This window comes from Pleurodeles waltl, chromosome 1_2 (assembly GCF_031143425.1).
Source record: "Pleurodeles waltl isolate 20211129_DDA chromosome 1_2, aPleWal1.hap1.20221129, whole genome shotgun sequence".
Taxonomy (NCBI): Eukaryota; Metazoa; Chordata; class Amphibia; order Caudata; family Salamandridae; genus Pleurodeles; species Pleurodeles waltl.
Window position 1 is genome coordinate 870,780,950 of NC_090437.1, and position 72,089 is coordinate 870,853,038.

The following is a 72,089-nucleotide window of genomic DNA, read 5'->3' on the forward strand; positions in this document are numbered from 1 at the left end:
ACAAGTGCTGTACTATGAGAGTTTTGTATAGCATATGTGTGTGTATGACTCTTTAAAGACTATTCTGTATGAATGGTCCGTTTTAGCTACAGGGAATAAAGGCTTATTCATTGGTGAGACACAGGGTTCGATTACGCCATGGTACTCTAGTTGTGAGAGGATTTCCCTCATGGGTGCTTTAGCATCATGTTTTATTGGGTACTGGGGTTGATGTTGGTGTTGATTTTTAATTGGAATTACATGATAGGGGGAATCTTTATCGTACCCTACATGGTTGTGATATAACACGGGTGCCTGCACCAATGCTCAATGAATGGCGTAGGATTCTGCGAGCTCATTGGGAACAAGAGGTGAGAACGATGGTTTGATAACCTCTTCCCCATATGGGCAAGTACAGACAAACTCAGATGGCCAATCCCTTTCGGCCAGTGGAATATCATATATGTTTACGACATGGTCCCAAAAGATTGCGTCGATTGTGCAGTCAATATCTCCCTCTAACTGTAACGTTACCTTGTACACCCTGTCAGGCATGGAGACACGTATGTCCTCAATTTCAGCTTGTAAGAAGTCATCAGTTGCTTTAACATGCAGATGCTCTTGAAGATTCTGGCAAACTATTGTGACCTCTGCTGCACTGTCTAGCAGAGCTAGTGCCCACGTCTTGTTCTTCAATAGAGCCCTCTTTTTGAGTGGCATGATGAATCGCAACTGCTGTCACTTTTTTCTTTTTAAATTGGGATTTGTGATAGGGAAGTTTCTCTTCTTTTTTAACAGAAAATTCTGTTGAGCGTTGTGATTCCTGTCTCGGTTTCACATACTCAGTTCTTCACTCTGACCACCCACCTCTCTCACTGCATTCTTCTGGTGAGTCCTGAAAGGAGCAAGATTGGTGTGTATCAGTATATTGATATCTGTCAGGCGTTTTTATATTATCTCTATTTCTGAGATTATATCTTTTCTGTGGGGTCTCCATATGCCGAGAGTCTCCTCTTTCTTTTTTAGGTGTTTGTTGTTTTTTATCCCAGAGTTTTTTTTAGAACCCTCGGATGCTTGCTTGGTAGAATCTTTATTAGATTTACCCTGAAACTGTGGTTTTGTGGGTCTGCGCCCCAGACTATCTCGACCAATAGTAGAGTAGGTCTCCGCGATAATCTTTGGCAGCTCACGTTCTTGATCCTGTGAAGGAACGTCCAGGAGCTGCATGTGCACTGCTAGTGCAACTGCTTCCCCTTTAAGGTTACTTAATATGAATTAAGATACCATTGCAAAATTGCCCATAAGTTGCATCCCCAAGTCCAGGGGCAGTCCCGTATTCATCTTGAATTTGTTTTAACACTTCCGGTAGATTGGCAAGTTTCGGTGTACCGTGTGTGGTAGTATAGAGCGTGGCAAATACCATGCCCCAAGTATTGCAGTTATCTACTGTGGGAACCATCCCAAATGGCAAGCACATACTTAATATTCTATGCTGATCCTGAGGTCCCGTATGGGGAAATACTGCTTTTAGGGCATTTATTTTTTTAACTAACCAAAACGCAGGATTAATGCCTTATGTTACTGCATGTGGTTGTGCTGGGGCAGCACGTGCTGCGTTGGTATTTAATGTTTGCATTACAAACTGTACTAATAGTCTGAATATTGCCGTAAGGTCAGTATATAAGCGGCGGGACCTCAGCTACCATCAAAATTGCTGACAATAAAGCCCAGATCAGCCCATCATTACTTAGAGGACCTAACCTAACGTGGAGGATTGTATGTGGTAGGGCACCCTCAAGTCAATTACTATGGTCTGAGAGGTATTTCTTGATATGCATATGCTCTATATTGTGCAGGTATGTTTGCAGGTGTATAGTGGTGAAATGTATTTCTGTTCCCATCGGCTGCTATAAATGTGGCCCAAGAATAGAAAATTTCTGTTCTATAGGCTGGATGAGCCTCAACAACTAATATAACTGGACTCCCTGGGCTGTAAGGCCATGCGCCAGTAAATGTGCAGTAAGGGGTTGTCGCATATTAACTGCAACTGCTACCTGTTGTAGGTTTGCCATCGTGAATGCTAAATTTTGTTCAGAGATAAGCATACCAAATGGGGATTATCCTTTTAGAGTTCAAGTTTGAACAATCTACAGAGTTAGTTAGGTACTCCCTACTTAGCTGAGGAGGAAAATCCTCAATACCACATATGTCTCAGTAAATAGTACTAAGGTGTCTTTGCATGAAGTGAGACAGATATACTCAGGAGGACCAGAAAATTAGTGCCCGATCAAACGTTGGCCGCGCCATGTCGCGTAGGTTCTCATTACCCTAATAAGACTACTGGATTTGGGCGGCAGAATCACTGATACTGCAGGGGACTGAGGGGGTCATTCAGACCCTGGCGGTAAAATCCGCCAGGGCCAACGACCGCGGGAGCACCGCCAACAGGCTGGCGGTGCTCCCATGGGCATTCTGACAGCGGCGGTACAGCCGCGATCAGAAACGGAAAACCAGCGGTGTACCGCCGGTTTCCCGCTGCCCTGGGGAATCCTCCATGGCGGCGCAGCTTGCTGCGCCGCCATGGGGATTCCGACCCCCATACCGCCATCCTGTTCCTGACGGTTTTGGCCGCCGGGAACAGAATGGCGGTATGGGGTGTCGTGGGGCCCCCGTAACAGGGCCCCACAAAGATTTTCAGTGTCTGCCAGGCAGACACTGAAAATCGCGACGGGTGCAACTGCACCCGTCGCACCCCTTCCACTCCGCCGGCTCCATTCGGAGCCGGCATCCTCATAGAAGGGTGTTTCCCGCTGGGTTGGCGGGCGGCCTTCTGGCGGTCGCCCGCCAGCCCAGCGGGAAACCCAGAATACCCGCGGCGGTCTTTTGACCGCGCAGCGGTATTCTGGCGGTCCCAGCCAGGCCGGCGGCTTCCGCCGCCGGCCGGGGTCAGAATGACCCCCTGAGTCTTATCCCGCACAATGTGACACCTGTTGCCCTAATCTGGGTTTTGTTCCTGCTAACTAGCAGTACCTCATCTCCACCCAAGAGCAGGGATGATTGGGCAATGGGGCGCATGACATAAATGACTTCTCAATGGAATTGTGGTCACTAAGATCTCATCCATTTCGCTCAGTTACTTTGGTCTCACATATGCAAGGACAATCAGAGGCAGAGTATGGTTCAATAAGGTTTTATCGAAGTAACTGCATCTTAGATAATAAAGCATGTACTGCAATAACAAGGACGATGAAGCACAATAGGATTAAAATTGTGACAAGGAGAATAAAACACAAAAATAACGCCAGCATTGTGTCACTAAGATTTGTGAAGGATAGTGCCTACCAAGGCTACGTTAGAACACAGCATGTTAAGCTCTAATTCTGCCCTTCATGTTTCCCCCGGTAATACATCAACCCTCATACCTGAGCAAGAGGCCAGTAGTCTGCATAAGCAGTTGCAGTGGAGTAATCAGCAATCAGCATACAGTCATGGTCATCTGGCTAGAATCTCCCTCTAACGTACATGGGTCAAATTAGTGTTTTTATAATAAAACAGCTGATGTCCCAAGAAAGGATCCCCACGTCAGAGTGTGATTTTTCTGTGAACATGGAAGACAAAGCGTACCACTTTTGCCAGCAACCTATCTTACTGCAGCCCTGAGAAAAGCATAAAGTAAAAGAAATGTCTTGTTTAAGAACGCAGTGCTGATCTAGGCGAAGAAAAGCTAGACAGAGAAAATAAAACAAGACCGCAAATGTAGCTATTGTTCAAATAATAAAAACAAAGCTGAATAAAATATATGTAGGTTAAAGTGCACAGCGGCAGGCTTAGTATGCTAAAATAATGTGTATAAACTATAGCTAAAATGGCTACACAACACTGTTGCTCACAGCACACAGCACCGTCGGACACCGTTGCACACAACACCCTCGGAATGCACACTGTCTGCACAGCAGGGGAGCCCCTGCACTGCTCATGATATGGTTATGGTCAGTTCAGGGCCCCCCTGTGGTCCTTGAACTGCCTTTCTAAGAGCCTTTTCTTGCAGGAAGGGAAGTCCTGATCAGCATGGTTGTTCTGAACATGGCACTGCCATGGCTGACAATGACTTTGACCGCTGACAACCCGTCGGGATCCTTGATCCTGATGGAGGTGGCGGTCTCCTGGCGGTCTGACAGCCAAGATCATAATCTGGCTGTAGGATCACCTGGAGTGTGGCGGTCCGACCCCCACCGTAAGTTTGGTGCTATTAGGACCACCAAACTCATAATTAGGCCCTATATCATTTTACTTTCAAGATGGCCACTATATTACATCAGGCCAGATTGTGCGTGCAAAATAGTGCCATCTAGAAACTATAAGAAAGAGATTTTTAAGATGAATGTTATGTTATGTTTATGTTATGTGATTTTTTAAAGACAAGCATGTCACCCAACAATATATCCTGGCAGCTCGAATGTGACTACTGCCCTGGCTGGGGCCTAGTGGACTAGCCAGGTTTTCAGTGTTTTGCAGCACTCTAGGGCTAACTGGCGGCTCTGATGTCCAGTGTGAGATCACTTCAGGCTTTATGTGCCAGGTAAGAGAAGGCTCAGCCACCAGCCTAAGCTCATTTGATGCAGGGAACATTGGAGAGGAGGAGGATGGAGGAGTGGAGTTAACTGGTAGGTGTATGGAAGCTGGTGGAGCTATTCAGGTATTTGTGGCTTTTGTTGTTCAATGCTTTGTATGTGTGTGTGAGGTGTTTGAGAGGAGAACATTTATGAATGGAGAGTCAGTGGAAGTCTTTGAGGTGGATGGAAATGTGAGTGCTGAGTGGAAATTTGAGTGTGAGTCTGGCTGCTGCATTCTGAATAACCTGAAGTCTCTTGGTCAGCTGTGTGGGGAATAACAGCTGTGTGGGTGATTACAACTTATAGCATGCTATCCCATCTTTCTGGGGATTAGTGCATGGGTAATGGTTCTGTGGTTGTTGAACAGGAATCATTTAAAGATTTTTTGGTAGTAATTTGAAGGTGTGGAAAAAGGAAGAGGCAAGGAAGCCTGAGAGCTGATGCTAATGATTCCTATATTCCTGGCTTGGTATGTCGGGGTTGAAGTGGGTCCTAATAATGAGAGCCACCAAGCTGAGCACCAGAGGGAGGTGTCTTTTCCCAAGAAAAACATTTCTGTCTTGTTAGAGTTGAGCTATAAACAGTTGTCCTTCATCAAGTTTGCCACTTCAGGCATGCAGTTGAATAATTTAGTTTGTGTGCCTGAGGTATCATCTGTGAGTTAGAGGGTGAGCTGGGACATTTTGCCATAAGAGATAATGTTGAGTCCATGGGCTCAGACAGTGTTAGCTGCAGGTCCATTTAGATATTGAGAGTTGGGCTTAGCAACGATCCTTGGAGGATGCTGCAGATCTGGTTGGAGGTGGTGGAGGAGGATACGGCCAGGCTGAGTGAATGCATGTGGCTTGTGAGCAAGGAGCTAATCCAATGGAGTGCAGGTCCATGATTTTCAGTCTTGTGGAAACACTGGATGAGGGTAGGATAGAGAGATCCAGAAGGATAAGTGCTGTGCTGTCACTCTTTTCCATGATGGTCACCTATATTGGTTTTACAATGCTGGCATCGACCAATTCCAAAGCCAATAGAGGCAATGAGCAGAAAGTGGGAGAGACGTGGCAGAAGAGGGGCAAAATTCTGGGGATGGTGAGAAGGATGAGGGGAGAAAGAGGTTTTGGAGCTCAGGAGGGTAATTGGACAAAATATAAAATCCAAAGTATCCTGTAACAAAATTGTTGTGTTGAGAATATCATAAAATAAATATAGTGGACATCAATATCATTGTCAAAAATATCATTCTAGGTGTTGTTTAAAATATTTGTTTTTTTTAATATCGTTGTAGTATATATTGTTGGTGATAATATTTTTTAGAGGTAAACAATGTGATATATTTATGATTTTTATGTTGTATATGTGTAGTATTCATTTTAATATGTTAGATTTTTTAAATATGTTTTATTTATAAAAATGTTTCGTTTGTAAAGTACAATTTAATTTTTTTTATGTTGTTTTGGATAATCAGATACGTACTTTTAGTAGTGGAATGTTCAGTTTATAGGGGATAAGGGTGGGGAGATTTAAAAAAATATGTAATAATCGTTAGTTTGAAGTTACATTTTTAATGTTGTTTTTCATTTTTAGGAATGTTATTCCAGTGCTGGGATGCTGAGATTATACGGGATAAGGGATTAAATATTTTTAATTAATACTTTTAGTAATAAGCTAAATATTGTTTTAGTGTGAAAATTGTTGATTTTCTTTTAATTATATAAATTTACTAAACATATGTAATGTTAAATAATTTTACTTTAAAAAATTAAGAATCAATTTATTAAATATTATTGTAAAAATGATTTACAATGTACAAAAATATATATTTATGTTTGTGTGTAAATATGAAAAAATATTTTAAATACATGTTAATTTGTTTTAACCATTGCATAAAAATATAAGTAATTTCAAAATTTAGAAAAGAAGATTATATTGTTAAATCATTTTTAAAAATTAGAGTTTTATTAGAAGAAATAAAAAAATACAAATGTAGTAGTATTGTTGTAAAGAAAATCTCACTTCTAGAAAAGAAGTTAAACATATTTGGGAAATAGTTTTCTAAATTTGTAAAAAATATAATTATTGTAATTTCATAGTCATATATTTAATAGTACTTTTAAATAGTGGATAATGTGTCATTTATATTATTAAATATTAGATATATTTTTTAACTAATATTGTTGTTAAGGATGTTTTTATGCATTATCAATTGTTTAATATGTAATTTTTAATTTGTTTCATATTTTTTAATTTTGTTAGAATTGTAGTGTGAATTGTAAATGTCACCTTTTTAGAGCCTCATTACGAGTTTGGCGGGCTGACAGCCAGACCGCCGTGTTGGTTGGCTCCCAGACCACCCTATTACAAGTTACAAAGACAGGACCTCTGACCGTCACCCAAAAAAGGCATACCGGCAGCGGTGCAGAGATCAGAAAATAGGTAGTTCGAGCACCAGCACCGATAGCCCAGCAACCAATCTCTGTCTGTATTACAAGTCCAAAGTCACAGTGGGGAGCAGCCATAGTGATCAGCCAATGGCAGTCCGAACCACGGCGGTCCGTTGTCACCAAAATAATGCACAACAGCAAATTTAATGGTATCGAAAACAGGACAGCTGACACACATTGCCACACTCAAAACACCTGCAAATCACACTATAAAACACACCCCTTCACACACCACTATCCTTTTATTTACTATTAAAAAAACACACAAGCAAGAGCAATATATTTACCACACAGGACAGATGCCAGGTACCACTTTTTTCACCATCCTACAAAACACCCTGCACACACTTTTGCCCAGTCACACCCTTTTGTACTACCTCTCTTTAGTAAGTCACTGTCACCTGTAATAAAAAAAATTATTCCACCATGGCACGAATTAAAAATCTTTGTTTCACCAGTGAAGAGCTAGCAGTCATAGTGTATGAAATCATCAGAGTAGAACCACAATTGTTTGAAGCCCAAGTCCAACACACTCCTCTCAGCAGGAAAATGAAAATGTGGGAGAGGTTAGTCGACAGAGTAAGTGCTGTAGGCACCATCCTGCACACAAAGGATGACATCAGGAAGAGGTGGAACGATCTCAGGGGCATGGTCTATTCCCTGGCCTCCGGGCACCTTCTGCAGACCAAGAAGACTGGGGGTGGCCTTCCCATTGCCCGATTACAACTCTTTCCCTGGGAGAAGAAGGTCTTGGCCATCCTGCACCTGAGGGCTTAGCAGGAATTCCTGGGAGAGTGAAGTCTGGTAAGTCACAACAAGAAAAACATCACAAAAATGTTATGTCATGCATGCTTACTGCCCAACTTGTGCAACCTTCACTGTTACTCCACTCACCAGCCCAGTGCCCTCTGCAACAAGGAGCCTTTTCAGTCAACTCCCAATTGATATGCACTCATCTGGGAAGATAACATTTCGATAGTGTGTGTAGTACAGGGGCTGACATGACTGCTAAGGCCAGGAGATACTGTTACTGTTACTCCACTCAGCAAACCTAGTGCCCTTTGCTCCAAAGACCCTTATTAGTCAACTCCCAATTGATGTGTACTAACCTGGGAGGATAACAATTCTATACTGTGTGTAGTACAGATACTGACATGACTACAGCTCCCAGCAGGCACTGTTCCTGTAACTCCAAGCACCAGACCAGTGTGTACTTTCCCCAATCCATCTGTTAGTGAACTCCCAATTGAAGTGTACTCACCTAGGAGGATAACGTTTCTATACTGTGTGCAGTACAGGGACTTACAAGACTGCTAATGCCAGGAGGTGCTGTTACTTGTACTTTACTCAGCCAGCCCAGTGTCCTCTGCAACAAAGCCCCCTGTTTGTCAATTCCCGATTGAAGTGTACTCACCTGGGAGGTTAACATTTATATACTGTGTATAGTACAGGGACTGAAATGGCTGCTAAGGCTAGGAGGCTCAGTTAGTGTTACTCCACACACCCAGCCCAGTATCCTCGGCAACAAAGACCCCTGTTTGTGAACTCCCAACTGAAGTGTACTCACCTGGGAGGATACTGGGCCTCATTCTGACCTTGGCGGGCGGCGGAGGCCGCCCGCCAAAGTACCGCCGTCAGAATACCACTGCGCGGTCAAAAGACCGCAGCGGTAATTCTGAGTTTCCCGCTGGGCTGGCGGGCGACCGCCAGAAGGCTGCCCGCCAGCCCAGTGGGAAACCCCCTTCCACGAGGATGCCGGCTCCGAATGGAGCCGGCGGAGTGGAAAGGGTGCGACGGGTGCAGTTGCACCTGTCGCGATTTTCAGTGTCTGCTATGCAGACACTGAAAATCTTGGTGGGGCCCTGTTAGGGGGCCCCTGCAGTGCCCATGCCATTGGCATGGGCACTGCAGGGGCCCCCAGGGGCCCCACAACACCCGTTACCGCCAACCAGGTTCTGGCGGTCAAAACCGCCAGAACCAGGCTGGCGGTAAGGGGGTCGGAATCCCCATGGCGGCGCTGCCTGCAGCGCCGCCATGGAGGATTCCTCAGGCCAGGGGAAAACCGGCGGAAAACCGCTGGTTTCCCTTTTCTGACCGCAGGTCAGAATAGGCCTGGATGCACCGCCAGCCTGTTGGCGGTGCATCCGTGGTCCCCGGCCCTGGCGGTCCATGACCGCCAGGGTCGTAATGACCCCCACTGTCTGTACAACTAATGCCAGGAGGCCCTGATCATAAAAACAAACAGGGGGACAGTGTTCTCTTGTCCAAGTACCCCAGTGTCTCAACTCTCTGTTGTAGGGTACTCTCCTGGGAGGATAACATTTGTACAGTGTGTGTCGTGCAGGAAGATACATGACTGCCAATGCCAGTTGCTAGAAAACCAACACCAATACAATATTCGCTCGTCCAAGGACCCCTGTTTCTCAACTCTCTGTTGTAGTATATGCACCTGGGAGGATACCATTTGTAGAGTGTGTGTAGTAGAAGGAATCACATGACTGCCAATGCCAGGAGGTCCTATTCCGAGAAAACCAAATACCAACACAGTGTCCCCTTGTCCAAGGACCCCATGTCTCAACTCTCTGTTAAATTGTACTTACTTGGGAGGATAACATTTCTATACTGTGGGTAGTACAGGGACTGAAATGACCACTAAGTCTAGAAGGCTCTGTTACTCCACTCAGCCAGCCCAGTGTCCTCCACAACCAAGACCCCTGTTTGTCAACTCCCTATTGAAGTGTACTCACCTGGGAGGATACCATTAGTATAGTGTGTGCAGTACAGGGAGTTACATGATAGGAACTCAGAGGAGGGTCTCTTACTGCCACTCCAACTACTAAGCCAGTGTTCTCTTCTCTTCTCCAGCTCCAAACACAAGCCCAGTGTACACTGGCCCAAATACTCCTGTTTGTTAACTCACAATGGAAGGGTACTCTCCTGTGAGTATCACATTTCTCTAGTGTTGGGAACTAGTTGGCGTGACCTGAATGGAAGCACAATGGGCCCTGTTATGCTCATTCAAATCACCAGCCCAGAGTAAACGTGCCCGAATTCATCTGTTATTGAACTCTCAATTGTTTGGGAACAACCTACGCCAGGGGTCCAAGTAGATCTGTATAAATACACCTCACTTTAGGCAGATAATCAGAGGGATTCCGACAAGATACCATTGCTGCTATCGATGCTGCACGTCGCCTTGACGCTGACCCGGACTTCGTGTTCCTACGGAGTCGGAGCTTGAGACCTCATTCCAAGGTAGCAAGGGTTAGGGGCTCCTTCCAGGGACATGGCTTTTGCAGATTAAGTTTAACATACCCAGCTCTCCTCTATGTAGAAGGTTAGGCCTATTATGATAGGGTATTAGGACATATTATACATTCTATGTCTTTCTATATTACTGCAAGATGGTGGGGGTCTTTATAATCATGACTCTTGTCTTTACAATTCTGTCTCTTGCACTGTTCATTATCATAATCATTGCAGCCCATGCAATCTATTGCAGATTGTGTTGAATAAAAACTATTGAAACCTTACTGCATCTTCATTACTGCCTGTGTTTGGTTGAGACATGATGTATCTGTGAGAAAGGGGTAATCTCCGTTTAACCACAACACTACCTGGATTAACTTACCTGTTAAGATACCATTTGTCTAGTGTTGGGAAGTAGGGGAGTGACCTGAATGCAACTACCAGGAGGCACTGTTCAAGTGACTCCAAGTAGCAGAACAGTGGTCACTTGTCCAAATAGCCTAGTCTGATCACTCTCAAATCATGTTTACTCACCTGGGAGGTACCAAGATATAAATCATGCTCAACTTAGAGATGTGGCTGGCCACCTAGCTCTATCTTGAACTTCTGAGCCAAGTTGAATCTATTGAGGACAGGAAGGACAGCTCATACAGTGTGCAATATAAATTATCAACAAGGTCTTAAGATGCATTACCAGAATGGTGTTGGCCGCAGACAAATTCACAATGCACTGGCCACATGATGACTCCAGTCACATATACAACAAACTCCTGGTTCGGCCTCCATAACACTCAACTAGGCTTCAAAATGGGCAAAGCCACTGTTTTGCCTGTGCTGCTGGCAATCTCTGCTCATCCTTCCAAGTGCTAATGAACTGCTAAATTGAGCAGCTGCTGGACTTTATTGGAAATGGTGTGGTTCACAAGTGTCAGCTCAATACAACCAATAGCGGGGTACCTTTACACAATGGGATCACCTGAAAATCAACTATGTACACCGGCTGTGCAAAATGTCACTGTTAACTTTTGGCGGTAGATGTCACAATACCACCAGTAGCATTGTATCTTTCACATCAACAGGTTGAGCTGCCACTGGGCACACAGAGGCCACAGACAAAACTACCACCACACCCCTGGATGAAGTCCTCAGTGATCATGACACCCCTGAACACCTGGACATGGAGGACGGTTCTGGCCCACCTAGCCAACCTAGTCATACCCCTACATTAAGTCTCACTGTACTCACATCAAGACCTCCCAGCCTGGTTCCTCAACTTCAAAGGCAGCCATCCGCCCCCAATCTGTGTCCTTAGGACAGTGCTTACCATCTAATGCCCCCGACTCCAGGATCCTGAGTCACCGTACAACACCTCAGACAATGATGATCCTGGAACCAGTGGGAGGGGGCATCCTGTGGCAAGGGCACAGGCCCATGGGAGTAGGGTGCGTCGTAGGGATGTTGTGGGTCACTGCGATGAGACCACTGGGGATGCTTCTGGCCAGGAATTCATCAGCCAAGTCTTGTCTGTCTATCAAGAATGCCAAGGTGTGATGGGCCAGGTACTTACTGAACTCCGAGAGATCAAGCAGCTGCTGAGGGACATCCATAGGGACATGTGTGAGAAGTGGGAGGCCACAAATACCAACTTGAGCAACACTCTACCCCTTCCTTTGGTGCAACAACACCAGGCCTGTTGTCATTGGTGCCAGCCACTGGAAAAGAGGCCCTGTCAGGGGAAGAGCCCACCTCAGACACCCCTGCCGCTGTAGCTGCAGCCCCCCCCCCCACACACAAGCAGGGACAACCAGCAAATAATTCATGAGGTGCACATAGCCAGACACCGACTACTGCTAGCAAGTGACCTCTTCTAAATGGAACTGCTTTGTGTGCCACATATTCACTCTGTTGACTGTACTCCAACCACATTCAATTTCCTATGGGAGGGGTAACCTACACTTTGGACCTATAATGCTGTGGCATCCACTCCAATGATTTCATCCTCCATGACTGAACCCTTTGCTTTTCTTTTCCGTCGTGCATCAATATCAGTTTTTGCACAAATGTTTAATAATTCTACCTATCACAAAGTTTGTGGATGCTTGCTCCTGTTCCAATTGCTTCTATGTAGAGATGTAAGACAATGTGAAGCAAATTATGGAGTCACAAGATACCAATGCAAGGAGGGATGTGTTACAGGTACAGTGTACTCCTAATGATTACAACCAACACACACAAACACATTGTTACAAGTGTTTGGTCACAACAAACATTTTATTTCACTATTCAGCACATAGACTGTCCATCTGACCGGACTGTCAGAGCCAATAATGGCTGACTCTTATTGTGTCAAGGTAGATATACAGAGGTATAGTCTCCGAGACCACAGACAGGAAGGGCTTTGTCAGACATTGTCTTCTAGAATAGGCAAACAGAGAAGTGAATGGTGTCACCAGCTTGAGCCGTATGGCACACCAAAACCAAGTAATCCAATATCACATAACCCAAGATACAGACAAAGGGCAGTGCCACAGTCCCTGATCACAGGTCCATCATAATCCAATGACCATGGTGGTATGATACAAACATATGTCAGTGTTGTGGCAAAGGCATTGTGGCCTGCAATGATGTATACGTACAGCTACACACATGTCATACAAGAAGAGTGTTTAGCCTATGTAAAGGGTAAATGCCTGGATTGCTCTTGCTGAAAACATATTTCATGGCCATATGATCACACATATGAAGCAATGGGCCCACCACAGCATGTTAGACAAGTACTATGTGCATTTCAGTCCTTTCACTCACACACTTTCCAAGCTGGCTTGGCACAGGTCTCATACACCCCATATCGGTGTCCCACATTTCCTGGAACATGGAACAGTCCATGTCCACTTCCTATGTGGGGACAGCATCAGATACCTGCCAATGTCACAGTTCTGAATGCCCACATGAGGATGGCAAGGGGAAGGTACCAGAGCATTGATTTGAAAACATACCTATTACACAAATCACATAGGAAGCATCTGGAAATGAAGTTACATTGTAATGAGACTGACACAAACAAACCAACTGCATCAAGCTGGGGATATGTCAGAGGCTAACTCTTCAAGCACCCTTTGGCTCAATATTGATGGACATTTGCTCCCTAGTGTAATGACAAGACATTTAATGCCACACATTCTGACAACTTCAGTCCTTTGTACAGTCACAGTCATTATATCACATGACATATTTACACTCAAGAAAAATAGTTGTTGATGAGATCTTCCCACAAGTCAGCCCCTTCCTCTTTACCACTGTCACCTTCACTTGGCATTCCAGGAGGCTCACCCAGTAACACTGCAGGTTGCCCCTCCTGTGGGATATATGGGATGTTCCTTCTCAGGGCAATGTTGTGGAGCAATCGGCAGGCCACAATGACCTTACACACTTTCCCAGGTGAGTAGAGGAGGACTCTACCAGTCCAGACACCTAAATCTGGCTGTCAGGAGCCCAAAAGCCTGCTCCACTACCCACCTTGTTCTTACATGGGCCTCATTGAAGCGGACTTCCCCTGGCATAGTCGGATTCCTCAGCGGTGTCAACAGCCAAGGACATTTTGGATATGTTGTGTTTCCTGTTAAGGAATGGGACATATGTGCAACAATGAGTCCCTCCAATCAGTAAATCCTCACCAGACATTGCACACACACAAACAGGACAAATGTGGATTACCAACCAGCCAGACCCTCTCTGGGTACAGTTGTGACATCAGCTGATGGATTGTGCTGTTCTGTATAATGAAGGCATCACGGACTGAACCACGGAAACGGGAACAGACATGTGAAATGTAGAGGTCCACCAAAAATACAACTTGGACATTGATGGAATGGAAGTTCTTTTGGATGTAGTATTATTGTTCATTGGCATGCGGTGTGACCAAGCCAACATGTGTGTCATCAATAGCCCCCACCACATGTGGGAGGGGTGCAAAACCATAAAAGTCAGCCTTCACAAGAGCTAAATCCTCACGTCGGGAAAGCTGGCTGTAACTGCCCAGATGTTTTCAACATTGCTGAGAGTACATCCTTGAATTCCAGACTGAACATAGGTTGGGACATACCACCAGTTTGGATCACTGTATGTTGGAAAGACCCTGTAGCTGAGAAGTGCAATACTGGCATGAGTTGTACAATGGGTGCTATGCTGTTTGGATTACTAATAGCTGGCTTCAGGTCTGGCTCCAACTGATGACATAGATCCACTATTATTTGCCAATTCAGATGATACAGGAGTATAACATGTCATTCTTCCGTGGCCTGAAGGTCTGCCAGTGGATGGTAGACCAGTGGTTGTATCCTCCTTCCTCTCACTCGGTCCCTAAATATGACAGAAAATGAAATCTGACATTAGTCATTATGTCCACAGCAACATACATGATGCATGTCAAGGTTAACATGTAACAAGACAATTTATAAGGGATGGGCATGGCAAACAGCACACATCACAGCTGTTAATGATGCAATGTTCAATAGTTACACCCTTGGTTTGCCACACATATATACACAACAAGTGTCTGGACCTAAATCCAAAATGTGCATCACAAATGCCCCTTGGAATGTGACTGGATGACCCGAGCACAAAAATGACCTTTGACGGGGGGGTCGATTGTGCCCCTCGTGAATTGCCATCTGTCCTTGCAACATACAACAATGGTGTTTGAGTAGTAGGACCTAGATGACAAGACAAGATGAGCAGGTCTTTGCACAAAAAACAACATTTTCTGAAGTGTGAAAGTGTTAATAACCCAATCCCGCATTTCATGCCTCTAAAATGGCACCTGCCTGACTTACTCCACTGAACATTAGGAACCTCCCTTGCCCGCCAGCGGAAGTCGTCATGGTGGTAGGCGGTTGCAAGGGCGGCAGACACAGCCATAGGCTAGCGTTGTTGGCAGTGGTGGTCGCAGGCCAATGTCTGTGTCTGCTGGAGGTGGCGGCTACATACGTGGCCAACATGATTGCTATGTTCTGCAAAATCCCTCACTTGACTCCTGACACTGAGCTGCTGTGTATCAGAGCAATCATGCCACATCCAGCAGGTGACAGGACCCCTGCCTTCTTACAAGAGGAGTTGGAGAAGCTGGTAACTGAGGTCCTACCTCTGTATGGACAGCTCTCTGGTATGCCAGAGGAGCACGTTAAGTACCTCATGTGCAGAGTTTTTTCTGTACTTCATCATCCTTTCCCCCCTCACCAGCTAGAATGTGCCCATATGTGGCAGATCAAATACTCATGTGCCTGTAGGTGCTGTCTGTGTGGCATCAATAAGAGAGTCAATGTGCATGAGTTGGTGGCCAGTGCCACATGTTGATTTCATTCACAATGTGGTGTGTGTTCATTGTGTTCCATGATCCGCCTTGTATTGGGCCACTTAACTAGGTGAGGTGACATTGCAGCCACCCACTGACATTTACTTCATAATGCTTGTTGCATATTTGAGACTTGATGTATGTGTATGACAGCATGAGCTGAGTACACATCTTGTACGTGTCAGTTGTGAGTAATGTTTGCTATGTGTATGTTTCTACTGAGATTTCTTTGCATATCTGCCCTTGTTAGACTGTTATTAAGATATGTCATCATTCTATTTGTCCTACAGGTTGCCACACACCCAACATTCCAATTTGCTAGTGGCTACATGATGTACTGTTTTGCATGAGGTGATGGGAATGGAGTGTCATGTAGGTTCTGTGTGCTCAGTCTGAAGAGACCAGTGACTGTCACATGTATCTCCCAGTTTGGGTCATAGTCTAGGATTGGGTGAAGTCTCTGTGGCTTTTTATCTGTGGCACGGTGACCACTCCCTGTACAACAGCAGATCCTGTCATGTGGCAAATATGAGGCTCTGAGTGAAATGCTGCCCAGAATACCTCATCCCTTTGATCACATTAGGAATGGGTACAGGGGTGGGTTATTGATCTGTGACAGATGTGCACTTAGCATCATTGTCAATGTGTGTGTCTGACTCCTGACAGGTCCTTTACTCACACAGCACTGTTTTCACTTCCATACAGGTCGTATTTGTCCTGTGCAGGCTTATTGTGCAAATGATAGTCCCACAGTGCAGACAATGTGTTGATTTCTTGGAGACCATGATATGTGACTTAGTAGCTTGGTCACATAGCAGAAACTGGTCAATGCATTCCTTTGTTTTTTGGATGCCTTCTCAGTAGGATGGACATAAATGTCCAAAAGCGTGTTTTGTGGTACAGGTAGATACCACAGAACTTCACCCCTTGAAGTGGCATGAGTCTGCATTGGTTAGAGCAAATGCCCACAGATCGGCACAGTTGACACTTTCTGTGCTCACCATGCCCGTCCTTTCATTGTTACCCATGTGTGATATTGGAGTTTGTGTTCTGACAGTAGCCTGTAGGGACTGTATGCAGAGAGTCATCTTCACAGAGTGTGACCTGTTAGTCTATTCATTCCTAAGTAGTCTACATTGCAGAAGACACAGAGGTGTGATGTGTCTCATAGTGGCTCACATCTCATTCACATTACTAGGGCACGTCCCACCAGATGTTAATAAACTTGCCTAGTCATTGTACGGTCTGAGCAGGGTGGCGGGTTGGTCTGCAGATTGGGAAATGTATGTCTTGAGTCATGTCCCTGTGCCTACTGACTTGTGTGTGTCACAATTGGGGAGTATTGACAATATGGGAAAGCTATAGCTTGATGTAACTGACATGTATGTGACTGAACCATTTGTGATGATATTTGTGATCATGATCTCTTCTTTTTTCATTTGCTATGCAGGTCAATGTCCATCAAAAGAAAAGGATATGGAGAGCCATCTCCAATAAGATGTGGACCCTGGGGGTCCACAGCCGGCAAAGCGCTCACTGCAGAAAGAAGTGTAAGGACCTGAGATACTGGACAAGAAAGATCGCAAAGCACCCAGCTGGGGCTGTTCTCCCAATGTGGGCCGGATGCCCGTTGGACTATGACCCCCTAATGGCCTGCATTCTGGCGGTGGCCTATCTGGAGCTTATTGGGTGTTTGAGGGCAGCACAGCAGCACAGCAGCACAAGGGGGTGAGTACAGGGCACACTCCTGCCTGTCCCATTGCCAAATGATTGAATGAGGTTCTGACGGCTCTCCCTGACTATTAGGGATAATCCATGTGTCAGACAGTGGTGGAGAGATTGTTTGTGTTGACATGTCATGCATTTTGTACTGATGTGCCTAGCCTATTGGACCATGGACCTAGGAAACAACTGGGTGGAATCCTCACACCTCTTGCTCTGAAAAGACCACATATGGCTGTGTACAGTTATCAATCATATACTGTTTGTTGTTGTAGTGTATGTAATTTCTATGCAACAGACCACTACTTCTCAGTGTTCCAGGCCACAGGTAAGTAGGTGATAGATCACTGTACTCATGTGTCTGTGTAAATGTGTATGTTGGCATCTGCTACCCAGAAGCTTGTTTTCTTAATGTCTGTTGATGCCTCTCTGCAATCCGTTATGTGACGTGTCCAACACACATGTGACAGGACTTACATTGTTCTTTCTATGCAGCTATAGATCACTACTTTCCCTTGGTAAGTGGGGAATGTCAATTGACATGAATTATGTGCCATCACTGTTGCCAAAAGTCCTTGTGCTTACATGTCAGCATGTGTCCATTTCTCTTTAGGAAACATTAGTAAGCTGCAGTTTCATGCATGGTCTACCTATGCTGATGGATAATGTCTGTATTCCCTCACCTGTCTGTGCATGGCAAACTGTTTGTGGAATAGTACATTTACAATGGGGGTAAATTTCATGTTGTGCCACATATAGGAGTGCGTCACCATTACTTATTGACTGACACATTCCGTCATGCATCATAGTATTTCATTTGGCATGTACTACTGCAGTAACAATGAGGGTCATGACAGGTAGGCTTTGAGTTCAGAGCTACAGTGTGACTTTTTTTTAGGTTGATGTGGCATCATGTGGAAAAATGCACCACACATGTGTAAAGGTTAAGGTATGTGCCCTGAATGGGGGCAAGCATCATAGAGTGACTTGCAGTTATGTTTTAGACATATGTGTTTGGGTACAGGCACACATCCACCGCCAGACATCCGGGTTTGCATGACCATGATGGGGATGGTGATGTAACTTCCCATTTGGGCAACATGTTATGGGCCTCCTACAAGTCCTGGCTACTTCTGTTTGGCAACACAACTCCATCAAACCAACGCATTACTGGAAGGCATTCATGGTGCAATGTCTAGCTTACAGAGATCTTTTCAGGTTCTGGCCTCCTCATTGATGGCAGCCAGTAACCCCATACCTTCCACCCCATCTTCACCTCGCTCTTCCCACTCTAAACTCCCTACCTACCCAAAGCACACAGACCGATGAGCAGACACCCACCTCAACAGCCAATAGAAGCGGACACAAACACAAGCAGCACAAAACACACTGGCATGCACAAAACAACATATACCCACAGACACAGCAACAGTCACAACGTCCCTTGGCCCCTCCACCACTCCAGCATCGCACAAACCACATCCAGCATACCCACAGATACCATCAAACCTGCAGACACTACACCAGCAGACCCCAGACATCCACCACAAGCAACACACCCACAGACACCACAACTACAGACACACAGACATCCACCACACCCACCATACCTTAAGTCACCACCCCAACAGCCACACACCCACCCACCAATGTATCCCCCACACCTCCACCTCTCAGCTCCACAAGACACACAAATGCCCACTCTCTCCTACCCAACAGAGAGCCACCAAACGCAAGCATACCTCCCATAAGCACACACCCACAACATCCACACCTACACTGCATACAACCACTCCCTCAACCTCCAAAACCCAAACCCCCCTTCTGTTGACCGTCCCCGTCTCCCTAAAAAACTTTGTATGTTAGACCTTAACCGTTGCCCTGTTCCCTCCACCCCGCATCAAACCCAAGAGGCCCCCACCCACCTTCCAGGCCATCCCTTCCGTCTCAAAAGCCTTCCCTGCTCCCCTGCAAGCACCCATACCTTTCCCCTTCCAAGAAAAAGCCCACCTCTCCCAAGAAGAAGATCAGCTCTCCCAAGCCCAACCCCCCCTCCTAAATCCAACCCCCCTGGATAATCCCTGAGGTGCCTGCCTGCCCCTTGATGCCCCTTCCTGTAGAGTTTCATGGCAGTTGGAAGTCAAGTTTGGCACAGCACTGGTACTTTGGTGCACATCTATATGGAGTGGCCAATGTCCTTTGGAGTTTGATGTTGAATAAACCCAACCAGTTTATTTCCTTGGGTATACATGTGTCCTGCAATTCATTTTCTACCTTACTGTTGTTCCTGATTAACTTGTGTTTTGTGCCTACAGTTCTGTGTGTGTGTGCCTGCTTTCAGCTCCATTTGCTGTTGTTTGCAGTGTGTGACTTTGTGAGCAGTGCTGGTGTCTCTCAAGAAGAGGGTATATGTTGAGTGTATGTATATGTGTGTGTACGGTCAATGGTGGTGTCATGACATTGTGGGGTGTTTGTTTTGCTGAGTATTTCACCTTGTGCTGTCCAAAGTGAGCATTCCTGGTGTTAGACTTGTCCCCTGATATGGCTTATGTATCAATCTGATGTGTGTCAGCTAGAGATTTGTTAGTTCAGACATGGAGTGTGTTCAGTTGTGCTAGCTTTGTTTTGCAATTCACTCTGCATATGTCCATTTAGGTGTGTGTCCCTTGCAGCTAGTTCCAATAGAGGAATGTCCCATGCAGTTGGAGTTGTATGTGCTTGTTGATTTGCACATTGTGCAGATGGGCATGAGATTTGTACCTAGTACTGTTTGTCCTTGAGACACATATAGGGCCAGGTCCTGTGCAAATGTTGTTTTATGGGCAGTTGCAAGGTTATAAGTGTCCCATGCAGCCTCCTTCCCTGAGTGTTCCTGGTGCCCCCATCCCAATTGTGCAAGTATTGTGCGCATAGTACTCTTTGTCTATTTGTATCTCTGTGTATTGTGCATGCCATTGTGCTTCTATTGTGCTGTGATGTTTGTGTACATTGCAGGGCTGTTTAATAGTGATGTTGTTTGGGTTCCAGCATACATTTATTCATATGTGTATTGTATGGGATGACAGTCCCTGGCCTGTGTAGAATGTGAGTGTGTGAGTTGTTTTTGTATATGTGATGTTTGTGTGTTGTTGGTGATGTGTGGGTGAATGTTGTGTACCCTTCACTGTCCCTATGGCAGAGATGTGTGGCCATGTGTTTTTGTGTAGTGTTGTGGTGCAGTGTGAGTGAGGTTCCCAAAGGGGGCGTAATGTGACTGTGAATGTGTCCATCTTGATGGTTTTTTTTTGGACTGTGTATGGGATGTGACATGCATTTAGTTCTCCTGGCGTGCCCCCCATGATGTAGACGATGGCCCTATGATCTGTTATTAAGCGTTCTGATACCAGTAGGTGTGTGTGTACTTACGGTTGGTGACATCCATGGCTTTGATGGTTTTGTGCACCGTCGAGGATCATCAGAGGCAGCAGAACATATGCAATGGGCTCCATGGCGGCATCGAATGAGTGATGCTGTCTGTAGGTGAGTGTTTCCCTTTATACTGCCCATTTCTGCCTTCTGAGACATTGTGTTTGGACCACCAGGGTCACATTGACGGTGTGTAACCTCATAATGTGTCTGGTGGAAACACAGACTCTGCCGGATTGCAGGTGCAGCTTTGTGACCATGACAGTCTGTGCTGCCTGGCAGTGCCGGCTGAACCGTGGTGGTCTTGGCTCCATTGGCCCGCTTGACTCATAATATGGCGGTCTGACCGCCAACCTGATGTCGAACGTACGCCCACCGCTGCCATGACAGTCGAGGGACCACCAAACTCGTATAAGGCCCTTATTGTCCAACACTTTTCCTGACTTGCTTTGAAGCAGAGTGGGAATAGTAAATGTTACCCCTTTAGTGGTTTAGTGTCCAACACCTTCCCTGACTTGCTTTGCACTGGAGTGGGAAAAGTGAATGTCACCTCTTTAGCGTCCAACCCCTTCCCAGACTTACACCTTCCCTGACTATGGGCCTGATTACGATTTGGTGGTTTTGGTACTGCTGTTGGTGCAGCAGCAGCATAACTGAACACAGTCTAGGCGGTCTGCCAGCTTAATTACGATGTTGGTGGTACCATTGACGAAAGCCCACCTGTGTACCACTGCCAGTTTTTCCCTCCCGCATAGATGATGGTCACAGGCTACAGCCACTGATGGCTAGAGTCCAGCCCCTGTTCCTGCAGGCGGGATTATGATGTGGCTTACTGCCAAGGTGACTGTGGCAGGAAGACCTCCACACTTGAACTGGTGGGAACGCAAGATATAAGGCAAGAAGTCACCTTATATCCAGTTTCCACTCCTCTTCCTGCCACCAAACCCCTCGTTAATGTCCTCCATTTGTTACAGACACTTGCTGAAGAAGAAAATACACACCGTTGGAGTCAACTCATAAGGTGAACCACTTGTACAATTCTTCACGGTTACAATGACTGTGGACCCGTGCTGTTGGACAAGGTATGTTTTCCATACGTGTAATACATATGTGTGTATGCTCAAACTTCCTTTTCACTACAAAAAGTGAGGTTGCTAGCATGACGGTACACCTCTGGCCAAAGACTGCTGCCGCAAGACCGCCAGCACAACAGAAATATCCAGATACGGCGGGTGGGAGGCCTCAAGCTTTGATGCCTTAACTGGCCCACCACCGCAGCATGATGGCAGAAAGACAGTTAGACATGTAGTCAGTCCTTTTGTTTATAATGGAGTTAGAAATGTAAAGTTTAGTGTCCAACCCCTTCTCTGAGTTGCTTTGTACTGGAGTGGTCATAGTAAATTTCATCCCTTTAGTGTCCAACACCTTCCCTGAATTACTTTGTAGTGGAGTGTGAATAGTAAATGTTACCCCTTTAGTGTTCAACACCTTCCCTGACTGTAGGCATCATTACAACCGTCGGCCCACCAGCCCAATGGACAGGAGACCGCTGCGGAGCTGGCAGTCTCCCCCCCAGGCTGATTACAAGGTTTCCACTGGGCTGACCAGTGGAAACCTCAGAAATTGGAGGTTTCCACCGGTCTACTCATTGGAAACTGTGTGGCAACATTGGCATCGGCTCCTGATGAAGCTGAGGCCATTGCCTTTGCACAGAGGGCTCGCCCAGCACCCTCGGAGTGCACACTATCTGCCAGAGCAGAAAGTGTGCATTCTGAAGGGGCTGGGTAGGAGGGCCACAGCACTGCCCATGCCCTGGATAGTGCAGGGCCCCCTGTGATTCCTTGCAGTGGCTTTCCAACAGCCTTTTCATGGCAGGGTCACTGCCATGAAAAAGCTGGTGGGAACTGAACTTATGACCAGCATGGCAGCCCTAAACTCAGTACCACGGAGGCTGACCACGACTCTGACTGATACCACCCCATCAGGAACCTTCTTCCTTGATGGTTGCAGTGTTTTTTTTGGTGGTCTGACCACCAAGGTCGCAATTTGGTGGTCAGACCACCAGACGCGTGGCAGTCCAACCGCCTCCGCGAGTCTAGGAGTCCGAAGACCGCCAGACTCATAATGAGGCCCTCTGTTTGTAGGGGGGTTAGAATAGCAAATGTCACTGCCACGGGAAGGCTGGTGGAAAGTGGATTTGTGATCTGCAATGTGGTGCTGAACTTAGCAATGCCGTGGCTGACCACGACTCAGACCACCACCAACACATTGGGAACTATGATCCTGGTGGTGGTAGCGGTCTCTTGGTGGTCTGAGCACCAGGATCATAATCTGGCAGTCAGACCACCAGGGGTGCCAAACCACCAAACTTGTCATCAGCTCCATGGTACAATTGTGCTCAAGATGGGTGTGTTGTTGTTAAATAGTGTTTTGTGGGTTTTATTACTTTTTTTAATCCCTTCGCTTCCAGAACTTTTCCCCCTCCTGTGCCAAGCCTTTTTTTTGGCTATTTGGGGTAGTTAGTGCTTAGACCCTCATAACCTTTTGTCCACATAAGGTATCCACACCAAATTTGTGTCCTGCTTTCCAACATTCTGGGGATTCTAAAGGTACCCAGAGTTTTTGGGTTCCCCTGGAGGAGACCAAGAAATTACCTAAAATAGAGCTAATAGTTTTTTTTTGGGGGGGGAAATAGGAAAGAAAGTGCTGCATAAGAAAGCATGTGGTTTTCTACCTGAAAATGACATCAGCAAAGGATTTCTGGTGCTAAAATCATAATTGTCCCAGCTTTCAGTAACAGGCAGAACAGAATCAGAGAACTAATTTTTTTAACACAGTTTTGCCATTTTACTGGGACAAACCCCATTTTTACTATTTATTGTGCTTTCAGCCTCCTTCCAGTTAGTGACAGAAATGGGTGTGAAACCAATGGTGGATCCCGGACAGCTAAACATTTCTGAAAAGTAGACCACATTCTGAATTCAGAAAAGGGTCATTTGTGTAAATCCTTCAAGGTTTTCCCATGGAAAGTAACAGTTCAAATAAAAAGTATTGAAACTGAGTTGAAAAAAACAGCCATTTCTGTCTACTTTTTATTCTATAACTTTTTCCAACTATGATAGATTTTTGATAGCATTATATCGTTACCTCTGCTGGACCCTTCTGGGTGTGGGGATATTTAGGGCTTGTATGTTTACCAAGAACCTAAGGTACCCAGAGCCAAAAATATTGCTGCACTTGCAATGAGCTGTTATTGTTTACTGGGTATTAAGCAATTCATTTGGTAAAATATAAAGAGTGAAAAATAGGTATGAAGGTAACCTATGTATTTCTAAAATAAATGGACATTAGATATGGAGTTTTGAAGCAGTGGTTATTTGCACATCTCTGAACTCGTGGTTCCGCATACTAGCATGCAAATTACATGGCATTTCTCCAACTGTCTTCTTTCTTACACACTGTCTCATATTTGGATGGGAATTATATAGAGAAAGACAATGGGCAATAACACTATTCTTCTATCCTGTGTTCCTTCAAGTCTCAGAGCAAAAGTGCAAAGTGTTTAAGCTGTGGACTTTGGGCTATAGCTCAGTAGGTACTTGGGGAACCCTACTTAACCTCTCAATGTTTGAAAACTAGAAACCTAGGGGAATCCAGGATGAGGTGACTTGTGGGGCTCTCCCTGGGTTCTGTCACCCAGAATCCTTTGCAAACCTCAACATTTGGCCAAAAAACATGTTTTCCTCATAATGTGGTGCTGCAGAGATCTTTAATTTGAGGGGAGCCACAAACTTCCTTCCACTCAGCATTACCCAAGTCTCCCAATGAAAATAGTACCTCACTTATGTGGGTAGGCCTAGTGCCCGCGACAGGAAATGCCCCAAAACACAAAGTGGAAACATCACATTTTTCTAATGAAAACTGACGTGTTTTTCCAAAGTGCCTAGTTGTGGATTTTGGTCTCTATCTCTGCTGGCACCTAGGGAACCCTAGCAAACCTATACATTTTCGGAAACTATTCACCTAGGCCATTATAAGATGGGGTGACTTGTCAGCCAAATCCTTTCTAAATCTCAAAATAGGGCTAAAAACACTTTTTCCTCACATTTCAGTGCTGCAAAGTTCTGGAATCTGAGGGGAGCCACAAACTTCATTCTACCCAGCATTCCCCCAAGTCTCCCAATAAAAATGGTAATTTACTTGTGTGGGTAGGCCTAGTGCCCATGACAGGAAACACCGCAAAACACAACATGGACACATCACATTTCTCTAATGAAAACTGACGTGTTTTTTACAAAGTGTCTAGTTGTGGATTTTGGCCTCTAGCTCCCCCGGAACCTAAGGAAACCTAGCAAACCTACATATTTTGGGAAACTAGGTACCTAGGGAAATCCAGGAGGGGTGACTTTTGGGGCTGTCCCTGAGTTCTGTTACCCAGAATCCTTTGCAAACCTCAGCATTTAGCTTAAAAGCAGTTTTTCCTCACATTTTGGTGCTGCAAAGTTATGGCAGTCACAAACTCCCTTCCACCCAGAATTCCCTAAGTCTCTCAATAAAAATGGTACCTCACTTGTGTGGGTAGGGCTACTACCCGAGACAAGGAATGGCCCAAAACACAACATGCACACATCAAAATTATCTATTACAAAACTACCTGTTTTTGCAAGGGTGCACCTGCGTTTTCAGTCCTGGGCTCAACAGCCATCCAGGGAACCTACCAAACACAGACATTTCTGAAAACTAGGCACTGAAGGGAGTCCAGGGAGGTGCGACTTGCATGGATCCCCCAGTGTTTTCTTACCCAGAATCCCCTGCAAAACCTCAAATTTATCACATTTTCCTCACATTCCTGTGTAGAATCACAGCACCGGCACACATTTCCTACCACCCAGCATTCACCTCAGTCTCCTGATAAAAATGATGCCTCACTTGTGTAGGTGGGCAAAGTGACCGTGACAGGGAAGGACCAAAAACATGTAGAAATTGAGGGGGAGCCAAAGCGGGTCCAAAAGGGCATTTTTTTTCAAAGGTTTTTAGGCTGACAAGTAGGGCAGAAATGTTATCTGTATAGATGCAACAATTCTGGGAGGTAGGAATTTTCAGGATTCCTGCAGGTTCCAGAATGTGCTATCACAAAATCATAGGGAAATTACATAATTTCAAGCAAAGTTGGAGGTTTGCAAGGCATTGTGGGTCGGAAAATGGTGTGGGATGCATGTGAAGTAAACCACCCTGGACTTACCCAGATCCCTAATACAAATGTAGTAATCTGCCCCCAAAGGGGGCAGAAATGGCCATCAGTATTGTGCCACCATGCGGACCAACCCTTGCCCAAGGGGCTGCACCTCTAAACAAAACACACACACACAAACAAACCAATCCCTGGTGCCTAAGTAGTTTCTGAGATGGGCCTAATAAAAATAGGAGTGGTGAGAAATGGCCTAAAGTATAATGCCCCCATGGGAAGCGACTCTTCCTAAGGCGCCGTTTCCACTATGTTAAATAAACAAAAAAATATGTATCACTGGCTTTTAGTGGGTTTCTGTCCCCCTTGGGTTCAGATTGGCCTACAAATATGACCGGTCTGCCTCCCAAGGGGGTCAGAAACAGCCTAAACATATTGCTTCCAAGGATGAGCGACCCTTGCCCAAGGAGCCGACCCACCAACACATTTTTTATGAATAAATACCTGGTTTCTAGTGGATTTCTGTCCCCCCTTGGGGGCAGACCGATGTAAAAAAAAAAACAATGGCCTACATAATGTTCCTCAAAGGGTAGCGACTCTTCCCCAAGGGGTTGCTCTCCAAATAATCAAACAATAAAAAAAAATCCCTGATATCCAGTGGGCATTCCTGCTGCACAATCGCTATGCGATAGTGCAGCAGGAATTCTCAAAGAGATGTCGGAGGAAAGGAAAAGCCTTTCCTTTCCTCCAATGCTTCTCTGACCTCCCATTTCCGAGGAGAAATTAATCAGATTCTCCTCGAGACGCGCTGGAAGCTATGCTCCCAGCATGTCAGGGTAACCTCTAAAGACCTCAGTGCGCAGTGCACGCTGATGTCATCAGATGTCATGGGGAGATTGTGGGTAGCAGCGGAAGCTCATCCTCTGCCATCCCTGACCCTGGCCCAGCAGGTCACTGCCAGGACGTAACAGTTATGTCCATGGCACAGCAGCGCTTTGTCACTGGAAGTAACCATTATGTCCATGGCATAAAAGTGGTAAAACTATTTTGTATTGTATATTTCTATTGCATTTTTGTATGGACTGTTAATGAATGGTTATGTTATGTTTAACATATGTGTTGGCCAATGTGTTTCGATAGTTAAATGTTATGTATGTATTTATTTGGAAATGTATTGTTTTGTTCAGAATGGTGCTTTACGTTTCCGTTACAGGTTTGTGTTTCAAGTTGTTTCAAGGGAAGTTGGAGGTTCCTCTTTTAATTTTGAAAAAAAACAGTTTTTGTTTATTCTAAACCAAATTTTAAACATAGATTTTCTTATTTTTCCTGTTTTCTGGAGCTGTTTGCTTTTTAAATGTTTTTTGGGATTGCTTTTACGGAAGTTGCAGTCTGTGGATTGCTTCAAGGGATTTCTAGTGCATGTTGGGGGAGTATTTTGGAAGATTGCTAACGTTTGGCATGTGGATTTGGCCAGAGGTCTGCAACTACAAAATCATAGTTTTTTTTTTAGTTTTTTTTTACTGTGGGTGTGAAATGTGATATTATTTTATAAATGTTATGTTGATGTTTTTGATATGTTGTTTTGTTAATAATATGTGTTGTGTTTTTTAATGTCAATGATTGAGTTCATTTGCCACTTCATGTGTTAGTTCCTATTATATATTATTTTTAATTGATAATATTAATTTTATTATCAGTAAATAATATTTTTATTGTTATGTATTATTTAGTCACTGATATAATATTATTGTGTTTTTTGAGGTTTATGGTAGGTTTGTATGTGTTTTAGAGGATAGATTTGGCTATGGCTTATATATAGTCTAGTCCTTTGTCATTAATGAATATTTTCTCCTTGCTTTGTAGCATCTCATACTTTATTTTGCTCTGTTTCTTTGTTTAGTTAGTTTAGGGCCAGTTTTGCTCCCAGAGTGTTCTATTCTTAGGTTTTAGTAGCTTTGTTCTTTTTGTAATGCTTCTAATAAATTGTGTAATTTAGGTTGAGTCCTGCACATTGTGGATTGGGAGGCATTATGCCATCCTTCCACTGCTTTGTTTGATTTCACTTCCTGTGAGTTGGCGTTGTTGTCCTGACGAATGCAGTCTGCCAGCCCATGTGTCCTCAAAGTAGCCCATTATCGGAGTCAGTTTGTCTTCATTTTGTTGATAGTAGGGGCTTTCTATTAGGGTGTTATAGTGGTTGGCTTCTTCTGTGTCAGGGACAAAGGTTAGTGCTATCATTGGTTTATATCTCAAAGGCAAATTAGCTATCGGTGGCATATTCTACAGCTTTTGGTAGGTGGCACCATATACTTTTAAAGAGGTGGTAACAGCCTTGTATGGCTGTGTGTGGGTGTTCTTTTAGGACAGTATGATTCCTAGCTTGTTCAAAGTCTATGATTATTTTTTATGGGTAATAGTTGTTTGTTTGTTATTTTACTTGCATTAAGAGTTCTGTGTAGGTACTTCCTTGTTTATTAGGAAGTAGAGTGTATATAAAATGGATGTTGGTGTTATGAAATTCACCATGTATGGTGTATATTTGATTGAATGGTTTGGGACACATTTTGAAGGTCCCATTCATCACCCAGGTTTGGTATTGGGATAATTTGAAGAAGGTATTTGGAGTGGAGAGCATTCGTATTCATGTTTCATTATTATTAATGTCATATAGTAGGAAGGGTTCCTCCCTATTTGTTACTGTTAGATGTGTTGATATGTCTATTTCCCAGTATGTTTTAGGAGCAAGTGGGGTGTTGCTGGTGGCCATTTTAATGCTTGTGATTAAGAATTTTAAGGTGGGAGTCAGTAGTTGGCCTGTTATATGTTCGGGAACTTTGGGAAGTACATTTGTTAGTATTTGTATGTGGATTGTTAAGAACTAGTGCTTGCTTCTCTTATATCTTGTAAATCTTCTCTCACTTCCATCTCTGCGACATTTGGGGGTGGTTATGCACTCTCAAGTTAATAACAACATTTTATTTTGTATTTGCTATCCCATAACATGCAGTATAATAATACTTTGTGTATTTCCAGTTAATATTTTCTATAGACGCACTTTCTTATTGAGCTTAGTTTAAAATTATTATTTATTTACACTTACTTTATTTAGTAATCCTTGATGTGTTGTTTTATGTGGGATTTTGTATCAGTTGTCATCTTCTTTCTTTTAGTTATTCTGTGTAAAACATTAAAAGTTAAACAGTGTTTTAGCATTTCTTAGTTAATCATTTTTTAGTTTAGCATTATGTTAGAAATGGGGTCTTTGGTTGACAGTCAGGTTACCCCCTGTTGAAGCAAGGACCCTCACTCTAGTCAGGGTCAAAGAGAATCACCCTCAGCTATACCCTGCTTGCCCCCTTGGTAGCTTGGCAGAGCAGTAGGCTTAACTTCAGAGTGCAAGGTGTAAAGTATTTCTACCAACACACACACAGTACCTTAATGAAAACACTACAAAATGACACAACACCAGTTTAGAAAAATAGAGAATATTTATCTACACAAAACATGACCAATACGACAAAAATCCACAGTACCTAAGTCAAGTTATCAATTAAAAATCAAAAAGAGTCTTTATGTAGTTTAAAACACACACTAACACTGTTAGCGTGAATATGTACCTTGGGTGCGTCAAAAATAACCTTGCACGGGTGAGTGTGCGTCAAAAAGGGCTTGTGATGCGTCGATTCCACTCATGAGCGGGACCTTGCATCGTTTCTCTATTCGTCGGGTCGGGCGCACCGTTCCTTCTCTCTGCAGGAGAGCGATGCGTCAATCCGGTCAGCGACTCCAGGCACTGGCAGAGAAAAGTCTTTGCTGTCCCTGAGACTTCAAACACAAGGAAGCAAGCTCTAAATCAAACCCTTGGAGATTTCTTCTCAAGATGGAAGGCACACAAAGCCCTGTATTTGCCCTCTTACTCTGGCAGAAGCAGCAACTACAGGGTAGCTCCACAAAGCACAGTCACAGGCAGGGCAGCTCTTCTTCCTCAGCTTTCAGCTCTTCTCCAGACAGAGGTTCCTAAAAGTTCCAGAAGTGTTCTAAAGTCTGTGGTTTTGGGTGCCCTTCTTATACCCAGTTTCTCCTTTGAAGTGGCCTACTTCAAAGTAAAGTCTCTTTTGAATGTGAAATCCTGCCTTGCCCATGCCAGGCCCCAGACACTCACAGGGGGTTGGAGACTGCATTGTGTGAGGGCAGGCACAGCGCTTTCAGGTGTGCGTGACCACTCCTCCCCTTCCTCCTAGCACAGATGGCTCATCAGGAAATGCAGGCTACACCCCAGCTCGCTTTGTGTCACTGTCTAGTGTGAGGTGCAACCAGCCCAACTGTCAAACTGACCCAGACAGGGAATCCACAAACAGGCAGAGTCACAGAAATGGTATAAGCAAGAAAATGCTCACTTTTTAAAAGTACCATTTTCAAACACACAATCTGAAAATTAACTTTACTAAAAGATGTATTTTTAAATTGTGAGCTCAGAGACCTCAAACTCCATATGTCCATCCGCTCCCAAAGGGAATCTACACTTTAATCAGATTTAAAGGTAGCCCCCATGTTCACCTATGAGATGGACAGGCCTTGCAACAGTGAAAAACGAATTTAGCAATATTTCACTGTCAGGACATATAAAAACACATTACTATATGTCCTACCTTAACCATACACTGCACCCTGCCCTTGGGGCTACCTAGGGCCTACCTTAGGGGTGTCTGACATGTAAGAAAAGGGAAGGTTTAGACCTGGCAATTTAAAAACTGTACACACAGACACTGCAGTGGCAGGTCTGTGGCACAATGGTTCGAGCGGCAGACCCTAATGCAGAAATCTGGCCAGGAACCAGGGTTCAATTCCTACCTCAGTGGGTCTTGGGCTCAATTCCCTTGGACCTGATAATTCTTGCCACGGTGCCTAATCTAATCAATAGGTGTAACTCTGGGTAATACCTTGCTTAATAGCCCCAACACCCCTGACAGAGCTTGGAGGCATGGCTTCACCCTGGGGCAGCCTAGGAGTGGGTGCCTCACAGGGAAAAGCAAGGAGGGGTTCCACAGCAGTATGTGTCCAGCACCTTGAGACCCTAATGGGTGAGTAGTGTGCTATACAAGTGTGAAGTTTACATTTAGTTTTTTACGTCTGAGACATGATTACAGAGCTTCTTATGTGGGTGGTACAACCAGTGCTGCAGGCCCACTAGTAGCATTTGATTTACGGGCCCTGGGCACCTCTAGTGCATTGTCCTAGGGACTTCCTAATAAATCAAATATGACAATCATGGATAAGCCAATTACATACACATTTTGTAAAGGAGCACTTGCACTTTGGCACTGGTTAGCAGTGGTAAAGTGCCCAGAGTAACAAAAACAGCAAAATAAGAGTCCAGCACACATCAACAACCTGGGAAACAGAGGCAAAAAGTTAAGGAAAACCACGGCAAGGATGAAAAGTCTAACACATTATTAGACATTTTAGTTTCAATATATGTGTTACTTGCTTGCATATGCAGTTTTAGAGTTGTATACTTTGCAATTTTCCGTTTTGTAGTGAAAAAAACTGCAGAGTTCCTTCTCTTTAAAGATTTGTTGTTTCATAGTTAATATTTTGTTTAGTTAGTGTGCCTATTATATCATTTTCTTAAATGTTTAACAAATTTGATTGGTTAGTGTTGATTATAATTTGATTTGATTGGTTGCTTTAGTATACTTCAACAATTTTTTTCAATTATGTCTTGATTTGATGAATGCTAATTTACATGCAGGTATGTTTGGATTATATATCATTTTATATTGGATTCATTTGTTTTGATGAAATAATTTATATTTATTGTACTTAAATGTTTATACTTTGTAAATCTGCCTTGTATATATGTTTAGTGTATATTTTATCATAGTATTATTGTTTGTTCTTTGTGTAAATAATTGTTTTGGTATTTTTTAATTGTATTTACTAGTTGTGGTGACAATGATTTTATAGTTAATATTGTTTTAATCAGTATTTTTACAAGGTAGGTGTTTATTTATGAGCCACACTATTTGTGTTTCAGATATTTTTGTTCTCAATATATGTAAAGCTTGATATTTTTGACAGTGATTTTTATGTGTACAACTTAAGTGTTTTTTATTATTATTTATGGGGAGTGGATATGTTTGGCATCAATATTACATTTTCGATAATTGTGTGTCTCGATATTAGTTGTCTCGATATTATGTCATTGATCCCTCAGGAGAGAGCATGCACCGTGCTGCACCAGGGCTCAGTGTCAAACAATTTGAAGAGGTTATGAAAAGAGAAATGGGATTGGAGGAGTTCGGAGTGCATGAAAAAGAACATGAGCTCAGCTTGCAGGCAGTCTCACCTGCTGACATTCTTGTTTTCAAACATTTTGTTTTGATTTTGACGATTTGTTTGCTTGAGATACTGTGTGTGGCAAGTCTTTGTGGGCCAAAAATGTGGAAGAGTTTCAACAGGGGCACTGAATATTCCTCTTCTCTTCTCACAGGACAATCAAAAGCACTGAGGCTGGATTACAAACTCAATCTTCTTAGTTTGGATTAAGGCCAAGTTGAAAACTGTTTTTTTTTTTTATTGATGGAGGGTGTTAAAAATGGGGTCTCTAGTTGGCAGTGGTTTTCACCCTGTCCAAGTACGGACCCTCACTCTAGTCAGGGTAAGGGAGCCACGCAGCTAACATAAACCCTACTCACTCCCTTGGTAGCTTGGCACAAGCAGTCAGATTTATCTCAGAGACAATGTGTAAAGTTGTTGTACACACACACAGTAACACAGTGAAAACACCACAAATGTACTCAACACCAGTGTAGAAAAATAGCCAATATTAGCTTTTTAGCACAAGGTACCTGGGATACATCAAAAACAAAGATGATGCAGGCCCCAGGAGAGGTGAGGCGCTGAAAAGCAAGGCTATGCATCGGTTCCTTACTGTGCAGGAGTGATGATGAGTTAATTGTTTCCTCACAGGAGAGGTGATGCGTTGGTTCCTTACTGGCAGAGGAGGTGATGCGTTGATTCTTTCAGATAAGGCAATACATTGATTTCTGGACATGCATTCCTGGTTCCTTACTATGGGTGTGGGGTCGATCAGAAATTGGCGCTTAGCTGATGGAGCCGCAGTGAAACAGCTGCTGTGTTGACTTTTCAGCCACAGGACAGGCACTGTGTAAATTTTTCTGCTGCAACACGTTGGTGTGTGGATTTTCTTATCCAGGTCACCAGCTTACACTTTCAAGGGCCCAGGGACTGGAGTTGGCACCACTTGTCAAGCTAGGCTTCTCAGCAGAAGAGCCCAGGCACTGGCAGATGAAGTCTTTGATGTCCGTGAGACTTCTAAGAGAAGGCAGGTTTGGTTCAAGCCCTTGGAGAACCTTGGAAATCAGGATGTAGAAAGCAAAGTTCAGTGCTTTCAATCCCAGGACAGAAGCAGCAGCCCAGCACAACAAAGCACCAGGTGGAGTGGCAGTCTCTCTTAAGGCATCAAGCTTTTCTTCCTGGCAGAATGCCCTCAGTCCAGAAGTGTTCTAAAGTTGTGGTCTCACTTATACTCATTCCTGCCTTTGAAGTAGGCAAACTTGAAAGGAAAGTCTTAGTGGTGCACACAATACTGCCTTTCCTGCCCTGGCCCCAGACACACTCCAGAGGATTGTAGACTGCTTTGTGTAAGGACTGGCACAACTCTATTCAAATGCAAGTGTCAGCTCCTCCCACCACTCTAGCCCAGGAGGACCCATCAGTATTTTCAGGGCAGCATATGATCCTGGAGGTTGGACTGCCAGAAGACCTCAGCCCCTGCCAGGATCATGGATCCCTACGTGTTGGCAGCGGTCAAAGTCATGGTCAGCCATGGTGGTGCTGAGTTTGGCACCCCTGTGCTGATGACGACTTTCCTTTCCACCAGCCTTTTCATGGCGGGGTCCCCGCCATGAAAAGGCTGGTGGAAAGGCAGTGCTCGGGTAACAGGGGGCCTCTGCACTGACCATGACCATGTTGTGGGCAGTGCAGGGACCCCGCTGTCAGCACCCTTGGAATACACACTGTCTGCTTAGGCAGACAGTGCACATTCCGAGGATGCTGTGTGAGATGGTATTGGCCTCGGCTCCTTGATGTTTGTGCGGTCAGCCCGGTGGAAACATCATAATATGACAGTGGTGAGACCGCCACCTTGACGGCCGCCTCACCACTGCCAATATCCCCCATTGTATCACTCTCTGGGAGGCATACACAAAGGCCAAGTTGCTTGCTATTCACAGTCATATGACCCTGGGCAGATGCAGCCCTTTACCATTAAAGTGAAATTAAAATTACAATCCATTTGAGTATAAAGATAATATTCTTTTCTGCTCCCAAACATAAATTATCACTTACTAAGTATAATAAAGTAACCCAATCTTAACCTATGGGAGTGATAGGCTTTATAGTATGGAAAAATGACTCTAGGAGTTTTTCATCACTAGGAGATGTAAAACTTAAACCTACATGTCCTACTTTTTAAATGCATTGCACAGTCCTCCAAGATCATTTAGGACAACCATGGTTCAGTTTGGAGATGCTGCAGTGAATGGACATGGTCCTGCAATTGATAAGGAAACCTTTAGGATGAGGTATAGTGCAATCTGTACATGTACAAGCATCGATGCAGTCGTCAACTTAGACATACCACAGCAGAGAATACATGTATACTGCTCGGAGATGAAATGTCAGATGGCATGTTTGTCCTGAAGAGACCCCTATGAAATAATGTGAGGGTCGAATCCTCAAGTGATTTATTGATATTTTCTGATTGTTCAAAATATATTGTGCACAGTAACTGAAGATTCTATCTTGGACTGGTTTATTCAATGAAATGCCTCGGACATCCCTATATGTATATATAGATCCGTGTAAATAATGCACTTCACTGCAGTATTTGAGCACTGCACCATCTGCACTTCACTTGATTTTGATGACATTCATATGGTTGTTTATGAATAAGTAGAGCATTATTGATGGATAATGTAGAGAGTGAATTTTGGTTTGGTTTGCATATAAATGAAAAGAGACCCACAGGACCATTGCTTTCCTATTGTATATTATACCCTTTTCTGAGTGGGCATAAAGGGTTTGTCCTGTATAGTTTTACATCTAAGAGTCTTTAGGACCTGCCTGAGTGAACTATATGCATTAAAAAGGAAGGTTTGGACCTGGCAAAAGTTTTTTTTTTTGCCAGGTCGAAATGGTAGTTTAAAATTCCACTACATACTGCAGGGGCAAGCATGAGATGGTTTTAAAAGACTACTTTGGTGGGTGGCACGATTACTGCAGCCAATATGTAACATTCAATTTACAGGCCCTTGGTACATGGAGTACCATTTACTAGAGACTTACAAGTGAATTAAATCTATCAATTAGGTGTAGGCCTATGGGACCATGTTTAAGGGGGCGAGCATAAGCACTTTTGCAGTGGTAAAGTGCACAAAATCCTAAAGCCAACATAAATGAGTTCAGCAAAAATGGAGCTCTGAATGCAAAATGTTTTGGGTTGACCCTGGAGAGAGGGTCAAGTCCAACATGCCAAGATCAAGAATATTGTCCCTCTGACCTCTGGGTGTCCAGGGTCATACAAACAGTTTTTTCCACCGAACATTTCCCTGTAAGGTTGGAGTTCTTGGAGGCCAGTTTTGAAAGATCAGAACCGCTCATTGTGCCTTTGCCACTGTCTCCAGATCCTGCAGATTACTTGCAGCAGACACAAGAAACTTCAAGAGAGACGAAATGAGAGGAAAGGAAGGAGAAGGTAGTGTGAAAGAGATCATAGCGGAATGCAAGAGAAAGTAGGGAACGAGAGAGAGCGAATGGTTGAATTGAAAAACAAAGGAATTGAAGCTGATTTCAGCACTTTTCTAGGCCGCTCTGGTGGCCATGCACCATAATGTAGTCAACTATTTTGACCTCAATGGTGACAGCAAAAAGTGACATTCACAAGGGTTTAAATGTTGTGTTTGGACTTAGGGCCCACAGAACATCCAAAGGCAGCAGCAGTAAACACTTTTATACTATATGACAAATGTTTCATTTCATTGGTAAGAGTTTATCACCTGAATACAACAGTCAGCAATTGAAACATAAGCAATTACATTGTGCATATTGTCTGCCTCTGTCCAGAATCATTTATAGTGGTTTCTTTTAGTAGCCTTTGATGCATTTGACATATAAACATATACAGTTAGAATTATCAAGTTATGCAGCAGATGATGCATAGTATGCCGAGCGTACCAACTTCACAATTATGTGGAAAATGCCACAGATGCATAATTGCATAATTCCAGTGATCCTAAGAAAGATACAACTCAGTGCATACATCGCATAAAAATATTATTGCATAGTCAAAGATATAAATTCATATACCCTCTCCCTTAAACTGACCCTGATGCAGGTTTTAACTGGAATATTGCTAACCACCCTTAAGGGATACTTCAAGATACACATGATGGAATAACATTTTTCTAAAGCGAGTAACAAGTAGAGCGAGACACCTCTATTTAGAATTCAAGGTTCTGCAAACATGATATTTATTCAGAATGGTAAATAGTAAATTGTATTTGAGAGATGACTTTCATTCCACTCACATATAGAAATTATATATTGCTTTGTGTATTAAAAATAAATAAATGCAGGGAATACAGCTCCACGATTGGCTGACTGTCGATGAGGGCTTCGCAAAACAAGGCTAGCTAAACATAAATAAATAATGCATGATTGCAGTGTTTGTTTATGATATGTTGCTATTCTGTTGTTTTAGTCAAGGTCAGGTGGCAGCAACCAAAGAAAATGTTGTATATATAAAACCCAAGTGTAACAAGTTTTACTCTGAAGGAATGACTCAATTCTCGGTGATGATGCATTTCTAAATGTTGCTATCCAGAATGAGAGCACGTGGTAGACACAGACATGGTGAATACATTTTGCGGTTCATCACTCGACTAAGGCCAAGCACGTGAAAAGTGGTTAGAGTGTTTCTTCCCAATGGGCAGCTTCCACAAGTGACAAGCATGGTACACATGGCCCAGTTCATATTTTGCCACACAGTGAGGAGCTTTTTTGCACAGTGGTTGACAAAGTGTGCTCATAATAGAATCTTTCGTCTTTTGAGCTTGTTTTTTTTTCTTTTGGCGGACCTGTTCTGTTTCGTAATTGTTATACAAGTTAGGAAGTGGATGTGAACTTTCCCAGCAAGTGAAGCTTCCGTTTCACATTTCTGGTGAATATGCATGCTGATCTTTGCACTATGCCTAACATTTTCCTTGCCAGACTGCTTACAATACTTGCAGTAGTTAACCATAGAATGACTAAAAACTGATCACATACATGCCCATGTGTCTGTGGGTATGTAACCTCCTACATTAGTCTTAGGTGACACATAATGGGGCAGTGACATCTACTACCCTGAGAGGTCAACTCAAATCTTTTGACTCACACAGGAGTAATAAGATCATCAAATCAGACAATAGGAACCAAAAGCAGTAACAACAACAATATGTGATAAGAGGTCAGTAATTTATGCGCATCATGACCATGGCCATGAATCACAACACAATTTAGTAAAGTTTAAACATTTATTGCCCTTACGTTAACAATGCTAAAGTAACCGCAATAATATGCTAAACCAAATGATAACAATACAGGCATAATACAGGTTGGCCAAAACATCTTAGTCTGACAACAGCAATTACCATTAAACACTCCAAAAGAATTATGCAGGATAATAACAGAATTATTAGAGGAATAGCAACAGATTTAATTAATTCTACAGTTGCATCAATCACAATCAGTATACATTCAATTCAGTCACTGGGTTGGATATCCTTGCTGCCAAATTCAAATTAGAACAACATGTGTGGGGCTAGTCTTTGTCACATGCAATTTGTTTTTAAATAAGGCTAAATTTAAACATCTAACTATGACACTAACAAAACTGTGGTTGGATTGCTAAGGAATACATGTGAAGAGAACAAATGCACATTGGTTATAGCACTCCTAAAAGAGACCGCAGTTAGCAGATTCATCGTTAGCTGAGCACAGGAACAGCAGTTCTTCAACAATCAACACCAAGAACATGGAAGGGCAACAGTTCAGTAAAGTTGGGCTTAAAGTATTTGAACTGCTAAAATCATACGCATGTAAGTCTGATCTTCACTGAAATTAATTTTTGCTCAACTGATCTACATCATCTGAAACTTTGCTAAATTAAAGTCCCAAAACGTTACTGGCTAAATTCCTATTGAACAAGAATATGTGGCGTGACAGTGAGCAACCAATTGGATTACATCTCTTCTTCTGTTTGTAACTTTCTCTGTGTTTCTTCAATCTAGGCCCATGTTGACACTCCTCTCCGGTCAGTAGTTTCCACGTAATATTAACATTGTAGAAAATAGCACAGAACATGACATTTTTACTAACGTTTCATCCTACCAGAAACTAAGCCCCATTGTTAAAACTTTCAACAGTCATTAGAAGGAACTACAGAATGAACAAAGTGGGATAAGACAGTAGATTTCCACTGTGAGCTTTCATGGGATAGCTTATAAACAAACTTTGCAAAAGATTTTCAATGAAGTCAGCATAACATCTCAACACCGTACTTGTGGAAAAATACTAAAGTTTGGCCTTTTACTAATGCTAATTAATGAATAATAAAGCAATTCTACTATTCAACTCATAATTAGTATATTATTTCATTAATCAATAATAATTTCAAATCATTCGTTTTTTTTATCTTTATCATCTTTTGTCAATGCTAATTATTATATTTCATATTATTTCACGTAGAACTTGAGATGGTGGACATCATGTCATCTATATTCAAACATGTACGTTTTATATTTTTAACACAGGTTTCTTTAATTAAGCTTTTTTAGTACACACATCATATATATGATATATTTACTCATAATTTAAAAATAATATTTTCTCTTTAATAATTCCTCCTCTGACAGCAATATGTGTTGTCACCAAAAACACTACATTATTGAGACAATTCAAAGCTTAGATTGCTTAGTACATCTATAGTTAGATTTTCTTACATTTTCTAAATTTCTCAAATCATGAAAGTATCTGCTTCTCATTTTTTACATTTTTATTTCTTCCCTCCTCTGTTTATTTTTCATCTTTTGCAATGTTATGCATGTGTACAGTTTTATAATCTGATTGCATAAATAATACATACAACCTCTATAAATAATGGTTTCAGTATCATTGTCACAAAACCTTGACCATGATTTCCCTACCAATTTCCCACTTTTTTAAAACGTTTACCTATATTTTCCCATACACTTGGTTGTTTAAGGTTCTTTAAATCAGAATTCAAATTTGTCAGATTTTTAATGTAGCTCCTAATTTCTTTGTTGTTGTCTGGGGAAACAGTGCTAACAATATTGCACCGTAAGCATCCGACATACTAAGCCTTTTTTTTCTAAAAGAATGCCTAATGTAAGACGATTCTGAAGAACCATCGAATGAACCGCAACCATTTCTGTATCCAGGAGAAGTAGCGCTCCAGAAAAATCTATTAACATTTTGTCCACAATGGTTGACAATTTCCTAATTTTCATGTCTTTCAGAACAACTCCTATAGAAGGAATAATTGCTCCAAATATCTCTACAATTATTACTGAATAGATTGCCCTTTTTGCTCTTGGTTTTGATTTGTCATGAGTATCGTTTATGTTGGAAAACCACTCCCAAGTAACAAGCCCCATCCCATCCCTTAGGAAGATGATGATAGGCATTTCTACCACAAATATAACATATACCAGGAATCACATGATCTTGTCTATTTAGCATAAAGTTCCATATATTCCTAAATAGAAACACATGTCTTCATTCACTCGTTCCCACAAACTAAGTATCAGTTCTCGATTGGGGCCTGTATATACAAAGCCTCCCTATGTGTTGGTAATCTAAAGCAAGCTTTCCTTTCATTTTGGTTACACTATATGTATGATCATTCTAATAACTGCATTTTACTAAGCCCTTCTCTATTTTCTCCTTCATTGCCTTTCTTCTGTCACCAGCCTGATTGAAGAAACTTGTCTCAACTGGTGAAAGTATGCAGGTCAAATGATTCCTGTGAGAGTAGGCCGTACCAAATGTTAGTGTAGGCTCAAAGAAACATCCTACATTGTCTATGTTTCTAGCTTTAGCAATATCAGTCAGGTGTTGGTTAACTGGAACAAAAGAAAAGACTATCTCAACATTTGTATGTATTCTTGATTATAAAGCCTTGTTAAAAAAAAAAGACTACAACTGATCCCATAAGATTGTACGATTTCTGCTGGTGCTTTCAGAAATACTGGATCTTCATCAGCCAAAGGATATGGCACTTTACAAGTCTTACTCACATGAATCCAGTTTGGAATTCCAGCACACTTCATAGCAGTCGTCATCCCCATTATGATCTGAAAAGGACCCTTCTACCTAGGCTCCAAGCAAGACTTCCGCATGTGCTTCTTGATCACCACCCAATCACCAGCCCTTAAACTGTGACACTGGTTTTGGGATGGTGGCATGGCTGCTGCCTCCACCTGGTGAGATAAAGAGCGGACCCCATCTGATAGACCCTTGCAGTAATCAAGCACCAAGTCATCTGTCATGCTTACAAGAGCATTTGCAGGAACAGCTGGCAATCTCATGGCTCTGCTCATCAATATCTCATGTGGCAAAAGACTAGATTTTCTGTTGGGTGCGCATCACTTGCTCATCAGAACCAAAGGTAAAGCATCAGGCTTTTTCAGATTAGCAGATGCACACATTTTTGCCAATCGGGCTTACAAAGTACTATTCATTTGTTCCACTAATCCAGAAACTTCAGGATGGTAACTTTAGTGTAGCTTCTGCTCAATATTTAAGGCTAAACATAGCATTTTTATCACCTTATTATTGAAGTGACTTCCTCTATCTGATTCTAAAGAGGCTGGAAACTGAATCTTGGGATCATCTCCCTAAGTAACAGTTTTGCTATTGTGAGGCTATCATTTCTACAGGTAGGGTAGGCTTCAATCCAATGACTAAATAAACAAACAATCACCAACACGTATCTCAAACCACCACACACAAGCATCTCAATGAAATCCATCTGTGTTCTGATAAATGGACCATCTGATCCTTCAATGTGACTCAAATTGACAACAGTTCTCTTTCCTACGTTAATTTGTTGGCATGTAATGCATCTGTGACAAATTGCTAATGCAATCTGTCTAAATTTTGGATTGAACCAGGATTGCTTAAATGTTCAAATCATTGAATCTCTGCCAACGTGAGCTTGTCCATGATAATATCTAGCCATTTGCGCCAGTTGACAGTTTGGCAAGACTACCAGCCCTTCATTTGAAACCCAAATTTAATCAGTATTTCTTTGGTTTCTACCCAATTGTATCCAGCTTCTTTTTCATCTTCTGGAACCTCATCTTGAAATCTTTTTATTTCTTCCTAAATGTCAACCACTGTCAACAGAAAACTTTGACTTGTCTTATAAGTACCTGTTACATTTTTCCACTCTTCATTGAAAGTGACACAATTAAGTGCACAGTATCTAGCAACTTGATCAGCATAGTGATAAAATCATTGGCTTTACAATGTGGAGTACGCTTCACAACTGCAACTTCCTCAGGTAACTGTAAAGCTTCTAGTAATGTATTAATTATATCACCATTTCTAATGGGTGAGTCAGAAGAGGTCATAAAACCTTTGGGGACCACAACTGCCCGCAGTCATGTACAACACCAAATCCATATTGAATGTCCGTAAAAAAATCATAATTTTGAGCTGTAATGAAATACAGCATTCTCGACCAATTCAGCCACTTGTGCAGAAAATACTCCTTCAAGCCATGAGGCTTTGAGTACACCAGAGATAGTGCACTCAGCGTAACCAGATATCAATGTTCCCACATTATCTCTAAAACAGGAACCATTTACAAAAATTATTTGGTAATTGTTCTGTAATGGAGTATGGGTTTGGTGCACAGTTCAGTAACATTCAGGCAGTCATGTTTCACTTCATATACATCTTCAGAGGCTATGGGTAACAACCTTCCAAATCTGAGGCTGCACGGACAATTTATGTCATCGTATTGGTGGCATCACCATCTACATATCATCAAACATACCTGATATACTCATTGTGTTAACCTTTTCCTTGTGCAGTGTATGGTGAAGCACACATTGAAGCAGAACATCACCATCATTGGTCGATCATGTGTAGGAAAGGGCACCTCACTGCACACCAACAAGCATACCCGTAAATCCTACATCTCTCTAACATGACACAAGGATGCCGACAGTGGACTGTGGCAGCTGAACTACTGCCAATGCAATGGTGGGGGCCAAAAACACACAATAATAAGGAGACATTGGGCTTTGCAGGGCTCGATAGGTGATGCAGGATGGCTCAATAGGTGATGCAGGACAGTGTAGAAAAGCATCTCATGCCCTGTCCCACATGTGTCTGGAAACTTGTTGCATACATCCCATACAACTGTGCCACACCGTGCATATGACCCACTTGCACATACGCATGCTAGCCAGCAATTGGCAATAACAATACTTTGTGCCAGGAGGTATTTCAAGGTGAAGGGGGTGCAATACACAGGGCCCAACACATGTCTCATGGCTCACAAAATAAACAATAGGTACAAATCACATAAACATCACTCTTCTGCAGGTCTAAAATAAATGGACTAAAGGACAAATATAGACAACACCACCCATATTCTGAGACACAACCCATGACTGGAAAATGAACCACCACACACCAATGCAACCATGCATTCAAAGTGGAACATACACAATACCAGATGCAAGTATCAATCACCACTCTACTGAAAACAAATTTGTGCCATGGCACATAGCACAATTAACAAATATGCATGCCTGACACATTTTCTCATATTCCATTGCAGCGGACCAAGGTTACGGCATCAAGCCATGGGTCATGAGCCCATATGGAAATCCACAATCTGCGGCTGACTGAGCTTACAATGAAGCGCACAAAAGGACATGGAATGAATTGGAGAGGACTAAGTCTAACAGGAGGAAGCCCATTACATGCACCACCCCTTGTGTGCAAAATAATACATGTCTGTGCAATTTTGCACAAAATCTGCGTACGCACCAATTCCCCGGGATGAACAGGTAGCTGTCCCCGTGAGGAGAATGAGCACAATAGGAGGATAGGGAACAACAAACCTCTGCTGCTGGAGCATAAATAAGAGACCAAAATGTGCAAAATGTTTCCAGTTTAAGAATGTACTCTAAGCGTCACTATGTAAAAATTTGTAAATAAGTCACTTGAACTCAGATTTCTCATGCCGTACTTCTTTTCGCATACCTATTTAACTCACCCACATCTCAGAGAGCATGACTAAACCACAACAGATGTAAATAACTTAGTACCCTAGTGGGGATCTAAAAACATATTAAAACAATGCACTATCACATAAATATGTGGACGAAATGTAGGCATAGTCTGTAGCACTAACAATTTACATTGTCACACACATATCACACAAGTGTGTTAGCTTGACTTATGCCTGCAACAATCCTGGAATTACATGTGAAGCCTTCTGTACAGATGTATGGCCTAGGTAGGAAAAGAGTAGCAATTATCTAAAATGGCAGGTTTGTGTCTGCTATGTAACCAAGCAATGTCTGAATGCCACAATCACAGGTGGCGACTGAAAACATGCTCCTCAGTGACACTCATGTTTGACCAAGAAAGAGTGACATACAGGGACCAAAACACCTGAATGTCTAGGTCTCTCACACTCAATCCAGTTGAATGTGCATGTAAGTCAAGCAATGTCTAAACAAGTCACAGACCCTTGCCAAATTGTACGTGGGATGAAGGACACAGATAGGTTGAATGTCACCTCTTCTCTACTCATAGCTGTCATGAGCAATCACACAATCTTGTTACACTCATAGTGAATGTGACAAATGTTTTAGAATGCAGATGTGAGTGCTTGCCCATCTCAAATAAGTGATATGGAAGGACAGCTGAGAGACTCCCCTATGGCACTTTGAGATCCAATATGTGGAGCTCACTCAGACACTACACAAGTGCTGTGGCTGGTGATCTTTAATGTGTGGGAGGCAGTCGTCTGATCTAGGAAAGCCTGGAAATGCGAGGGCAAATATTGCTTAGCCTGTAGAAGAAGCTATGTCCATCTACAAAGTTCACAAGTCTGACTAGTATACTGTGCATGAATTAAGGGAAAATGTTGATCACTAAGGGTAATCTGCTGCAATTATGCCAGCAATGGTGAACTAGAAGCATACTTGACAAAATATGTCACCAATGTGTGTGAAGGGACACACATAGACTAAAACTCACTGTACAACACTACACTGTTTCCATGTAACACCAGACACATATTCACAGAGATTGTGCAGGTCTTTACATATTCCAGTCACATTGGCAACAACTACAACTATGTGTTTGGCCAGCACAAACAAGTGTGTCAGAAGCAAGTGTCAAATTACAGTATGTGTAGTCTGGGTCTGCAGATATGACCCAGGTCCACAATCTATCAATGGCCTAACCAATCATCATAGTAATAATCTGACCTAAGTATGCTAAGGCATGTCATACCATAGCAAATGAGGAGACATGTCAAACAGAAACACGCTGTAAGTCCCTAGTAAATAATAGGGCAAGCCTGACATTAACAACCTCAAAGTTAATTAAACATACTTGGCCATTGGACCACAAATGTGCTGGTGTATATCTGCAGGTGACTGTGCATTGCTGTGCTGATAACCGATCTTAAGTATGCCAGATCCTATGCCCCTAATCCCCAGAGAAGACTACATCAACTGTAGACACAGTCAGGGGCCTCCTGCCTGTGCACAGTGAACTGAGCTGAGTTGACCACAGTCAACCTGTTTCAATACATGCAACGATAGGCCTGTGTGGCCATACAAAGTGCCACTGGAGCACTAATGACTAGGATGCCATCACTGCCTGGGAGCAGCCCTGCCATACAGATGGTATGCTAATAGGGAAATCTGGCTATAAAAAAGGATGAGTCATTGTACATTCCAACTGTATGTATGTGCTAATCACATAATTCCCATATCTTACTGCACGTGTCCCACCTAGGTGGTCCAGGCTTGGTGCTGTCTATTTGTGTATGGACAAAGAGAACAATGTATGTATGAAAATGTGTATGTGTCAAATATTTGCTTAAAAACGTATATGAACAGTACATATGTTTTCACATAGGGAAAAATAGTTAACACAGGAATGAGTACATAGCCTTGAGACAATGGGCTGCATATATTCATGCTGGAATCGAGAATTGGTAGTTGTCAAATCCCTAAACATACCGCTTTAGTATACATTACTTGTCATACATGAAACATATCTTTTCACACACAAACATGTCACATACATAACAACAATGTCATGTCAGCACACAATCTCCAACAATTTGCATGCATGAGGAACTATACTTTACACGTGTTGCATTGTGTCATGAAGTATGTCCCTTAGAACACACGAGAGTGTGACACACACTTGCAGTGACACTATCATGGGCTACCAAATCATACCCCAGCCTTAGTCAACAGCATACTTTGGTAAACATTTGTCAAGGGTATCATATGCATGAATATGTTTTGCACATGTCCCATCCTATCTTATGCTGTGTTGTGAAATGAATAGTGTGAATTCTGACAAAACAATGTGGTAGATGTACAAATTGAGTTCCATCACATATGTACATACACAGTAAACACATTGTACATATGTGTAAGCATGTATGTGGAAAAGAGTATTCATACACATGCAGATTTGCAAACAGTATCAGTGCTACCATGCATCTCACACACCAATAAACATATAGAAATGAATTCCTATGTTACCAGTACACTGTGAAATACTCCTGCATACATATGTTGCCCTACCATACAAACAACAAAGGTGCCTAGCACCTGTAACTAGGAATGTGGATCTGGGTGCCCTGTCAGCCTTCCCTCTAAAATCCTAAAATCCATGCATGACCGTCACGCGTCTAAAATAATTGACTCATATGGTAGTTCTACATACATCGCAAATACCAAAACTTTTGCCTCTCACCAGCACGTCTAAACTGAATGGTTATGCCTTTCCAGCCTTCGTACAAAAATCCAAGCATGTCTGTCATGCAGAAAGAAAAATACGCATACGGTAGTCCTTTAAACATCACAAATACAGAAAATGACGCCTCACACCTGGGCATCCAAACTAAATTGTTATGTCTTTTCAGCCTTCATACAAAAATTCATGCATGGCCGCCATGCATACAATTTTTTTTTACCAATATCAGAAAACATGATGCACACGCCCAGGAAGTGGTGTATTAGGACTTCCTTGCTGCACATATGGAAAAGTGAACTTACTTTCACTTTTATTTTACAGTCATGTAGTCTGTGCATAAGAGAGATTGTGTGGTGCTTGTGCTGGTGTGAGGAGTGGTAGATTTTGAATCTGTGTGCTGTCTATGTCTTTTTCATCTAGTATTTGTTGTTATTGTATTGCACATTTTGGTCCTGTTATTGTGTGAGTATTGTTGGGTGTCTGTCTTGGGGTAGTTAACTTTGTTGGGGTAGTTGGAAACTGCAACATGTCAGGGTTGGGAAGGATGGAGAGGATGACTGGGATGAACTGGGAGGGCTCATCTCGTTTGTGTGCCACTACCTCCCAAACATGGGGGCTATGAGTGGGTGGCCGTGTGATTATTGGCCACTCAACAGAGGCATGGAAGTTGTGCGGGGACAAGATGCAATACCAGCTCAGAAGCATCTTCTCAGTAGAGTGCACTGAACATCAGTTGAAGCACGGTGGGCAGACCTTATCACCCATGAAAGGGATCTCCTGGATCATCCTCTTATCCAGGTCAGCGGAGCTGCTGGTAAGTACGCCTTATACATAGTTACATCATTAGTTGCATTTGCCTGACTGTAGGACATAAGGATTAGTTCAGCATGTCATGACAAAAGTGAAGACAGCAAGTTCTGTTTCTCAGCCAACCTGCATTCATGAAAGGTCAGCATTGCATGGGTTGATGCCAATTTTCACATTCCTCTCTTTGTTCCTTTTGTGTCTCATATACATATTGAAGTGCCGAAAACAAAACACATGTGTAATGCTGCAAGGGTTCATGTGTCCCAGGCACAACTGTCCATGTCCATCAAGGGCTTGACAACTGTGGAAATTTGCCAAGTAATCTTTAGGTGATGACAAACATGACGCTGGATTATAGGTAGTCATGGATGTGTGTGCTCCTTGAGTCATGTATGTGCAGAGTGACACAACAAGGACACAAATGTAAGAAGGATTTAGAGGCTTTTACTCCAATGTTAGTGTCATAGTTTTTTAAGGTAATGTGGCTGTTAGAGGTAAGTATTGTCACACCATATGTCAAACGTTATGTGATACAAGCAGTGTGCACTTTTAAACCCTGGTACCAAATCATGCCTGCACTAGGCATGATGAATGCGAGGAGTGTGTTGCAGTGGTATGAGGTAAACACAAACTGAGCAGAGCAGTCAAATCTACTAGATTCCACTGCGTGATTTTTGGAATTAACTTGAATGAGTGCCTAAGGCAGGTTGGTTAAATGACACTCCTATTGTTGTCAATGTGCCTAATTTCACTTAGCAGGTTTGGCACCTTCATGTATGGTGCAAAACATGCAAATTTCCAGCATAATGTCATAGTTTATAATGTTAGTGTCCTGACATGTGCCATGGTGTGCTGTATGTCAAATATGGCACACACGTGGTGGAGTTATGTGGTCGTAGGGGGAAGCAAAAAAAGTGGGGCATCTAAGTTGATGCTCCTTTTTCACAGAGATTTACTACAAAGTACTTAGCTTCTGACAATTAGCAGTGTCCTGTCCCCAAGACATTGTTATATATGTATTTGAGACATGCACACATTGGTGAATCCCATATCTGTATGTGTTTTTGTGGGCTAATAATATCTGTCTAGATGACATGTTATAGATGCCAATTGCTCATTCCTAAACCTAAGCTTACTAGATCAGTCAGCTAACCAAGTGGAATGTGTAACAGTTGCCAATGCTTTTCTTTGTACAACAATAACAAAGCTATGTTTTCCTGCCATGTCTTGCAGGTGGCCCCCCACCCTACACCATTGGTGAGGTTTCACAATTTGAAGACCCCGATGCAACCAGTAAGTGTTACCTTGTATGTCAAATGTGTAGTCAAGGGTTGTGTGTGAGAGTATGATGTGTGCACTGCCATGTTAAAATGGCATGTGTGTCAATTAAGACACCATTTTTTATCCTTGGGTGTCAGCATCACGTATGATGTAATGTTGAGGATGTGGAATTCGAAAAAATGATGCAAAGGTGCCAACGTGTGCTGCAATGGATTTGTGAGTCTTTGGAAAAGGTAAATATGAGCACAAACACAGTGATGTCAGTCGAGATACGTGTCAGAGGTGCTGGGTCTCAGAAATGAATGGATGTTGGCAACATATTTGCTACAGCACATGTTGCTCCTGTGTGCCACACTTTGCACAAAATTACTCTGGACATGCTACAAATTATGACCATGTGTCGAGGTCTCCAAAGGGTTATCAGTGAGACACTTGCACCACTGGTGCTTCACTACTCTTCTGAAATAAAGTGATGCACTGGCCACGCAGGGAGCTGTTTGACAAGGCCAACAGTTAGTTGAGTACACATTGAGATTTAAGCTCTTCTCTGGATTATTGTGGTCCATGTCTATGGATTGTAGTAAATAAGATGTGTGCAGATGGTCCTACATGATCTACCCATTATGAGGAGTGTCTGAGATGTGCCTTGTGAGTGTTTACCTGGTACGTAGGAGATGTTTCAAGCGTGTGCACAGATAGTGTGCACATTGGATAGCTGTATACCTGCGACATGAAAATTATATCATAGATGCTTGGGAAGCAGATTGGTAGAGAGTTTGGGCTTGATATTGTTTTATGAAGTCTGGTGGACTACATGTGTCATCTGAAGATGCTGTTTCCATTGCATGCTTGTTCTTCCTCTGCCCAACGCAATTGCTGATGACATGTTCCCCTCATGTTTTAGCAACCTCAATGACTCCTGCAAAGAAGCATGCCTTTGAAAAGAGGGCTGAGGGGTTCCAACACATCTGTGATGTCCAGAGAGGGTACCACAGGATGGCCAAACACTAGAGGCGTGAAAAGTCATCGAGGTGGTGGCAGGCATTCCCTCATGGAGGACCAACGAAACAGCCTGCTACAAGCAAAACAGTGAGTGGAACCTCAACACCGAGGATCAGGGGTTGATCTGCAGGTTCTGCCCCCCTCAATATCTACGGCCCCTAACACAACAGCATCCCAGCCACGGTCACCACAAGCTTCCACTGCCTCCACGTTTGAGCAAGAAATGCGTAAGTACATGACGGAGATCAAACTGAGATTGGCCGAACTGGAGGAGCCCTGACTCTGAACCCTTCCCTCTGCCCAGTACCTTCCCTTGCCCTAGCATTTACTGTAAATAGTTTTAGTGAGTTTTAGATGGGTAGGCCTGGGTAAGGTAGCATAGAGTTAGTTAGTTTTAGGACATAGTTGGCATAGTTAGGGAGGTGGGATTTAGGAATATATTTTGTTTTTGGGGGTGTTGAGAGGGATATGTATAGGGATATATGACAAAATATATACAATAAAAAAATGAAATGCAAAAAAAGATATATTTGTTTAGGCAATAGGTTTAGGTGGTCTATGTTTAGCTTTAATTTGTTCTCCTTCTCGTCTATTGTCTCTTAAAGGGGTCAATGTTTATTGTGCGATGTTACATGATCAAGATAAGTTTAGGTAAAGATAGTTAGCTGTAGGGATAAGTTAAGTTTAGTTAACATAAGTTAGGTTAGTGTAGGTTAGTGTATAGGTTGGGATTTTTATTAGGTAGTGATTTCTAGTATTAATAAATCTTGTTATTTTCCTAAAATATGGTGTCCATTATGATTGACTGTCTGGGTGTTGTCATGTCTGCACTGCTCACATTAGACACATGCCTTTGGGTGTGCATTCAGTATTGATTTACATGTGTGACTATGTGTATCCCCTATGACCAAGGACCTGACTGATTGGCAGCGGTATGACATCAGCTACTCAATACGCTATTCAGTGCAGTTCTTGACACTCTGATTGTGCATGTATACAAATTCTAGGACAGGTAATCAGGCAACATCTATTGTTTGTGGTAAATTATGTAATGTTCATTATTGGGAAGTTTTGAATATTGCACTCCACCTCATTTGGGGAATGGATACTGGCACACAAACAGCTGCCCCTTACAGTCTTACATATGCCTATTTTGTTGGCCACATCAATGTTGTACTGGTACAATCATCAGGCATACTTCCAGACCCTTGTGTTCTGAACCACACATGCCAGAGGTAAACTTGCCTGGTACCTGTTTATTATATGCTTGGAAGACTCAGAGATTTTATTGCAGTCTACAATGCTATCAGTCACCTTAATCATGGTTGGCTCTATGTGGGTGGCTTTGTGTCTGACAGAAAGCCACACATGTCTGTCGTCATTGTCCTAGCTTCACACAATGCATACATTTGAAACAGTTGATGGATCACTGAAAAAACAGTACATGTGTGATTATGGTAAGTTATTTACATGTGCAAGTTTTGTTACAGATTATGTACAATGTACAGTTCACTGACCCCATGAGAGATACCAAGCCATTGAATGTCCGGTCAGAGTCCAACGGTGATGGGCATGCCATGAGACATGTGAGGGAGCGGTGAGGATCAGTGAGGAGGTTTCCAAATTGACAATAGGTAGGATTTGAGACTATGGCAGTCCAGGCATGATGAGTCAACTAGAATGGTAGAGTGAAGAGGGAACGTTGGCAGCTGTCACTACACTGGCATGAACTTAAGCACAGAACTAAAGAGATATTGGTCATGTGGCACAGTCTCTAGTTACCGGGTGGTTTTTCTAGTCAATATTATTCTTTCCATAGCTTCATCCTCTGATGTGTGCCATGGGTGGTATTGTTGTTGAAGTTGACGGGGGCACACACACATCAGGGGATAAAGATATGGAATCAAAGGTCCTGGCAGCTGCCAATTGTGGTAAAAGGCATCACTGCAGGAAGGAGGAACTGTTAGTTTCTCAACACAGCAACTACATCACCTGGTAGGCAGCCATGTTATGAGGGAGTCCAGATTCCGCTGCATGGACTCCAGGACATTTTGGATAGCCCCCACCTAGCCTGATGTCAATCATGCTGCTGCCACTTTGGGAAGGCAATTATTCCAGCCTCTGCAGGACAGCAGCTGTGTCGGCCAGGGGCTGCTGGAGTCCACGGGCTGCTGGAGTCCACGTAGCTGAGAGTGGGTTCCTCTGCTGGCAGCAGAGTTGTCATTATGTGGACTGAGGCACCACTGCACTCCCTCTAGGCTGCCCACCTTGGTCTCCATCCCCACCCGCACCTGTTGTGCCAGCTCCCGCCGGACTCCTACTGCTGTCCTCTGAAAGGCAATGTCTGGGTCCTCAGAGTTCATGGCTGTGGCTGGCCTGGTTGGTGCAGTGTAGTGGTTGTTAGGTGGTTCGTGTCGAGACACTGCAATGCTGTGTGTCCTCCCTATGACTGGAGATGGTGTCTGGAAGGAACCTAGAGCATCCTGGAGTGTGTCAGCATTGATGGGCAGTAGCTGCTCATCTAGATCATAAGAAAAAAACCAGGACAGGCAGCTACGCATTGCAGAGGCTTCATCCTCTGCAATGGTATAATGAAAGGTCAATATTGGACTGTAATGGCTGTTCATATGAGTCATCATTTTCTTCCTAGTGGTGGCTTAGTGACATGGTACTGACCCACACATCAAGGGACACATTTATGGACTCCTAGTGGCACACTGTGCCACCTGAGCACCATTTCTGTTGCATCACCATTGACACAATCTGCCAGTCCAAATTTCTCAGTGTGTTATTCCCACATTGATTGACTTAACATGGTCTTCTGCATATGTACTCTTTTTGATTTGACTGTGTTATTTATACATGCCATGGGCAATGATAGGGATTTGATTTGTACACACACCACAAGATGTACAGAATAAGTTGCATTTGGTTTGACAGATATTTGAGTAAATAACTGACTTCTCTGCCACCCTGTGTGTGTTTTTAGAGGGATAGAAGTGTGTAAACTGTCTACAAGCATCCTCCTAACCACTTTGTAATGTCTCCAGAATCCTGCACCACCCATTGTGAGATTCAACCACCTCGGGTGTATGTGTGCAAACAGGAATTTCTCCCTTGAAGAGCTGTAAGGATGCATGCAATTATGAAATGAGTGTTGTTTTGCTGGAAGGTAGACCTTCCTGTTTGCACACATACACATGAGGTGATTCATCATTACATAGTGTGATGCAGGATGCTGATCACATGACTCAAAATGGCTAGGGAGATGCATGTGGAAAGCCCACCCAATTCCATCAGTCTGACAACACACGTGGGTTGGCATGAGGGCCTTACACATTTTGAGACTTGTTGATGCATCAGTGTTGGCACACCAGAACAAGGGTGGTATTGTAGTCAAAGTACTGGAGACTGACATTGTTGTAATCCTATTGTTGACTACTTTCAATGTGTATTGCAATCATCATCAATCATTTTAAGTGGCAGACAGCATTCCTGTTAGTTGAATTTGCAGGATGTGTACCTTCCTGCACATGTGCATTAAGACGGGCAAGAGAGACACCCCTACACCATGCAGTTTGTGTGGCAAAGGTGGTATTATCCACCATATGTTTTGCCATAACCATGGTTAATAAAGGGATGCATTGACTATCTGTGACAACTGCACATCCATGCACATTTGAAATGATGCTATACAACACAGCAAGCTGAGCTCTTACATTGCGTCTTTCTTCATAAATGGGTGAATATGTGACACAATATATTGCTGTACCAATACATAGTTTTTACCTTACGCTCCAGTGGTGGAAAGTAGTAGCTCATAATTACCATGCCAAGGTAAGGCTCACTGCATACCTTATCCTGTCCTAAATCTCATATCCCCTCTCACACCTGACACTGCATGTAGTAGGCATTCCATGTGAAAATTTGGGATCTTCCCATGCAACACATGTATAACCCACCCAGCTTCTGATACCTTTACAAATATTGCACATCTGTATTTGGTTCAATGTAGACCAGGAATTCAAGGATTGTGTGGGAGTGACAAGTGTGTATGTGACAAGTTTGTATTTCTAAAGATTGTAGTTGTTCATTGTGTGTTGCATTGTGCCTCACACATAGGGCAAACTTTTTGTGTATTTGGTGCATTGATCCCAAACCACCATTTTCCTTGCATCCCTCTTGCGCCAGCCAACGACTCTATAGAAGCAACTTATTTATATTACTGGTCGCCATGGTGGACATTTCCCCAGCAGCCTCATGAGTTTTGTCACTATTGTGGTGCTTTACTGCAGTGGCGCCACAAATGATGGCACTGGTCCAGCAAAGCACAGGGAGGTCTATCGCTTACAATGCTTGCGTCACTTTCACATCTGCCTTTGGCAGGCCTCACAAATAAGGTTAACAGATAGAACAGTGTAATCTTTATGGAATGTCTGCCCCATTTGTTCTTCCCTCCCTGTGTAAGAAATATTTCTTTGCATAAATCATACATGGCACAGGCATTTTGAGGTGCAAGGATATACAAAGTGGATCTATGCATGCATTATGTGACTTTGTTACTAATATAGCACAAGGGAAATGAGCGACTTGAGTCAACATAGGCATCAATCGATATGATGCTATTGTTGCAGTAAGGGCTTGTAAATATGGGCCCCTAGTGAGACAGTGAGACCACTTGTATCTGATGTTATGCATAAAGGTGACTGTGCACGTAATCAACTATTCCCGCTACACAGGCAACCTTGCTAATTGGCAAGATGGAAGCTACATGCACAGCAGCACAGATGATGATCATAGACATGCCCCATATGTTGTGTCTGTTCACTTTTGAAGCCATCCCCAATGGTGTATGGAGGTGTCTTGCAGTTGTTGTTGGGCCACCATGTGCAACAAGCGTAGTACATGTTGCCCAATTCATGTTACACATGGGCGCGTGTTTAAGTTGCAATAGTGAAGGGATTGATGTGAAGGTTTGGTAATAGTCTGTGCATATAGGGGGAAAGGTGTGAGCGCATTAGATGTTTTTGGCCATTATTGTGCCAAGATGCGACTCTTTGACATGCATTGATTGTGTCCTATGTTCCTCCCCCTTCTGCCATTTGTTAGTTTCAAGATTGCCCACAATTGCAACTTACCCTGCATTTGTGGTAGGTTTTGGAAGTCTGTGCTGTCCTGTCCTGAGACTTTGGTAACCAGCTCCTCCGGGATGACTGCTCCCATCATCTCCTCCAGGTCATCCAGGTCCCCCTGGGCTGCTGGACTTCCACCTTCAGTCTGCAGTGCTGCCTTTCGGTTCCTGGACAATATCTCTTTGGTTCTGTGCTCGCAATCGTGCCAGCGCTTCTTCCACAGTCCTCTTCACCTCTGCCACACTGTTGACTTTATTGACAATTGACAACTGACTGCTATATGGCCTCCTTCCTATCTCATGGCAATCTAGAGGTGACAAAGAGCTGGTGTGTGTGCTTCCTCACCTCTCTGACCAAGATGTTATTCTCCTCCTCTGTGAAGCAACACTTCCACTTACTTTTCTCCTTCTGTGATTTTGTTGGTCCATCTTGGCTTGTACTGGGCTGATTGGGGTCTCTCTGTGGTCTCTCCTGACCCGCATTGTCCATTTTGGGTCTTTGTGGCTTGTTTGGCATTGTCGCAGGCTTTTTCAAACACTAATGCTGCAAAAATGGCGCTAGCACAATAAGCATAAAAAAAGTGCTGCTAATCATGCTAGCGCCACTTTTGCAGTATAAGTGTAATTTTTCTTTATGACATGTCGCAATGCTTAGCATAATTTTTTTTTTTTAATTGTTCTTTCCTTAGTACCATGGTTCATCGTTTTCTAAATATGGTGCATGAATAGAGCAAGGAAATGTTGTTGGGCGGCGTCAATTTTCTCCTAAAATTGGATCTTTATGTTCATATTCACCCAAATGATTCAGTAAGGCAATAGTATCTTGCCTGCATGCTTCTTGTGTCTTTGAAGCAGTCATCAAGTCATCAATGTACTGAACCAATGTAGATTGGAAAGGCATTTCCATGATTTCAAATTATTTTTCAACATTTGGTTGAAAATGTATGGGGATTCTTGAAATCCTTTGGAATTCTACACCAGGAATACACATGACTGCAGAATTAAAACAAAAGAGAAACTGGCTAACCTTATAGAGGTATGGAGAAAAATGCCAGTGACAAGTCCACTACGGTGAACCATTCTGCATTATATGAAATTTGGTACAAAATAACTGCTGGATTTTGTACCACTGGATATTTGACCACTATGTAATTTCTTTTCTCAAATCCTGAACTATGTGAAATTTTTCTTTAGGTTTTCGCAAACCCATAATAGGTGAATTACATGGGCTGCTCAGCACTTCTTTCAAAACCCCATGCTCAAGGAAATCTGCAATTATATGTGATATGGAGGAGTTTTCGGGAAAACTGCATTGGGTTCAACTATGAGTTTGACTGGTTCCACTCCATTAGTTTGACCAATATCTCATCCAGAAGGATCCCACATCTTTAGAATAGCTGTATCATGTAGGTCACGTAGCAGATCCTGTATTGTAAATGCGGGTAAAAGAGTTATCAAGGGGATTTCTTCATTAATTAGATTACAGCCAACTGGTATGCATGTTTCCTCATCATCACTATTTGTTTGAATGGCAATTCATCAGTCGTGCAAGCAATTGAACATTTTAATTTGCACAATAAGTCTCTATCCAGCAGACATACTTGACTTGAGTCACAGACTTTAAATTTGTGTATGCCTTCAATAGTACCAGTTTTAACAGGAATCAGTTCAATAATTGGATTTGTCAGGTGTTGATTCACTACTCTTACAATCTATACTGTTCTCCCAGATAGGGGCACATTGGGTACTTCTGCAGTTCTGGCAGTAGAGCGTGTAGCCCCTCTTTCAACCCAGGATGAAACTTCATGACCCATAACTGTTCCATTTTCATAGGGACCACTTTGATCCCCCTGTAATGAAACTGCTAGCACACATTCTTCTTCATCTGAACTCTCATAATTTCATCACTCAATTTATCCTCTCTGTTAGAAATGGGGTCTTTGGTTGACAGTCAGGTTACCCTGAGTTCAAGCAAGGACCCTCACTCTAGTCAGGGTAAAACCCTCAGTTAACCCCTGCTTACCCCCTTGGCAGCTTGGCAGAGCAGTAGGCTTAACTTCAGAGTGCTAGGTGTAAAGTATTTGAACCAACACACACAGTAACTCAATGAAAACACTACAAAATGACACACCAGTTTAGGAAATAGGAAATAATTTTCTGAACAAAACAAGACCAAAACGACAAAAATCTGACATACACAAGTCAAGTTGTGATTTTTTAAAGATTAAACTAAAAAATACCACTTAGAAACACAAAATGCACCAATGAGGTGTTAACACGGCGTCGTGACTGAGTCGTTTCCAACAAGCCAATGCCAGCGGCGCCGGACACGGAGTCGCGTAGACCCCCAAGTACAGCACCTTTGGTGAAGAGTGAAAACAAGTCGATGTGCGAAGTTGGGGATCACGGCGTCTGTGCGAAACATTGAATCCGCGCACTTCGAGCGGCGTCGGTCACGACGTGGTGCGGCGACTTCCATGGAGCCACAGACTTCAGCGGGGCTGCAGCGGCGTCAGGCCTGCGAAGGTCATCGTGTTCCAGCGAAGATCACAGAGTCAGTTGCAGGCGGCGTCACCGGATTCAGCAGCGGCGTCGGTCCGTAGCCGATTTCCTTGGATTTCCACCAGCTTCCCTTTCAAGGGCCCAAGGACTGGATAGGACACCACTTGTCAGAGCAGGAGTCTCTCCAGAGACTACAGGTGCTGGCAGAGAGAAGTCTTTGCTGTCCCTGAGACTTCAAACAACAGGAGGCAAGCTCTAAATCAAGCCCTTGGAGATTTCTTCACAAGATGGAAGGCACACAGAGTCCAGTCTTTGCCCTCTTACTCTGGCAGAAGCAGCAACTGCAGGATAGCTCCACAAAGCACAGTCACAGGCAGGGCAGCACTTCTCCTCAGCTCTTTTCCAGGCAGAGGTTTCTCTTGATGTCCAGAAGTGATCTAAAGTCTGTGGTTTTGGGTGCCCTTCTTATACCCAATTTCGCCTTTGAAGTAGTCCTACTTCAAAGTAAAGTCTCTGCAGAAATCCTGCCTTGCCCAGTCCAGGCCCCAGACACTCACCGGAGGGTCGGAGACTGCATTGTGTGAGGACAGGTACAGCCCTTTCAGGTGTAAGTGACCACTCCTCCCCTCCCTCCTAGCACAGATGGATCATCAGGAAATGCAGACTACACCCCAGCTCCTTTTGTGTCACTGTCTAGTGTGAGGTGCAACCAGCCCAACTGTCAAACTGACCCAGACAGGAAATCCAAAAACAGGCAGAGTCACAGAAATGGTATAAGCAAGAAAATGCTCACTTTCTAAAAGTGGCATTTTCAAACACACAATTTCAAAATCAACTTTACTAAAAGATGTATTTTTAAATTGCGAGCTCAGAGACCCCAAACTCCACATGTCCATCCGCTCCCAAAGGGAATCTTCACTTTAATCAGATTGAAAGGTAGCCTCCATATTAACCTATGAGAGGCACAGGCCTTTCAACAGTGAAAAACAAATTTAGCAATATTTCACTGTCAGGACATATAAAACACATCACTATGGGGGTTATTCCAACTTTGGAGGAGGTGGTAATCTGTCCCAAAAGTGATGGTAAAGTGACGGATTTACCACCAGCCGTATTACGAGTCCATTATATCCTATGGAACTTGTAATACGGCTGGTGGTATAACCGTCACTTTTAGGACGGATTACCACCTCCTCCAAAGTTGGAATAACCCCCTATATGTCCTACCTTAACCATACACTGCACCCTGCCCTTGGGGCTACCTAGGGCCTACCTTAGGGGTGTCTGACATGTAAGAAAAGGGAAGGGTTAGGCCTGGCAAGTGGGTATACTTGCCAAGTCGAATTTACAGTTACAACTGCACACACAGACACTGCAGTAGCAGGTCTGAGACTTGAATACAGAGCTACTTATGTGGGTGGCACAACCAGTGCTGCATGCTGATGACGCAGAAAAAGAAGGTCCGACATATATTCATGTATACTGTGTAATCAATACATATAATGAAGTGTGATTTTAATAAAGAAATAATGTACGAGGGAAATTGTGCCCTCGGGGTAGTTCGCCATCATTATAAACGAGCTTTATTAATCATGAAGTATTGGAAATGTAGCAATCCGTCATAATCGCAAATGTATGCCATGATTTCTTGTTTGAAAACTGTTTTGCTTAGCTTAAATTTAGTACAGGCTTTGGCCTAGTTGCTTGGTTTCAAATTCTAACTGCGTGATTTTTTTTCCTTGAACTAATGAAATATATATTCTTGCTTGAAGTTGTATTTTTCCAGTAGAAACTGGCTGGTACACTTATCTCCAAGGATTCGTGCTAGGCCGGTTACATCCCCTTTGATACAAGGTCAGTCTCTGCAGGTGCGGACAATGAAGGTACAGATAGTAAAATAATTGGCAAACCATGATACAATTTGTGTTCCAAGGCTCCAAGGACAGTGTATGCATAAATGAGCGCTAGTAAAAGACAATTATTTATTGGACAATTTGAAGCCAACCTATGAACCCTCCAATGGAAGACCCTGCAACATTTGGAATGTTTCTTACTTAAACTCACCGGACAAAGAGAAGTCAGCCATTTTTTCCTCGATGCCAGTTTGAAGCCTGATGCCAGACTCCATTTTGGACGACACCCTGATGCCCTTTTCTCTATCTAAGAGACAGAGACTTTAAGAATTCTCACCCTAGAGACTTTAACTTTGATTTGCCCCCGTCTTGCCCATGCAGTAACTTTGCCCTATTCTCCTTGCCGCTGCAAGGAAGCTTGCCCTTAACTTTGCCCCTTTGAAATTTGCCCCATGCTGATCAACCGGTACCTGAAGGACGAAGACTTTTCTTGAATGCTGATTGTATTTGGTAAATATGAAAGGATAAATGTATTATGCATTGTGTTTTTCCTTTTAGGTACCAACTGCTATTTTGATAGGGTCCTAGCTAGAAGTTTTCCAAATTTGTGTTGACTAAATTCGTTTTGCATGAAGTCCCACATGCCAATGCTAATTAGAGGTTAGTCGAGGTATTCATTCAATGTATCATGAAGAATTTAAATCTTGTTATGCTGACCGAATGTATGCAATTAGTCAAATACAGTTAGTCACATTGGTGATTTGCATTGCTATAACAGAGTGTATCATCATTCAGATTTTGCGTAGATTGCGTTTCTTCCGCCGTTATGGACAGCTAGTAATGTTCATATACATATATCAATTGGATTTGAGACACATATATATCGTGCTAGCTTTGTTAATATAGGGAAATAAATTCACTAACTTTTAATAAACTGGTGTGGTTATTCATGACTGAAAGGTCATGGTGCGCCGAAATACCAACTGTTATTGATTTCTGATGTGTTATATTGATCTATTAATTGAGTACTGATTACCGATTACAACAGTTATTGATTATTGATCTGAGTGACTCGACTATTGAGGATGAGGAGAGCCCGACTCGGTTAAAAGATTCACCGACCTCCAACGTAACCAGATACAGGTAATTTACAAGGGCTGGACGCGTTACCAGTAGATGGTAGCAGAGATTGATGGTTTAGCCCCTTGGGACCCCATCCGAACAATAGACAGAGTCAGGTTAGAATTTTCTTTGATAAAACAAGTTGGAGAGATGATGATGCCCTAAGTCCCCAATGACTTTCTCGGAATCTCGGAGCTTGCGAATGAGGAACATGGAGGTATGAGAATGGTCTCAGCGTTTCTAGTGACAGTATGAGTGAAGTTAGGGTTTCGCGCTTGCACAGCTTATCGCCGCAGATTAATTGAGAAGTTTGTGAGGATTTAAGGGGGTTAAGAGATATTAGAGGAGTGTTACTCCAAAGGTGTGAGAGTAGGGAAGTCGTCGAACTTCACGTGTGTGTAGCGCTTTGAGCAGAAAAATTGTCCACGTGGTTGTTGATGTTGAGACGGGCCCTGCGAGGTCAAGAGACTCCGGAGTATGTTGAAAAGTGTATGTGACACTTGTTTGATGTTGTGATCTGGTCGGTTTAATAGGTTGATCGGGGGTGGTCAACAAGTCGGTATGAATGTTGCAGAGTGAAAGAAAACTTTGAGATTTGACGAATTCTAAAGTGCACTAGAATAGTTCATTGATCAGTTGAGAGTAAAGTTTGCTGGTCAAATTTTGCTTGCGAAAGTGGGAAACCGAGAAAGATGGAATAACTGCCGAGGCTAGTGAAAAATCCCTAAGGTTTCCGAAGCGATTGTATTACCTTTTCCTGTAGTAAACCGACAGATCTGTTTTATTCTTTTGGTTAAGTGCTCGCGTTATATTGCAGAAATTAGTTTATGAGTGAAGCCGAATGAAAAGAGGACAAGCCGCGGGACTTTGTCAGCCGCAGTGTGTGAGTGTGACGTCACTAGGAGCCGCGCTGGGATAGGTCGGTTGGTGAGAAGGGTCGCGCACGGATTGGACGCAGTCCGTGAAGCGCAATTGGAAGGGGAAAGGCAAGCGAAGAGTATTCCGGGAATTAAAGTCACTTATTGATTACATATTTTAGAAGAACAAAAGACGGAAAGATGAAATTTTTCGAAGCATTTAAGAGTGCCATGAGGGGAGATGCTTATATTAAAGCAAATGTAGGCGAAGAAACACCGCCTGAGGGTACACCAGCTTACATCGTCATTGAAGAAAAGGGTGTAGCGCCATGTCTATGGTTAAAACAATGGTGCAAATTAACAGAGAAACATGGAAGTGTAGCGTTCCCTATCCACGGGTCGTTTAACCTAAGGGTTTTAGAAAATCCGAGATTTGCGCTATACGACATGAAAGTACCTCCAAGGCCAGCACAGTTTGAGGCATTAGCAATTTGGGAGCTAATAGCTAGAAACCAACAACAAAAGAAATTTGAGACAAGAATAAGAAAAGTAGAAAAGACACTAGCGGATGCTAGATGGGACAGCACACAAAAGGTTTGGAGATCGGACGTATTGCAGGGAATTAAATTGTTTCCAGCGATTACTGATGAAGCGGAGACGGAAGGAAGGAAAGCCACCTGTAAGACAAACAGGAGTCAGTCCAGAGAGGGAGAGAGCAATAGAAACTCGAAAAGGGGAGACGAGTCAGATGATGAGGAGTTCATTATACAATTGCTGAATGATCGCCCACCACCATACGTGGAAAGCGAAAAAGGCTCAAGCATTAGTACGGCCCCTCCAGAACCAATACAGGGTAATGTAACACCACATTTGAGAATATCTCAGAGGCCGAGCAGCTCTGACATGCCTTTCTCACCACAAATACCACGGATTCAGAGAATGTACCCAGACGTGCCAACATTGAAACCTGCTGATAACTATCAGCCACAGGTTCAAAGGCACTGTTGCGATGAGCATAATGTGGGAATGACTTCTGATTCAATGGCGCAGGGAGGACAAAACTATCAGAGACCGACATTGATTCAAGCTGAATCAACACAGTTCTCGATGCCCCAAAAGCAAACGCAAGAAGTGCGAGTAGTAGAAAGCCAGTTAGGTATGCCAGCAATGATGAACCACAATGTGGGGATTAACATGCCACAGAATTCGGGGAACAGACAGAATCCAGATGCAATATCTCTACCTATCACTGTAGGTCCACCAGTACCACTGTACATACAGGCAAATTCAAGCACAAGCGACCAAGGGTTAATGATACAGAATGGGACAGGGAGAAGATGCATAGAAACCACTCCAGAGACAACTCCGATAGCGGCACTGCCAAATGGATCTGGGTCCTTGTCGGAATTTAGTCCAATTCCAATTTGCGCTCCTTCAACCATGGTAAGGTCACATCCACCACTATTAGTACCGTTAACCTCACAGACTGAAACATTACAGAAACCGTCAATGGCAGTTGATGTAACTGCTACATTGATGGGACTGAACGCGCAACAGTTAACACAATGGTTCAACAGCCTGAACTCCCCGCAGAGTACATCAAGCGGGAAGGGAGAAGAATACCTGAATAAAATAAGGTTGGGCATGGAGGCAGATGAACTGGTAGAGGGAACAATGGGTTTGAACAGATTAGAATCATACACAGAGGAAGAACTAAGATACATGTGCCCTAGGATTACAAGAGAAGTGAGCAACATACATAAGAAGTTACAAGAAATTGCAGACAGAAACGAGATCGATATAGGTAAGACTAAACACCTGAGCAGAAGTTACAGGTTAGACTTTGAGACAAAAGATTTTGAACACATGAGATCCGCAGGGATGAAAACACACCTTAAAGAGATACTGCAGAGTGCACAGGTCTGGAGATGTTTAGACAAGTGGGAAAGCAGGTGGGTTAAGAAAAAGGACAAAAAGAAAGAAAATACTTCAGAACGAAATGAGAAAAAACAACAGAATGACGATCTGATAACCATGTTACCAATGAGAGAGACAGCAGGGGGAAAACTTGTACATGTACCATGGCACAGGTGTGATATTCAATCCTTTACGGATGACTTTCCCAAATTAAGAGAGAAGCCGATTGAGTGGTATCAACAAACGGATAGATTTGTGAAACTCGCGAAGTGTCTCTGGGAAGACCTGAATACCTTATTTGAAATTGTGGTTCCGGCTGATTTGTGGGAAGATTGTAAAAGGGCTGTAGGTTGGCCAACGAGTGAACCAGAGAGAGATAGGGACACAGGTGCGCCATCACCTATGGTAATGAGTTTGTACCACAAGGTGATCGAGCACTTGAAAACCAAGGTTGCGTCGAAAAATGTGGATTGGCAGAGGATTGACAGAACAGCCCAAGAGGTTAAAGAGTCTATACATGCGTACTACGAGAGATTGTTGAAGGCGTTTAAAAATTACAGTGGCACGGAAACGATTGAGCCAAAAGACATGCTCCATTTTGTGTTCAGGTTTGTGGAAGGGCTGAGACCCGAAATTAGCCAGATGATTAAATCGCATTTGATTTGTTGGCAGTCAAAGTCGATCGATGAAGTGTTGAATTATGCAAAATACTGCAGTGATGAGATTGAGACAAAGCAGAAAAGATTGAAGGAAAAGGTGATGGTGATGCAGCTCAGAGCAGCTCAGACAGGTTTACAAGGTTTGCAAGGTTTTCAACAACAGATGCCGCAGCAGCAGCAACAGGGAAATGCTATGTTTCAGCCGCAGATGAGAGGCAGAGGCCGAGGAGGTTTTGTGAATAATGGTCCTGATTTGAATACTGTTATGATTCCAAATGGTATACAGGCAATGAAGAAGGTGATGCCATGTCACACGTGCGGAATTGTCGGGCATTGGAAACGGGAGTGCCCAATGATGGTGCAGGAAGGTGTAGGTCAGCAAAACAATGATGTCAATGCATTTCAGACTATGAGAGGACAAAAATTGAGAGGTCCGAACCCAAATTTTCAAAACAATATAAACCAGATGCAGGGTCTACAACCCATGCAACCGCAACAGGTGCAAATGCCTCGTGTGCAAATGACACAATTGCAGCCAATGCAACAGCAGTTTCCTATGGTACCTAATCAGCAAATGCAAATACCCTTAGCACCAATGAATCAGCAGCAAGCAATGCTTCCTCAACAGGTCACGGGTCAGGGAATGAGTCAAAATGACACAGTACACCAATTCCCACTACACAGTGAGAGTGGAATAAACGATGCATGGGAGAGTGAAAGTTCAGATGAGGAGGGAAATTGTGTGCTTGCAGCATCCTTGGAAGTTGATCAAAAGGGTCCGTATGTGGAGGGAAGAGTTATGGGCCATCGCGTTTCATTTTTGGTTGACACAGGAGCTACACGTTCCACTGTTAGGAGAATTGAAGTGCCAAATTTGCCACTTTCAGGGAGGACAGTTCAAGTAGTGGGAGTAGCAAATAGGTACCTGACGAACCCAATAACAGATCCAGTACAAGTCAGAATTGGTAACTATCAAGGGACACATAATTTTGTGGTATGTGACTCAAGCCCGATATCACTGTTAGGGAGAGACCTATTGTGCAAATTGGGATGTTCGATTATGTGTTCAAACGATGGAATTAAAATTCAGACGAGCAGTGATGGGGAAGAAGAGGACAGTGTAGAAGGGGACGAAGTAGAAACTGTCGATGAAGAATATCCCCTGATTACCCTTTACCCAATGATTACTGAAGCAGATATTCCTGCTGAGTTACAAGAAACAGTCGGAAAAGAAGTGTGGGATATGACAGGAAAAGAGGTGGGACTGGTGAAAGGAGTGGAACCAATGAAAGTGACTGTAAAACCCAATGTAACCTTTCCCCAGACCCCACAGTACCATATGGCACAAGACACCCTCATGAAAGTCGCCCAACTCATTGATGAGTTTGTAAAACAGGGAGTACTGAAAGAAGTGTTAAGCAGTCCATGTAATTCACCAATTATGGGACTAATAAAGCAAGTGGAAAGGTCCGAATTGTGCAGGACTTGAGGAAAATAAATGACATAATAATTAAATGCTGCCCTGTAGTACCAAATCCAGCTGTGATAATGTTTCAAGTCCCTTGCGATGCCGAGTGGTTCTCAGTCATCGACTTGTCACAAGCATTCTTTTCGGTGCCTCTTCATGAGGACAGCCAATTTCTCTTTTGTTTCAAATTCTTAGACAGAGTTTACAGTTGGTGTCGAATTCCTCAAGGGTTTTCGGAGTCACCGTCAATTTTCAATCAGATTCTAAAGAAAGACTTGGAAGCGTTAGAATTGCCATTCGAGTCAACCCTAGTACAGTACATTGATGACTTACTGATTGCATCCAAGACAGAAAGTGACTGCACAGCCGACACCATTGCCCTATAGAACCATTTGGGAAGGAATGGACACAAGGTGTCTCCTTCAAAATTTCAGTTCTGCCAGAAGAAAGTGAAATATTTGGGTCACCAAATAGAGAAAGGGTCCCGAAAAATTATGAAGGAAAGAATAACAAGTGTACTTCAAATGAGTCCCCCAAAGACGAGGAGGGAGGTGAGGAAGTTTTTGGGAATGGTAAGCTACTGTCGCCAATGGATTCCCAACTTCTCAACATTAGCAAAACCTTTACTGAAACTGACCCAGAAGGATGCATTGGATGAAATTGAACTGAAAGGAGAGGAGATGGATGCTTTTATTGAATTGAAAGAATGCATGTGCAGGGCTCCAGCTTTAGGTATGCCTGACTACACAAAGCCTTTCACATTGTTTTGTCATGAACGTGATGCATGTTCCTTGTCTGTCTTGACCCAAGCCCATGGTGGCGTAAACAGACCAGTAGCATATTTTTCAGCTACTTTGGATCCGGTCGCAGCAGCACTGCCAGGGTGCTTGCGCGCCGTAGCCGCAGTTGGTATCAGCCTCACTCAGAGTGAAGGAATAGTGATGGGACACCCTTTAACAGTCATGGTCCCTCACTCAGTTGAGATAATTTTGACACGTTCCCGAACACAGCACATGACTGGTGCTAGACTAACAAGGTACGAAACAATAATTCTGGAATCACCTAATGTGCAGCTGAAAAGGTGCACTACGCTGAATCCAGCAACCTTGTTTCCTAGTGAAAATGCTGAAATTGAGAATACTGAAGACATCGAGCACGACTGTCTTCAGGTGACTGAATTTTGCACCAAACCAAGACCTGATATCAAAGACACCCGATTGGAAGAAAATGATCAAATTATTTTTGTCGATGGTTCATGTTTAAGAGATGCACTGGGTGTATTGAAAGCAGGGTACGCTGTATGCACGGTAACAGGTGTTTTGGAAGCATCTTGGCTTCAAGGAGTTTACTCTGCACAGGTAGCAGAATTGGTAGCCCTTACTAGAGCTTGCCAACTTTCTGCATTGATGAAAGTTACTATTTACACTGACAGCCAGTACGGGTTTGGAATAGTGCATGATTTCGGACAATTGTGGTCACAGAGAGGCTTCATGACCTCTTCAGGATCGCCAGTGAAAAATGGCGAAAGAATAAAAGAATTGTTACATGCCATCCAACTACCAGGAGAAGTAGCAGTGGTAAAATGCAGTGCACACTCGAAGGGACAAGATTATGTTTCTCTGGGAAATGGATATGCGGATCAAGTCGCAAGGTTTTGCGCATTGAACTGTATATTGCTTAGGGATGAATGGAATTTGATAAGTGAACCAGAACTCGAACCAAGCGAAATATTTGCTCTAAAGGTGATAGATACGATAGACGAATTGAAATCCCTACAGAATGATGTCAGTGAGGATGAGAAACTCTCGTGGACCAAATCACAATGTGTAAAGAGACTAGATGAATTATGGGTTTCAAGTGAAGGGAAATTCATTCTTCCAAATAGCCTTTTGACACAGATAGCCAGATTTTACCATGGACAAGCTCATCTTGGGAGGGATGCCATGATTAGGTTGTTTAAAACTTATTGGTTTAACCCCAAGTTCCGTCAAGTTGCTGAAGCAGTTTGCCACCGTTGCGTCATTTGCCAACAGATGAACGCAGGGAAGGGAACCGTAGTGAATTTGAGCCACATTGGAAGAGCAGGGGGTCCATTCAGCAGGATGCAAATGGACTTCATTGAGATGCCTGTGCATGGGGGTTTGAAGTATGTGTTGGTGGTTGTGTGCATTTTTAGTCACTGGATTGAAGCATACCCTACACGCAGAAATGACAGTCTCACAGTTGCAAAACTACTCTTGAGAGAATTAATACCACGTTTCGGATTCCCGATCTCTTTAGAATCAGATAGGGGAAGTCACTTCAATAATGAAGTAATAAAATTGCTTTGTGCAGCACTGAACATTGCGCAAAAGCTGCATTGTAGCTACCGCCCTGAAGCATCAGGTCTAGTGGAGCAAATGAATGGCACATTGAAATCAAGAATGGCGAAAATATGTGCATCGACAAATTTGAAATGGCCTGACGCATTGCCCTTGGTACTAATGTCAATGAGAAACACCCCTGACAGAAAGACTGGACTGTCCCCACACGAGATTCTCATGGGCAGAGCTATGAGACTTCCAGCAGTTCCTGCAAATGCGCTTTTGAATATTACTGATGATGTGGTGTTAGACTACTGCAAAGGTCTAGCTGATGTGGTTCGATCTTTCTCTCACCAGGTGGAGGCAACCACCTTGCCACCGATCCAAGGTCCAGGACCCGCCCTGAAAGCAGGTGACTGGGTCGTGATAAAGAAGCACGTGAGGAAGTCGTGTTTGGAACCCCGTTGGAAAGGACCTTTTCAAGTGATTTTGACAACTACCACCGCTGTGAAGTGTGCGGGAGTTCCCAACTGGATTCATGCCAGTCACACAAAGAGGGTATTGTGTCCCACAGACGAGGAAGTTGAAGCGCTGAAGTTGCCAGTACCTGATAACAAAGTACCAAGCGCTGAGGCAGAGCGAAACAGAACTAGAAGCGAACAAGCAGAAATAGAGGAGGGAGAAATATTCTCTGAGGACGAAGCAACCGATTCACTTGGGGAAGGCCAAGGAGGAGCCTCAGACAGCGACGAAGCAGCTGAAGGTGACAAAGAGCCTGAAGCAGCTGAAAGTGACAAAGAGCCTGAAGAAAATAACGGTGACAAAGGGCTCGAAAGAGGTGAAGAAGCAGGAGAGCCTGATCAGAGGAGGGCTTTCCCAGAAGCAGACGATACAGAAAAAGAAAAGGAAAACCTGATTGACTCCCCAGAAGGAGGGGACAAGGCAGAAAAGAACGAAACTGCTCAAACTTCTTCAGAAGAGATTGCAGGTCCATCAAGTGGACACAGTGCAAAAAGAAGACCAAGCTTATCACCAGTAAAACTAAGAACTAGAGAAACGTTGAACGACAGTGAAGGGCCAAGAGTGAAAGAGAAAAGAAAGGAAGTGTCTGTTGTAGTACCAACATCAAGTGAAGAAAAGGACTTGGGCAAAGAGGAAAGTACCAGTGAGAAAGAAGCAAAGAGAGATGCAAAATTGAAAAGAAAAAGGATACTGAGCAGGAGATATTCCGGTCCAGAGTGGGCATACGTAGCCAATAACGATTGGTCAGACGAATTCGTATCCCTCAGTCTTGAGAACGAAGAGGCAGAACTTCATTTTGGAAATAAAAACTTTATGGACTCTGTCGACTGAAGCCATTGATCACCTGATTGACTTTTCAACCGGCTAAGACATTGCTAACTTGATTGACTTTGAAACCGATTTTGAGACAACGCTGCTAACCGATAAGAGACTAAGCTGCTAAAGAAAACTGTGTGAACATTGAACTCGTTCAGCTTTGTAAATACCTGCAAATACGCTTTGATAAGGTGTCTTTGACTTTCTGATTCTATACAGATCATGACTAGCTTCACTACACAGGGGCGTAAAATGAAGTATTGTAAATACATGTGTATAGGCTTAATAACCGCATGCGTACTAATAATTGTAGCAATAGTTCTTGGAATGCATGGTAAAAGTGAGAGTGAGACGAATGATGCTTCTACTTCTAAACCTATTATCGTTACTGAACTAACAGCTCTGAAGAGACTCGAGCAAGACGAGAGACACTTGCATGATAAGAAGGAACTTTCATCTAACGTTTTCTATAGCTTACTGAGCGAGTATGTTGAGACCATGGATGCGAAAGATTGTTATGTGTGTACACAAATACCTACCTCAGTAGTGGAGGGGGTAACGTATCACAGCATGCCTCTTACGTATGGAAATACATGTAGTATAGTAGCTTCCAGATTTTATGCTCAAAAGGACATTCATTATTTCTATACTAATTATGATGTTACTTTTGCATATGTCCCCATAATAGGGCACCTAAGTAAGATAGCTCGAGATTATTATGCCAAATTAATGAGGGAATTCTTTGAACCGATGTCACCTTTTCACACAGCTCACGCACATAGGGAGAACCTTACATGCTTGCTTTCACCAGTAGAAATAGAATTTTTAGACCGCACTGATGATAGGAAGAATGAAATGAAGGAGAAATTAGAGAGGGAATTACACGAAAGGTCGTCTGTAGATAATTATGCTTTTGCTGCAATAAAGACACAAGGGAAAATAGCTTTAGATACATTGCATGTAGGAAGATTTTGTATACATAGATTTCCATCATATTATGACACAGTTTTTGTGGGAACGAGTGAATGTAAACATACGTATGCATTTCAATCTAAGTGGACGTTCATGCTGAATGGACAAGACCCAGTTATTCCTGGAGTATACTATATTTGTGGACTCAACGCCTATTATCGTCTTCCTAAAGGATGGTATGGGAGGTGTTATTTGGGAACAGTGTTCCCAAAGGTTTACCAACTAGACGACTTAAAGAAATTTCCAAGGCTGTCTGAATCACATCGTGTTCAGAAAAGGGAGACAGCTTCTGGTGTGGTAGGAGATATATTTGGAGCTTTGATTCCTTCAGTAGGAGTCATATTGAATTCAATCAAAATACGAAAGTTGTCTACTATTGTGGATAACATGTTGACAAAGTTTTCAGGAGCTATAATCCTGATGGATGCTGAACTCGCTGCAGAAAGAGCTATGACTCTTCAAAATCGGCTTGCCTTAGACATTCTTTTAGCAAAGGATGGCGGCGTTTGCAAAATGCTTGGCATGCGTCACTGTTGTACATATATACCAGACAACAGTGGAAAATTTAGAACGATGCTTACAAATTTAACTAAAGAAAGTGTAGATTTAAACGAATTGAAAGAACCCGGAGTTTGGGAGAAAGTTGGAAAAGGATTTGCTTCCGTGGGAAATTGGCTCAGCAACGTTTGGAACGGATTGTTACTAAAAATAGTAAAGGGAATATTGATAATATTAATTTGTCTATTAGGTTCTTGGGGAATATGGAAAGCTTTCAAAATGTTAAAAGCAAGGAACAAAAGAAAAAGAGAAGAGAAAGTAGAGAACAAAATGGTGGAAATATATAGGGAAAAGTCAAAAGGGACTAAAAGAAAAAGGGAATTGACTGAAGTGCCAAATTACTATACAGAATTTTAATGGAATAAAATTTGTGGGTAGATTTGATGTGATGACATAATTAGTCATCAGAGGAGGGATTGATGACGCAGAAAAAGAAGGTCCGAAATATATTCATGTATACCGTGTAATCAATACATATAATGAAGTGTGATTTTAATAAAGAAATAATGTACGAGGGAAATTGTGCCCTCGGGGTAGTTCGCCATCATTATAAACAAGCTTTATTAATCATGAAGTATTGGAAATGTAGTAATCCGTCATAATCGCAAATGTATGCCATGATTTCTTGTTTGAAAACTGTTTTGCTTAGCTTAAATTTAGTACAGGCTTTGGCCTAGTTGCTTGGTTTCAAATTCTAACTGCGTGATTTTTTTTCCTTGAACTAATGAAATATATATTCTTGCTTGAAGTTGTATTTTTCCAGTAGAAACTGGCTGGTACACTTATCTCCAAGGTTTCGTGCTAGGCCGGTTACATCCCCTTTGATACAAGGTCAGTCTCTGCAGGTGCGGACAATGAAGGTACAGATAGTAAAATAATTGGCAAACCATGATACAATTTGTGTTCCAAGGCTCCAAGGACAGTGTATGCATAAATGAGCGCTAGTAAAAGACAATTTTTGATTGGACAATTTGAAGCCAACCTATGAACCCTCCAATGGAAGACCCTGCAAAATTTGGAATGTTTCTTACTTAAACTCACCAGACAAAGAGAAGTCAGCCATTTTTTCGTCGATGCCAGTTTGAAGCCTGATGCCAGACTCCATTTTGGACGACACCCTGATGCCCTTTTCTCTATCTAAGAGACAGAGACTTTAAGAATTCTCACTCTAGAGACTTTAACTTTGATTTGCCCCCGTCTTGCCCATGCAGTAACTTTGCCCTATTCTCCTTGCCGCTGCAAGGAAGCTTGCCCTTAACTTTGCCCCTTTGAAATTTGCCCCATGCTGATCAACCGGTACCTGAAGGACTAAGACTTTTCTTGAATGCTGATTGTATTTGGTAAATATGAAAGGATAAATGTATTATGCATTGTGTTTTTCCTTTTAGGTACCAACTGCTATTTTGATAGGGTCCTAGCTAGAAGTTTTCCAAATTTGTGTTGACTAAATTCGTTTTGCATGAAGTCCCACATGCCAATGCTAATTAGAGGTTAGTCGAGGTATTCATTCAATGTATCATGAAGAATTGAAATCTTGTTATGCTGACCGAATGTATGCAATTAGTCAAATACAGTTAGTCACATTGGTGATTTGCATTGCTATAACAGAGTGTATCATCATTCAGATTTTGCGTAGATTGCGATTCTTCCGCCGTTATGGACAGCTAGTAATGTTCATATACATATATCAATTGGTTTTGAGACACATATATATCGTGCTAGCTTTGTTAATATAGGGAAATAAATTCACTAACTTTTAATAAACTGGTGTGGTTATTCATGACTGAAAGGTCATGGTGCGCCGAAATACCAACTGTTATTGATTTCTGATGTGTTATATTGATCTATTAATTGAGTACTGATTACCGATTACAACAGTTATTGATTATTGATCTGAGTGACTCGACTATTGAGGATGAGGAGAGCCCGACTCGGTTAAAAGATTCACCGACCTCCAACGTGTCCAGATACAGGTAATTTACAAGGGCTGGACGCGTTAACAATGCCCACTAGTAGCATTTGATTTACAGGCCCTGGCACCTCTAGTGCACTTTACTAGGGACCTACCAGTAAATCAAATATGCCAATCATGGATAAACTAATTACATACAATTTACACAGAGAGCATATGAACTTTAGCACTGGTTAGCAGTGATAAAGTGCTCAGAGTTCAAAAGTCAACAGCAACAGGTCAGAAAAATAGGAGGCAGGAGGCAAAACGATTGGGGATGACCCTGCATAAGCAAAAAAGTCCAACACT